Here is a 61,143-nt window from a genome sequence, read left to right on the forward strand (position 1 = left end):
AATCAAACCTCAGGAGTGACATACATTCATCCAACAGCAATGTGAAAGACTGACAGCATGACAAGACAAAATTGTGATAAAAATCAAGGTTATCACATAGAATTGATGTGATAGACTTTTCCTACACACAAAGACACAACAGTTATACAAATATCCCTGTTGTAATGCATTGCTTAACAGTGAATATGAAGTTGTTTTCTTTGCTGTATGTGAGGTCTCATCTGTAAGTCGCTTTGGATAAAAACGTCTGCTAAATGACTAAATGTATGTAAATGTAAATGTAAATGTAGGTATATATACAGTGCATATTTACTGTTATTTTGACAGAACCAACAATATTTGTATTTGATATTTGGTAGAAATATTGTTTGTAGTTCACAGAAGAAAACATTTTTAAATAAAATGATAATTTTACCTAAACACCTACCTATAAATATTACATTTTAAAGTCAGAACTTTTTTTATGGCTATTTGTACATAGGCCTATACTAAACAAATCCTGATCTAACTTTAAAAAGTATGTTGTTGGTGTAATCTAATTCATTTACATACTTTGACATGACAAAACATTATTTAGACTGTATGATTGTCTTGTCTTTAATAAGTATATTTCCACCTAACGTTTTCTAACTGTTCGATTCCTAAAGGAAGCTTCTGTAAAGATAGTTAAGAGATAAAAGTAAAACGCTTACCACTGAAAATTGCCCCCATGTGAATCTATGAGGATCACTGTCACCTGGACGTGGCCATCTAAGAGTGGTAACCTCCCTTAGCATTAGGCTGCTAAGGATGCCAAAGGCTAAAGAAAAGAGTGTGCAGTATGACATCTTACAAATCTTTTACTGAAGTCCACGCACATCACAGGGTTTTTATACTTCCGGACACAGCATCTTAATATCTTAACACAAACAGCAGCCACCTTTATTCATTCACTAATGACCTTCTTTAGTGTTTCATAGCAACAGTAGGACACATTCATCTGAAAGAGAATTCAAAGTGCTTACCAATGATGCCTTTTCAGTTTCCTGGTCCATGAAAATATTCTGAACTTGATGCTCGTTACAAATAATTGTGAATTGAAAATTGTATCCTCTAGTGGTTGTTCTTTGGTGTCCAGCTTCATAAAATGTTTGAAGTTTTAAATAGAAATACAAATGATTAATTAAATGTCGTAAAAGGACAACCTAAAATGTAAAATACTCAGAATGTTTTATGTTTATTAATTTGTTAATGTTCCAAAGGGATGATTTCTAATAATTCTGAGCTATTCTACATATGACTACAGTCTATAATGTGCATTCACGTGCCAAACTAAATCTAGGACTTACTTCAAATGAGCTGAAAAGCATTCCATTCCACAATAGTTTAAAATCAATCCATTGTGAAGGGTACTAAGACCACAATTACCTCTCAGATATTCAGGGTGGCGTTAATGGTATGACGAGTATGGTATATCATTTGTTTCTTGAAATATGTATGACACATGAGCTTAATAAGACATTGACATCTCATCAATGGTCTGGTATTTGATTCCATCTGGGAATGTTTTAATTGCTGTCCTTGTCATGCATGACATCCGATGAGTGAGCAGTGGTATATATTATATTTAATTAGAAACAAATGAATGGTCATCACATTTGTAGAATAGAAGTCCAAACGGGGGCGGCATGCACCCATTTCTTTAAGGGTGGCAGTGTGCACAGCACACAGAAACATGTCCTGTAGGAATCAAAACATCACACATGTCATTGCGAGAATTTAAATGACAACACATTTGATTGATGAATCTTCCATCCAGTAAGAAATATGTACATTTTAAAGTTTAAGGTATCAGTCTGGTGTATTTTTTGAAAAAATATCCTGTATATAACTTGGTGCTATAGTAGTAAAAGTACTAACAAATAACTAACAAAACAAATAAAAATAAAGCACAGAAGTAAAAGCAAATAAAAATGAAGCAAAGTGGTAACCCTTTGTTAAACTGCTATTATAGATTATTTATAGATGATAAATTCCTTTTATTATGAAAAATATATACAGTATAATGCAATAAATTACATAATATAATAATTATTGCATTATATATGAAAAGTGGCTATCCTTTATGCATTATTCTATATATTTTATATATTATTTTAACTAATATATTACTCTTAAGTATTTCGAAATCTATATTAAATTATTTAATATATTTATAGTTAATTTAATGTAGAGGAAAATATATTTTCTTTAAGAGTATTGTCAGGCTTTGCACCCTGAAATTCAAGTGTTGATACTGTAACATAAAAGTTACTCACTTTAAACGATGCAATGCCAACTAGTGGTGTGCACAGACCTCTGCAGGGGACGATGACCAAAAAAGGGCACTTAAAAATAAGTAGGCTACTATTACTGCAATGTATACATGAACAAGTGTATTTTTACAATGTCAAAAACGGATGCACTAATGATTTATTAAATATAAAATCAAACCAAAATAGGGGGATAAAAATACAACATAATTGAATACTAAATAATTTAACATAAATATTGTCACTACTATTTTACTGAACGAAACCGTAAGAATCAAGAGGGTTATCATGTTGAATTTGTGTAAAATTGTATTCATATTTTTTGGCTGTATTATATAGATAGAGGTGCTATCTGTGATAAAATTAAATATAGATATATAATGCATTAAATGGTAGTGAATTGTCTTGGACGTTTAACTTGGATGCATTTCCCAAGACATGCAACTTAAACTATTTTCCTCTAGAATTAATTTGCCAACTTGCTAATACAAAGACATCCTGAAAATGTTTTAGAATCCTGACCAAAACACAATAGATAATGTACTGGGTTTTAATGGAAACTATACTGGTGTTTACTGGTACAGTATGTAATGTATTCTATTGGTGGGGTGTTATCTGGCAGATAAATCATATTGGAATAATACCCAAAACTCATTAGAAAAAAGCTCATGGTGGGACATTCCATTTTGTTGAACTTTTAACTTGTGTTGTCCCTTCAATGTTTTACAGAAATTGTGTTACAAATAATATGTTAAATACCGTAAACTGTGTGTGACGTCTTGTACACACTTTTTGATAGTTGTAAGCTTCTTTCTGGGAAGGTAACTACATATCAAACCCACCAGGGGGCAGCATTAAAACATGAGAGATGAACACACAACTGTCTCATTCCAGAGAGCTCTCACTTTTAAAAAAAATATTTTCTTAAAACGTTAACTGTAGTTTTTTAAGGCTATCTCTGGTATTTCCACCTCTTAATGACATGTTTAAAAATGGAGAAAAACTGTGATTGACTTTACATTTTCATCAGGGGTGTCTTATCTAAAATTCTGTGATTTTTATTAAATAATATAAATAACCAACCCATACCTATCTATCCCATTGTATTGTTTCAGTCTCCATTCTTTCAGCTTCTGATTAAAGACATGAAAACATTCAGACAGGGGTTGTAGACCTTACTCTGTAGTTATCCAATCAGATGCTGAGGTCCGCTTGTTTCCACCAATCAGCGGAAAAAGCCCTAGTAAGGGGTCAGGAAGCTTTAAAAAGTCCCCTTTATGACAAAGAATACATCCCACACATTTTGTTTTAGCCTCCTAGTATTTATGTACATGATATACGTGATTGCTTTATCTGCCAATTGCATCTGTTGCTTATATTTAGACCTCAGCAATCATAGAGAAGTACAATGGACACTAGGAAGGTAAAAATAGAAATTATGAAATTTAAGAGGGAGAGAGAGAGAGTATGGGAAATAGCTAAGAAGAGGTGGAGTAGAAGCACATAGAGAGACTCACACAGGGTCTTGAACTTTGATCTGTTGTCGCAGATTCCTAAGACGTGGTTGACGATGACGGGGTCAAAACCGGGCATGATGGTCACTCTGAAAATTTTCAGTTAGAGTGGGAGGGGTGAGTCACCTTTAACCTCTCTTCGAAAATGACCTGTGACCCCTACACTTAGCCTAAGGGGAACAGCTCAAGGAACGCCCACTGTTAAAACCGGACCTCCGTTAAATCTTGTCAGCATTTCCTCCGGTCTCTCTTAGCTCTTCAATCACATTAAAGTCACTACGAGCTGCTATTTAATGATATTATCAAAGTAAAAGACACAGAAAATAAACTCTGACAGACCTGAAATCGACACAAATTCTCCATATAGATTCTCCAATGCTGGTCCAGAAGAACTCACTGTTTGGAACTAATACAGCCAATAGAACATTTATAACCTTATCAAAGTGTTATTTTAAAATATGATATCGGGGGTGCCTCTGGACCAGTTGTAACCTTTTCCTAAGAGGTCTATATCAGTACTTAATCTTGATGCATTCAACTTCTATAATATATTAAAATTCAATAATATTATTTACGCACAAACAGGCCATTGTGTTTGCAAGTTCTTGCAGGGCTGCATACCTAAATGTCATGAAAATATAATATTTCTTTATGGTTGTGCCAACAAATACAGAAGAATTTGGAACAAAAATATAAAAAACTATATGAAAGATCCTCTTTCTTATCTCAGCAACACACAAACTTGTTCCCCTCCTGAATGCTAAGCCCTCACTGTTATTGTTTCATTTAATTTCTGACAGCCGGATTTTCCATCATCATCTCTGTATGCACACCGTACACCGACACACACAGACATCCACAGGTTACAGTACCAAAGATGACCTCTAACTCAAATCCTGTGGATCCCTGTTGAGGAATGTGTTTGCTTGGGCTGTGCAGTCAACTGACTAAGGCATTTTCCCTCTGTGTGTAGTGATAACATCAAGGTGTTGAAAGGCACAATTTCGACTGTTGACACCTGCCAAATGCTTCAGTGGAAACTGTTCTGCTGCTGTGTTGAAGTTGATTGGGATTGATTGAAGACAAGGAACCAATTAAAAACACAACCGGGAAAAAAACTCTAATGCTGATTGGCATTTCATAGCAGCTCAAACAAAATACTCGCTTGATTTTAATTATGTGGATGCATTGAATATTTCAAGCAACACCTAAAACAGCCAGAACAAATAGATAAGAGAGGTGAAATTTAAGGTTGGGTAAATCTAGTGCATAGCTGTGTTTACACTGGGAGATTTAAAAGTTCATGCTTAGAACAGTGCTATGAACGTTTAACTAAAGACACTAAAGATGATGGCATTTTAGTCTGGCAATTTCTTTCTTATCACACCTTGAGCAGAGTTTAGATGTAGATCTCTTTAAAATTACATAGGACCACCGAAGGCCCAATTATCACCTTTTATTGAAAGGATTTAGTTTAAAGCATATAGAATAATCACCTTTTGTGTATGTCACTGGGTTTTGCAAATATCCAGTTAATAAAAAGTATGAAAAAGTGCTTGTCAGCTTGGACAACACGGTATGCAATCATAAAATAAGTTTTTTGCATTTCCTGAAAAACAGCGAATTTGGAAAAGGAGGTTTCAGAAGGACAGTGACGATATATGTTATATTTCTCCTGAAGAATCTCAGATGTGCCTCATTACTTATTGAGAAGATATCAACAATGTCTCAAACTGTGCTCAGATTAACTTCAAAGATTTTTCCAGGCTACCGTATTTCCTTCTCATACTCTTACTGTATTTGAACAACAGTCTCGGTTATGTCTCTCCGTCTCTTTTTAAATTTTTTGCACTCTTCCTCAACAAATGCAAACAGACAGAAATACAAAACAAAGGCACATATACATACAGCACAATTGCCCCGTGCAAGCAGTTCACATAATAACACGCTAGGGAGTGTGAAGTCGCGTGTGTGTGAACAAAATAAGTGAGAGACAGACAGAGAGAGTGAGAGTACGGGAGGGATTTAGTGGCTGACAGGTATGACTGATGATATGTTGGGTCTACAGGCTGAAACAGTAGACGGTATCAAGGAAACTCGAGATTAAACCAGTTTGAATACACACTTACACACACACATTTTCTATTTACCGCCTTTGACCGCTTCACTTTAATGTTGACTGTATCTCATAACAAATCTGACACGCCAGACACCAAAGATTTACTCGCAAGCACTCTATAGCAGCTGTAGCAGGGAGCGTTCATTAAAGTGCCATTTCTTTCCCTACATGCCTCACAAGCACACACATTCAATTTTCCCAGCAGACTCGTTACAATTCTCAGCCATTCTACTAATTGGTCATTTTCAACACTGATGTCATTTTGCAGAGAATGAGGTCGCAATGATTGGTCTCTGAGAGAGGGCAAGAGAGACGGAGAAAGAGAGAGAGGAAGACAGACAAAATGAGACAGAGATAGGAGAGGGAGTTGTTCATGTAATTCTGGGTTATCTTGTTCCGTTTTTCAGTTTATACTTTTCTCCGGGTTAGTAAATAGTCTGATTTTGAGATTGTGCATGCATGTTTTTTCAACCTGTAACATTATATGTTTGTAACATTCATATCAAACCACTTACTTACTTAACTAACTAACTTTTATTCTTTACATTGTGCAAATATTGTTGTTTTTCGTGTTACAAATTGCCTGCGATGTTCCTCACTTGTAGGTAAATTTTAATCTGAAGCATCTGTTGGCATATTTAAATTGTCGATACTTTGATTCTTCTTTGGTTAAAGGGTTCATCAAAGAATGACCTCCAGTCATTTTAAACCCGTTTGAATTCTGCAAAACACAAAAGAAGATATTTTGAAGAATGTCGGTAACCAAAAACCAATGGTCCCCATTGACTTCTATTGTATGTATAAAAAACCAATGCTAGTCAATGGGAACCAACGGTTTTCTTTTTCCAACATTCTTCAAAATATCTTCTTTTGTGTTCTGCAGAAGAAAGAGAATCAATAAAGGAATTTCGAGAGGGTGAGTAAATGATGACAGAATTTTCATTTTGGGGTGAGCTATCACTTTTAAAGAGATATTAAGAAATGACACAGTTTTTGTTATTTTCTCTTTGGCTTTCTTTATGACAAATAGTGCAACGGGTGCATTTTCTCTGAAGTTCTTATTTCCTGAATGTCTGTGGTTGGTCTTGAGGGCACACACAGAGACGCACATACACATTATCTCATCGTGCCCGCGTCTTTCTCGTCCTCTCTCTGTTCTCTTTCTCTCTCTTGCCCGTGATGAAAGACAGACTGACACCTTTTCCTGCTTTCAACAAATCTACTGTTTAAGCTGTCAGCTATGGAAACACACACATTGCTAACACATACACACACTAGATAAAAAAAGTTTTTATTCTGGTTTTAGTATTTGTATTTATTTTAAGTGTTGTTTACACTTTTATCCCTTAACATTAACCACCACAATTAGTTCAATTCACAACGACATGCAATGAAAATTTACAAAAACTTTTTAGCTTCTCCTTTGTTTTAAGTTTTTGGTGTGCTCCTGATAAAAGTGTGTGTCTCATAGTCGTGTATAGAATATCTTTGATCTGGCACTTTTCTGATTGTTACATTCATTTATCATCTGTTTCCTCGTTTTTCCTTGTCTTATTTTGGCTTCACAGGCATTGTGGGCAGTCATTTACAAAGGTGGAGACTTCTGGGAAAACACAGACAAACCACAACAAGCTATCGTTATTTCTCAATGTCACTCTTACAATGACAGTGTGTGTGCGAAGGTGGTCGGGAGTGGTTGTGTTTTTGTGCCTGCGTACCACAGGGAACTTGCTGTCAGAATCCCCAAACCCCACAGTCTCATTTTAACTAAGACCAGCTGACACGTACAAGCTTAAGTGTGACTTCTCATTTCCTGTCCTGCTTTGAACGCATGTGTATGTATTGCGAATGAAAACGGCAGCTTGAGCTCTTAAACATGGCAGCTAACGGCAGGAGGGTTACGAGCTAAATCGTTTGTTACTAATTGAGTCCACCAACGAAACGCACACAAACCTCTCTACACAAAATGAAACCTTCACCTGGGAACAATCAAACCCAAGCGGAGGGGGTTTACTACCTAATGGCTTCCAGACTCACAGTGTATATGAGGAATAATTGAAACGGCCACATTCCGTCAGGCACTTCTTTGGCAGCCGCTCTAAAGGACCCCAGTTGCCATATAGCCCCCTTTGCCAATAAAAACCTCCAAACGGTCTGAACAAATCCTTCCTTTTCATTTCAAAAGAAAGAAATTACAAGTCAAATGACATGATGCAAAACTAAAGAGGACGAGATATGAAAGAGCGCAGTGAGTGATGTCATGGCTCATTTTGTCTTCGCTGGAGCCCCGAAGCCACGGTTTGATCTTCATCATCTCCATTCATTTTTTATTTCCATATTGATGACAAAACCGCTTAGTGTGAAATTGAAGTGCGAGAACGTACGATCGGCGCACAAATGTTCACCCTCGAATCACGCTTGTCTGGGTGTCCGTACCTGCACGGATGACAGAGAATGTTGGATGGAGATTGCGTGAGCCAGCGGGGAGCCTTCTGGGTAATTTCAACATTCTACAACTCTAAAATGGTCTGTCAGAAAATGAAAGGAGGGGTGGTTTGGAGAAAGTTATAAGAATGAGAGTTTGGCTTCTTTTCAACAGTTTACATTGGGGGCATATAAAATAAAAAGGATTTCATATAGCTTGTATTATTTGAGATTTGAAATGTTATGAATACTTCTCTTGCCACTCTTTATTTTGTATTACAGAGAGACTCTTGACTCTTCAATGACGAGTGAAAGGAATCAGCCTGATGGAGTATTTAGTAAGACATGGATGCTGTCAATCAATATATATGAATTAGAGGGATTCACAGCCTGAGATGAGCACTATGCGTGTTTTTTTTTATATTTCCCCTGCCAAATAAATTAGGCTCCTGAAATGGGAGAAATGAAGCTTGGCATTTGCCGTCATGGTAACCGGGGTCTACAGTTGTTGCCGGGGTAATGTGTTGTGCTGCACCAGATGGATGATGTTGATAAATGCAGAGGATTGGGAATGGCAGAAGCATGGGAAATTTCGGAATCAAAGAGATTCACGCTTTCTCAAGACCTCCGGAGGAAGACTGCCAATGTGTGTTTTTGTGTGTTTTCGCTAACAGACATTCTGTGTAAATCTAGGTTTCATCGCTTAACCCTGTAATGTTCCAACTGAATGTATTGATGGTGGATGGTTGAAGTCGATCAATATCAGGGTTTCAAACGTTGTTTCTTCTGTATGTTTATGTGTGTACGCGATTATTTACGAGCTCTGTAAGTGTTGCCCAGCCCACGTAGTTTAGGCTTGATCAGATAATTTCTGTGTGTTCCTGTGCTTGATTTGGGATGTATTGTGTGTGTGTGTGTGTGTGTGTGTGTGTGTGTGTGTGTTGCCCTCTCTGATTGCTGTTTGTTTTATTTGCTTTGCTCCTTTAATCAGCGCAGAGGCCCATGCACCCAACGGAAGGAAACCCCATCAGACAAGCCCAGTCTGCCGAGAAATAACAAAGCCACTCAAGTGAATCTGTGGCTGTGCATGCGAGTTATGAGAACATCATATTTTACTCTGTTAACGCATGTTACAGCTTGCATTTAACGCTATCATAACCTGTTAAGTGAAATTAAACTATTAGCTAAGTCAAATAATAGTTAGGAGGAAAAATACTTAAACATCACAATCAATTTTCCTAAACAGCATTGATATTAAAAAGAGTTCAAATTGAGACAAATTGTTTCCAACACTTAGATAAGAGAAAAAGCTCAATATACCCTGTAAATATTAAAGTTAGTTTCCACTATAGCTAAACCTGTAAAAGTCCTTGATCAAAAAACCTTATGAGAGAGCTTTTTATACTGATAGAACAGGTAACTACAGGATGAGAGAGATAGGACCAGGAACCAGTATTCAAACTCTGGTTGCCCAAAAAACTAAACGTTGGCACACAGTTCACTGGAACTCCAGCGTAGTTTCAACCTATTGCGAGTCAAATATAAACCTTTTTCTAGGTTAATTTAACTCTGTTGGGTTCGTCCCTTTTTGACCCAATGCTTGGTTGAAAAGAAAAACATTCTATCCATATGTTTTTGTTTAACGGGGACTAAAAGTTCAATTGTCTTGCAGATAAGTGTGCGCACCCAGTTTTTAATCATGCATAATTGTTTCCACCTGCGAGATCAAGATAGTCTGAGGGCACAAAAGGTGAGTGAGCAAAATCACTCTTGTCACATCAAATGAATTTGCTCATGACTCCCACTTTCTCAAGCTGCGCAGTGAGGATCAGGAAGAATTTCTGTGCGGCTTAATATGGCCAGAGCTTCAGTGAGTGCATCGGGAGGTCAGATCATCAGTCAACTCACTATAGCTGCTCTGTGCTTCATGTACAGTGAATATCTGTTTTTGATAGTGTAGCTGTCCGTGTTTCAGTGCACTGGTGTATCTTTTAACCTTTGAACTGCCTTATCAAACTCTGCAGCATCTCACATCTCATGAGTGTTTGTGGGGTGGCAAAAACTGACATAGTATTGAATGTAAAATTATTTTGAATATTGAATAGTTCATCTATATTTTCTATGTAATTTTAATTAAAAAACGAATGTATTTGTTCTTGTTGAGTGTTCTCTGTGCCAAGGACAGGATGTGGGACTATTTTGCCACAAGAGTTCTGTGGTTTCTTATCAGTTGTTTTGAAGATTATCACACAAACACAGATTTACCATAATTAAACCAATTAACCTGATTTAAAGTCCATTAGTGCAGTTACATGTGTAGAAGATAGAAAGTCATTACACTGCCACTCAAAGATAATTTCGTTTGATGTTTGACACATCTTTCTTTTTTCCAAAATGTATTGGATGTATATACGGCCGAGGTCATTCTAAATTTATTTAATCAGCATTTTGTGGCCATTCCAGTCTGTTGAACTTTAACACAATCAGACCTCAGGATTGACATACAGTCATCCAACAGCGATGTGGAAAACTGACAGAATGACAAGACACATAAAACTTTGATACAAATCTAGGTTATCACATAAAATTATATTTTTTTATTAAGCTTTTCCTTAATACGTGTATAAATATGACTGGTGTATTGCTTAATAGGGAATATGAACTTGTTTTCTTTGCTAAATTTGATTTTAAAATACAGTCGCGTAAAAAGGTTTGTATGTACAACACTAGGTGCTGCAAAAGGTTTTTCATAGCGTTGCCTTAGAAGAATAATTTTTGGTTTCCCAAAAAACCTTTTCATATTCTTAATTTTGTGCACTACAATGGCTCTTTGGATGTTTAAGGTTCTTTAAGGTAACCAACATCCAAAAATAGTTTGTCTACTGCATTGTGTACCGCCATATAAATGTTGTCTACATCTTCAAAAAAAATCCTAAAATGTACATTATTCAGTCACAGTCATCTTTGGAGACACTATAGAAGTTTGTATGTTAAATGATGATGAAGAAGAAATATTTCTGCCATATACACACATGCAGAAATACAGTACATGTACTCACATGCCATTATACATCTCTAAGCTATTCAAATGTGACCAGGCGTTCTGTTCTACATGGTATGTGAGTTTTGGACTGACTGATGTTATTCTAAAAACCACAGAGCTGTCCATCAAGCTCTCCCCCGGGCAGGCGGTCAACCATCTCGCCATAATCTTTCACTGTTGCTCTGATATTTTCATCAAAGTGACTATTATATTTTCTTGCATATCTCTTTCATCAGCCGTTATTAACTGTTTTTGCTTGAGTAATGAGCAATTAGGTCTTATTTGAATCTTTTATGTGAGTGTTATCACAGCGCGAGTCGTATTTATGTTTCCAGGCGTATTTCTGCCAAAGTAAAGACAGTAGTAAGGCTTTTCTTTTGATTTTTATTATTGCATTTCTGCAAGAAAGCCAGAAATAAAACGGCGCAATGATCCAGATGTGTAGCTTTCCCTAAAAACAAGACATACCATCATAAACGCCCAAATTTATTTGTATTTTCTCGGACGAATGCAGGACTTTGATGTTAATCAACGTTTTTGAGGTTTTGCTTCTGTTCTGAATCAACAATGGTACGAGAGTATAAACCATACAAATAGTCACGCAAGTTCTCAAGTGCCTTGTTTTTTTTTAAATACGAATAAAGTAAATAAAAGAGGATCCAGTCACTGATGAATGGTTTAGATTACATTTTGATTGTTTTTGCTGGTACATAGAAATTTTAACTTATTCTTAGTTTTAACTTCTAGACATCAATTGCATATATTTTAGAATAGATGGTGGTCCTGAGAAGAAGAGCGCTGTGTCTTAATTTTGTCTTCCATATGTCTTAGTCTGCAATTAAAATATAGACATTTCAGTAAATCGAGATTTTGGTATTTGGATCTATTTAAAAATCCTCCAACTTAAGCTATCTATGTTAATTTTATATCTTTGCTTTTATGGTATTTGTGTTTTATTCCTCTAGGGAACATCAGAAATGTTAGTGAAGTAATTATTTTTTCTTTCTTTTACTATTGTTTTTCTTGTTTACTTATCTCTCAAGTGGTCATTTGAAGCTGTCAGTTGTCAGTCACCATGGTAGATACTCATGTTCAAAATAGCCTCTGTTTTCATAGCAAGGTAAGGAACGAAAAGAGAGAGATGAGTAGTGTCAGGTGACTGGAGTGGTGAATAAATGTGAGCACCCAAACCTTTTAGCACCAGAAACTCTAAACCACTCACATCATCCACACACAACACAGCACTCAGACACATTACCACTGCATGTTTTATTTCATTTGTATTAACAAAAGCAGATTTGTGTCTTTGAGTATATTTGTATGAAAGTTTTAATCAACAAAACAGACATTTATTTTCTGATTGTACCATAATTGCTACTTCAATTTATTCAAATCATGCATTCTAAAAAATACCTAAAATCCAATAAAATTGCTTAAAGTGCTTTGCACTCTAATATTTCAAGCTCATCTCATTAGTAAATAGGAGTTTGTGCAATGTTAAATCATGTAAACACATCGTTGCTGTTTTTCTAAAACCTTGCAACTCCAAATATTCCAGGAAATGGAGAAAACACTGCACATTTTAAATGATTAAATACAGTGTTGTCAAATGTTTATACTTTTTATTGGATATTTGCAAAACCCAATGACAAACGACGCTTTTCTAATAATGATGATGACAAAAAGTAAAAATAAAAAAATATGGAGATGCAAGGTTTCAGAAGGACAGCAGAGATATGACTATTAGAAAAAAGCATGAAGATCCACACCTAACCATTACTGGGCAGAAAGATAATCGTACAAAAATGTTCAAATTAGATCACACAGTCATCGACCTCATGAAATAGTTACTTGATAGTTTTACATTTTATTTTAATAACAATGTGCCCTTATTGCAGCTATTTTAATCATTCTGAAATAAAATGTAAAAATCACAACACAATTTTTTACATTTTCATCTTGTGGCTGGTTAATGCACAGACAAAAACCTGCAAAATGGACAGAAAGCAGTTCACTCTGGAAAGATTTGAATCATCAAGTAAGGGCGGGTGAAGCATCAAGAGGTTTAGGGACAGCAAGATTAAACTATGTGATGAGAGGTTAGTCTCTCGGTCACTCAGCAAAGCTCAAACAGGAGAGGGATGGTGAACCCCCATTGGTGTCACTCAGTCGTCAATCTAAGTGGCAGGCAAACCACAGGGGCCCGTGTCGCCGGGCGGAACTTGTCTTTCAAGCACTCAGCAGCTGCTTGGATATCACGACCAGACCTGGAACACAGCCCAGCTGCCTCGACCCTTTCTTTCCCTTGGCTTTCACACACACATCCACCCCAACAATCAAACACAATCGAAAAATAAACACGCTCATACACAGACACACCCAGAATCTTTCGTAAGAACAGATTTGCAGAACGATTTGTGAGCTTTCTTCGTTTTCACACACAGACGCGACTGGGGCGCGTTAAACAAATATTTCCATTAAATTCTACTTTACAAGATCTACTTTTGTCTATTTCGTACCCCATTAAACACGTTTTACTTTAGTGTTTCAAATATAGTGCATATTACACTGTTAATGTCTTTCATACTCCATTGTGCCCACACACATACTGAACACACCATTTCAAAAGAAAAATGCAAACTTGTGGTTGTGAAAAATGGGATCCACTGAGCATATTACAATGCCAACAGAGGCATGACACATGGGTGTATCGTCTAAAAACAAAACCAACCCTTTTTTATAAACTGGGAGTTTTTTTGCGTAGCTTCTAGAATAATCAAATTGTATTGTTTGTAAAAATAACCAAATAGCGACCCAAATCGAAATGAAGCTAGAATGAAGCCATATGGGTCTTTTATAGATTCGTTTTGGAGTCCGGGTGTCTGGTCTGTGTGTGTGGGAACCAGAGGGCCCCTTTCCAGCTGTTGTCCTCACTTCTCTTTTCTTCCTTTATTTGCATCTCTTTTGTGGTTCTTGCTTTTCTTTTTTATCCTTCTCATGGGTTCTGAATCAGACCGCTAGACTTTGAAAGGCTGCTCTCAATGAACCTCATAGTGAGAAGGAGGCTGTGAGGATTGAGATGTCAATTCAGCGAGTGTGTGTGTGTGAGCACGTTCATACTGACCACACTGACCATACAGTCCATTAAATCCAATATATATATATATTTGACCGATTAACATTAACATAGACTCTTTTGTTTAAAGCAAGAATGTGCACCTTAATGATGAGTTCCAGAATGATGGTGCATCTGGTTATTTCACAGGATCTGGTTATTCTCATTTGTGGACAGGACTCTTGACACCTTATGATGACTTAAGTGCATACTTTCCATGAACTAGGTAAAAAAAGTAATTTTATTCAAATTAAGGAAGTGTGAGGTTGTCAACAGGGTGCATATGTGTAGCCTCCAAGGATCAACATGGCAGTCATTCGAGCTGAGCCAAAGACACACATTTGCTTGTCAGGGCATTTAAAAAATAACAGAATTGACACGATTGGTGCAGGTCTGGCTGACATTTGAGACTGCTTGGATCCTGCATGTCTGACAGAGCTGGTCTATGTTTCACTGTTTTAAGGAAAAACATTAACACATCACAAATCCCACCCCCACCCATAAAACATCTGTCATTCATTACTGCCCCATCCCCCAACCTCTGGGCAAGGGCTCGAGGAACAACTTTTGACCTCTGACCCACAGCATAGTGCTCCACTTAATGGTGTCCCCTTATTTCCACACTGCCGCTTTGTCTCCTTGTTGAATGCTGAATTTCCTATTCAGTTTAGTAAAAAAATGATATGTTTAAAAAAACTCATTGAGTTATAATTGAGTTTCTTTTGTAAATGTTTTTTTCTTTAATCCTCTTCCATTACATGCTGTGTAGTTTTTTTTATCTCACTCCTCTTTTCTTAAACCCTCCACCCTTCCACTTTGTCGGCGAGTAGTGTATATAAAGTGTGTATATAAATACTATGTATCCACTGGTTGTATTGGTACAGTAAATCTACTTTTTGCTGGAGAAATTATAGTTAGTATGTCACGCGGCACAAACATGCATAACGGAGGCCGCCATTATTGTTTGGGGAATACACGCGCATGCCTACAGACTGAACGTGTAATACGCATGAATATGACGTCTTAGTTTTCGGAAATAATCCTCACAAACAAACAGACATATTTTCGGCGATGATACGGTGTACTTTAAAGACTGATCTAACCCCCTGACCATTTTCAAAGTCATGTTTATGATATAGTTTTTGAAACCCTAAAGAGGGATGACCAAATTAAGAAAACTATTAAAAGTTCTCAGTAAAGACAACGTTCTTTCTTTTTCCCAGTCCCTTCCACTAAATTAAATAATTTCCACTAAAAAGCCAGCCCGGCTAGCATCTTTAACTCACCGAAACCCCACAAACCTGAAGCAACAGCATCTTCTTTACTGGTTGATAGCGACACCTTGTGGCAATTAAAATGCATATTACATTCAGGTAGTTGACAAATAAGTGTGTCCTATGGAGGGACAGCGAACATTTAGGTGGAAAAAACAATGAAGATAAATCTCTCTTATGCTCATTTATATTATAAATAGAAATACTAATAATATTTTTATTTTTATGTTTTCGCTGTCACACCATACACATGTGCGGTGTGTTTGTCAATACCCATTTTAGCAGGGGCTTTTGAAAAAATAAAACTAATCAAAAACATATTAATAATGTATGTGAATGTTTGACATATTCGGCAAAGACAACCCTTTTTCTATAAAATTAAATACTACTCATTACAAGGGACGTCAGGAAATTGTTAATATATGACCACAGCGCGGCGCTGAAGAGTTGGCCATGGTCTAAATGTTCTTTATATCCGAATAGTTTTAAGGTTTTTGCCATTGGCTCTCTTTAGTGACTACGTAGCCAACAACAGACAAATTAAATTCCAGTCCTTAACAGCGCAGCTGTGATTGGGTCTGGTTGAAGTGTCAATCAAGGTGCGCACTGGGCAAAGAAACATTTGTAGGTCAGTTGAGCATGAGCAACCTTACAGAAAACAACTCCGCGCTCCCTCAGACTGAGGCGATTCTACATTTGCGGGCACATTAGAAAAATATTACAAAGTCATTCACAACAGTAAAAGCAATTGTTATCATTATAGCACTTATAATAACAACAACAACAACATAATAAGATGTTTTTGTTGTTTATTATGTGTTATTGTTGTTTATATTATTAGCATCATATAAAACACAACCTTAAAGAAAACAACTCCGCGCTCCCTTATTTGTTTACACTCCATAAATCAATTGTGTTACATATTATGTTTATCAGTATTAATGCTGTTGCTATTTTGTCAATATTATTGCAACGATTGATCGTTTGAAAAATTACATCAAATAATAATTATAGCCTATATATATATATATATATATATATATATATATATATATATATATATTATATAATGTAAATTATAAGTAATAATACAATATATTATATATATGTTGAATAACTAATTCTAAATAACCACAAATTCTAACTTTCCAAATAAAATTATTTGCCCCAAAAGCTCCTTTATTTTATATTCGTAAATATCTTTGTTCTTTGATATTGATTTCATCTTTAAATGTAATAGGCTATATAAATATAAATATATATATTTATATATAAAATCTTTAAACATTTTATTCTACATAACCTGTTTACAAATAAAGGCTTACATTATTTTTAATATTAAATGATTATTCGATTATTTTTAAATGTCACTTATTCACATAAGTGAATTGAATGCATGGTGGTGTAGTTTTTGCAGTATTGCAAATAAAATGTTTATTACACTGTTAATACTATATTATTGTGCTTTTTTCGAGCACATTGTATCCAGTGGATGTTCTTATTCTCACAGACGGAAGCCCAGTGAAAACTACTTCCTTTTGGCTTTTCGATTCTTTCGGTATCCCATACATCCTTGCGGGAGCAATATATGCTCGTGCGCATGTCCATTTCACTCTCTCTCTCTCTCTCTCTCTCTCTCTCTCTCTCTCTCTCTCTCTCTCTCTCTCTGACACCAACGCAAAAGCTATTGCAGTATATAATTTTTGTCGGCCTTTTAAATGCAGGATAACCCACCTTTCTGCTCCATTATTGATATCATAAAATCATTTACAATCGAATACCTCGAGTAATTATCATTAATCCAGCAGATTTACAAATAAGCATTCCCAAGCACAGACAAATGCTTGCGGTTGCGTTTCTGAACACTTTGTGTAATTCCTTTTGTAAACAGCAGATGGCAGATAGGGACAAAATAATTACAGTAAAGACTGACTTGACGTTCATTATTGCCCAGTGTATTGAGTTTGCACTGTCTAGTTGAGGAATAAGAGAATTACATTTATAGAGCAGACAGCCAGACCGACATACATACATACAAATAGAAAGACAGACAGTGAGATATCTATCTATCTATCTATCTATCTATCTATCTATCTATCTATCTATCTATCTATCTATCTATCTATCTATCTATCTATCTATCTATCTATCTATCTATCTATCTATCTATCTATCTATCTATCTATCTATCTATCTATCTATCTATCTATCTATCTATCTATCTATCTATCTATCTATATATATATATATATATATAGATAGATATATAGATATATATATATAGATAGATAGATAGATAGATAGATAGATAGATAGATAGATAGATAGATAGATAGATAGATAGAAAGAATGAAAGAAAGAAAGAAAGAAAGAAAGAAAGAAAGAAAGAAAGAAAGAAAGAAAGACGAATAATCATGCCTTTTCATATCGTGTCTGCTGTCGTACATAACGTTCAGTTTTCAGTTGACATAATCCACCGTTGAGGTTAGTAGGTCAAACACTAGAGGGTGTAACAGGATGTTTCGTCAAAATGACATTTTTATCATTCGACCAAAAGCGGAAACGATATACGAATCGAGGATTCCATGCCTTTTGTGATTGGCTCTTAAAATGAAAGACAGCATCAACGGACCAATCAGGGCTTGTTGCGGAGGTAATTCCGTCGCATGTGGGACTTTATGAATTATGCAAATTTGAGCAGTTGTTCCTCTCTGTGGATGAGAGGCTCGATTCAGGATTATGTTTTAATAAGACAAAAGTTTGATTTCGTGGCGTGGATATGGTGTAGGATGAGAGTCATCGTTGTTTTGTGAGCTTCTATTATGGCATTGTATCTGTTAGTCGTTACTGCCCAGGAAGTTATGAAAAGCCGGTAGTGTATTAGTTTCGCCGGTCGAGGCTGCGCTCTTTGTTTGACAAAACGCGTGCGCTTTTGTTTGGGATTTTGTCTTTGATTAACTGCGAACGGACGATCTTTGTCCTCATCTAGGCCTCTCGGGGTTTAAATACTTTGCGTGAAACATGCATCACATGAAGAAATATTTCACCGAGGGACTCATTCAGTTTACCATTCTGCTGAGTTTGATAGGAGTTCGCGTGGATGTCGACAGCTATCTGAACGGGTACTTCTCGCCGCTGATAGAGGCGGACGGAGGGCCGAGCTCTGCTTTTATACAGACACCGTTTCACCACTACCGGGACACGGCAGCGGGACATCAAGTGCATCCTAAATGTCCCGAGCTGGACTATTTTTTCACCAGCCGCAGGCTGCTGGACGAAGTGCGTGCGCTCGGGTCCCCGGCCCGCTTCCCCACGCGTGTCAGCGCATGGCTGGTGCACCTGGTGCCTGATGATGACTCGGATGTCGGTGAGCATAACGATTTGTCCGTGGACTCTGGTAACGACCAGATAAATGCGGAAAATCTCCGGGAAGAAGTGGAAAATGATCACAGGACTGGGCTTTCAGTATATCAGGATCATACTACACCAAGGCCTTGTTGTGCAACTGAGGAACTTTCCAATGAGGTAACAATACAGTTCACATGGCTTACTTATTTTACAGCTTTACGTTGTTTTCTTTTGCATTCTTGAACATACAAATTAATTTTGAGATAGCAGTCTAGTTTCTTAGCCATTAGTATTTTGCTGCAGTTAGCCACTAAAATAGAAACCAATAACGAATTCACCAATTGTTTGCACAGATAGCTGATATCAGCAATGGCTATTTTCAAACTGTAGGGCTAGAATGGGTAATGTGATGTTTATTTTCGTGGCAGATGTGACTTGGACACCTGTTTGTTTGACGTCACACTGGCTACCAGACTTCTAGTTGTTGGTCAAGTTTGTCAGCAAACTTTGACAACATTAGGCCCATAGTGCCAAAACAATTTGGGAACACACGTTATACAAACATAAAGGGAACTTTTGCCAGTTTACAATGTAAGGGGAAATTTTCTTATGTCTGAGAGAGGTGTGGTAAACTTGGATCCATCCCAAACCCACTCTCTTTCACCTGAATGTCTGTAGCTTATTCATCTCCTTACAGAGCTCAAATTAGATTCTGACATCCATTAGTTCATGTCTTATGTCTGGAGCCTAGGACACATAGGCTCATAGGTGCACAGGTGCACATAGCATTTATACAATATTTTCAAACTTGTACATAATCCCCAATGTATTTCAGAGTTAGAAATAAACACGATAGGAAACAAGAGTACAGTAGTTTTAGCTTTGTCCTTATTTTAATGGACTTTTCAAAGCACTACTCAAAGAATAAATTGAGAAATAAAATGTGTACGTACAGATCGATGCCTGTAGAAAACCTTTATAAAATCTTTTTGACATCTAACTTTCTCACCAGGAAACTTTAAAGAACCAAGAAGATGAGGAGGTTGATGTGAAAGACGAAGAAGGGCAAGAGGAAAACAGCCCTGCTTTGCTGAACCCGCTGACTCAGAGCTCAGCGTTAGAGCCAGAGGTAAACAAACAATATCTTCACTACCAGTAAAACAAGAAATCAGCGAGAGAGTAATTCAATGCATAACGTTAATTTGATTAATGATTTTAATGAACCACCCGAGTAGGAGTTACATATTTGGTCTTGAAAAAATAAAAATGAGCTGACTAAATGTAACTCCACATGAGTTGTTGGTATTAAGTCATGTTATTTTATTGTCAGGATCTGCTGGGTACCAGTACTCTGCCTCCACCTCTTTCTGGCGTGGTGGGACTTCCGCAGTGGCAAGACTTCCTCTCTGAATTTGATGTAAGTAAGCTCTGTGAGGAGAAAGAGGTTTCATCTTCCATTCAGGATAACGGCCTGTTCACAGTACACACCAAGAACAGTAACTATAACTATACATTTTGTGAATGACTATATTAGTGTGCGCACCTGTGTAAGGTTTAGGTTGTTCCGAGCATCCACTGCAGTTGTGTTTAGTTAAAGGGATACTCCACCCAAAATTCAAAATTCTCATGAATTACTCACCTTCTAGTTGTTCCAAACATGTATAGGTTTCTTTGTTCGGTTGAACACAAAGAGAGGTATTTTGGAATAATGTTAGCAACCAACAGTTCTGAAGCACCATTTACTGCCATAGTAGGAAAACAATTTTAGTAATGTTTTGTTTTGTTTTTCTGTTGAACACAAAAGAAGATAGTTTGAGGAATGTAGGAAAACAAACAGTTCTGGAGCAGCTTTGACCACCGTTCAAATTTTTCCCGTTATGGTAGTCAATGGTGCTTCAAAACTGTTGGTTGCTAACATTATTCCCTCTTTCGTTCTCTCTTTGTTCAACCGAACAAAGAAATGTATACATGTTTGGAAAAACTAGAGGGTGAGAAATTCATGACAGAATTTAAATTTTTTGGGTAGAGTATCCCTTTTAAGAAACTGAAGTAGACCTGCTACTGTTTAAAGAAACTAACAAAACATATGAATATGGATACTTTGTATCATCTCTGAGAGTCAACTCAACTGATTTTTAGACATCCTCATTTTTTAAATAATTTTAAATGGGTCTTTTCTTGACTTGGACCATTAGATTCTCTTCAGTCCACTCCGTTACATAATATGGTGGGTTTAATTTGACTCTGGATGTAGGTATCATTCATTAGCTGGAAAAAATAGCTCTGACAGCATTCCCAACTCCCCAAGTATTGTTCCGCTGCGGCATTATGGTTGTAATTGTGGCATGGACCCTGCTATTCACTTACAATTTGGACAGGACTTTGTTTGTAATTGTAGTTTTGATGTGAACAGATTTAAGTAATTTAGAATATAGGAATGATCTGGCTTAAAAGCCAGTTACAACAGCATCATGTTGGTTATAAATGGCATAATGTCAGTTTAAATAAATTCCTTCCACAGACATTTTTTTACACTGTGGCATTGTAGGATACAAATGTTCGTTACCCATACATTTATGGATTTACAGAAGTAATCTCACTTCATAGACTGATTTAGGACGATTTTGTTCTCAAATAATAAACTTCTTGTGCACACATTAGTTCTTTTTGTGCTCTTTGATGTATCACAGACTCATAAATGTTTTTTTCCCTTCTCATCCACAGAATTTTGACTCTATGGTCCCCCAACCCATACCCGATTTAGAAGACCTTCCTAATCCTATCAGCTATGATGCAAGTCTTCAAGATGCCATGGTAGCAAGGAGAGATATCTGCAGAGCACCTCTCTTCCGTCTGGAATCTACTAATTCTTCCCACTCTGACCAACCTCAAAGTTCATTAGGCGCACTTCCTTCTTCACTCTTTCCTTTGTCAGGGAACAGCTCTCGTAATGAAACCACCCAGTCACGGATGGGAGGTTATCTAGATGAGGCTGTTTTTGAGCATATAAATATGTTAGATCTTGGGAATCTTGGTACAGTTGACCCTCAGATGCTGTTGGAAGATTCAGACTCTGGTCTTTCTTTAGAGAGCGGCTCGAGGAGCACTGCTTCCTCGTCAACGTCATCTGATTCACTTTGCGAGGAAGAGGGCGGAGCCACCGGCTACAGCAGCGAGGTTGAGTCCTTCTCTTCCAAAGGTGGAGCCTGTGCTGCTGCTTATCGTGATTGGTCACCAGTGGACATTAATGAGCATATCTGGCATGACCACACCTATTCACTCCCAGAGGCTCAAAATTCCACATCTTCTTGCTGGGTCCCACCTCTCAAAAACATCAAGCAAGAACTAATGAGTGAAGATGAGGCTGAACCAGAAGAGATGAGCCGCGATGAGCGCCGCTTGCAAGCCCTGGAACTTCCGTTTTCAGCTTTTCAGATCGTCAACATGCCTGTAGAGGACTTCCTGGAGCTGCTGGACCGGCAGGATCTGTCAGAATCACAAGTTAGTTTCTTGCGGGATGTGCGCAGGAGAGGCAAAAACAAGCTTGCGGCTCAGAACTGCCGCAAGAGGAAACTGGACGCGATCGTGAGCCTGCAGGGTGAGGTCGAGGGCCTCCTGGTGCAGCGAGATGCTGTCTTGCGCCAAAGAGCCCACACAGCAAAAGCGCTCTCTGCTGCGGCAGAACGCTTCGAAACGCTCTCGCGGACTGTGCTGAGCCGCCTTCAGGATGAATGTGGACAGCCTCTGAGACCTGAAAACTACACACTACACTGCAGTGCTAATGGACGGGTGGTGGTTCAGCCTCGCACTAGCACAACATCAAGGACAACTGTTACAGGTGGCAAGACGGCAAAGAGAAAGAAGGACAAGAAACCTTAAGAGACATTGTTGAGTGTGTGGGAATGTGTGTGTTTACATACAAAGATTTTTTGTTTGCTGAGGCTCAGTTTTTATCTTGAGATATGTTTTGGGACTCTTTGTTCTTACAAGCCATTTGTAAGTCATGTGGTGGGCAGAAAGACTTTAATAATACTACACTTACAGCAGGGGAGTAGACATTTTTACTTGCAGCAGGAAAGGTAATGAAAACACTGGACTTTGTGTATTATAAGAATGTATAAAGTATTCCTAATGAAGACATTTGATGAAAAAGAGGATATTTCTTTTTTAACTTAAAGGAAATGGCAATTTACTAAGTAAAGTATGTTTGCAGGTGGTCACTGGATGATCATGCTAAAAGTCTCATTTGTATTGCTGTCTTGCTTGGAGGCCAACTGGCTCAGCACTAACCTTTTTTTAAACAACTTTACCCATTTAAAACCACATCAAACATGCCGCCTCCTTTTCTACCTGTTAAAGTGATGGTTCAACCATCTCCAAAGCCTGTATGTTTGTTAGTAGTCAAAATGTTAGTGACTGGCAGGCTGGCAGCCTTAGTTTCTGTGCACTTACATCCTTTAAAGTTTCTCTTTTAGGGTGAGTAAATGATGACAGAATTATTGTTTTGGGCGAACTAACCCATTAAAGTATAATGCCGTTTTCAGTTCTTTTTGATTTTCTGGAATTGTGACCCACTATTATTTTTAAATTAATATCTGTACTGTCACTTGGATGACAAGAACTATAATATTATGTTTGGATTGCCTTATTTGCTTTTTAGTCAATGAAATTACAAAATGTGCATAAAGAAGTGCATTTGTATTACTTTGGTAAGTTTTGGTCTACCTCATGGCACAGGAATACAATGCTTAAAGGCAAATACTATATTGTCAGCTTAATGACTATTTAGTTTGCAGTTTATAAAAAGTAATACTGAACATATTTGAATATCTTGTTGGCAGAATGGAATGATTTGTTTGTGTGAGCTGCTGCTCTTATTTCTTTTCCGTCAGGTTTTTTTAAATGTGTGTGCTTTTGTAAAAAAAAATGTGTTTATGGGGTTGAAATACCTACTGATTTTAAACAGTGATGTTCACAATTTATTTTATATCTTTTAATACAAATAAAGGATGAACATTCGGTTAATCCATTGTTTAATTTTATGTTCCTTTATTATACATTCATAATCATCTTTTTTTACAAAATGTATTTCCAAAAAGGTATGGATGTCAAATTATTTTGATAGGGCCATGTTGTTTTATGACAGAAACCCCTGCTTAAAAAAACAATAGAAACCACTTAGAAACCATTACAGAAATTGTAATGGCTTACATTAAAATACCATTATGACCATTAGCTTTTTCTATTTAAACCCAAATTCCTTATTGTAGTGTGTTTTGGGCATTACTCCAATAGGATTTAACATCTTATCAACAGAATCCATCACATATCATGCAGTGGACACTATTAAAGTATAGTTTCCATTAGAACCATTAGATTTTATAGGCCTATTGTGTTTATGGCATGTTTCTATTGTTGTTTTCAGCAGGGACGCCATGATGGTATAAACAACACTTCCCAAAGTTTGATAAATATGTCCCAATAATTGTCAATGCCATTAATTCTCGGCAGTTCTCAAATTATGGGATTTTAGAGAGTAGCTAGAATAAACACACATTTTCCTAGAAGGCATGTGATAAAGTAATCACTTTGGCAGAAAATGTTGTGGTTTGGGTATAAAGTCAAGGTTTTTCTGAGAGCAAAAGTACACTTTTTGGCAGTTGCATCATCACACAACCAAACATTACATGCCATCAATAAGTAGCATGTGGATGTCGGGAGTTTAACGCTGGTCCCAGCACCACAGACGAACACCTCTAAATATATATAAATGTATATATATATATATATTAACATTAAGCTTTATAACGCGGTTTTGTAGTTGTGTTGGACATACATGGTTTATGGTTGGACCTCATGCGGCTGCGCAAGCCGTTCGGAGTGTGACATCTGAGTACCGCGAGAGCGATTGAAAAGCATACAGACCCATCTAGTCTCGCGGTATTTGAATATCATATACCGATAGCTCTGCGCAACGTCAAGCGTGTCGGTCGCCATTTCACAGGAGTATACGTATTTCCGATACTCAGCCTTGGAATTGCCGTTATTAGTAGGCTATAGTTAGCAAAGAAAAACACGTGGCAAGTGTTGCAAACTTATGAATTCTAAAAGGTTTGTATATCTCCCACGAGGAGATATAAAGTCGCATTAAAATAGCCGTGTCACGTTGTGCAGTGCATCTTCAGTATAACTCAATTTTAAGTTTTCATTCTTTCTCTACGGATCAAGAAACTCGCAAAAGGTGGATCGTAAAGATTCGACGAGGAAATACGACGCGTATGTAACGTTACCCACAAGCGTTAAATTGGGGCGTATTCCGATCACAGCCGAATAAATGACCGTGTAATTTATTGAGGCATTATCAAATAAAGTAAAGTCGTCAGATTCCTCAAATGATGAATACTTTGACATTAATAATAAAAAGTATCGTGTTTCTGTTTGTAATTAATCTTTATAGATTACATATAGCCTACTCTGCTACGATAAATCAACACAGAAATATTATTTTCTGATACATTTGTAGGCCTACTTTTAAAATATACAAACATACTTATCTGCTGAACTTTGCGTCATAATTTACCACGTGAACTACACGCCCTCCTTGAGAAAATAGGCTTGTTTGAGATGAGCAAAATCTGCGCAGAACCGATCACCGGTGATCACCGCGAGCTGCGTATGGGATGAATTCCGACTCAAAATGATTAACAAATGCCGCACAGTCATCCGAACGTGATACACGTTTCATTTGTATTTTACGATTCACAAACAAATGCCTTATGATTTGATTCTGTGACATTTAGATTTGAATAAACACGAAGCGATATGTACAAATAGAGGCAGATTTGTGATTGCAATGTTTTATTTTGTGTTCATGTATATTGATTTTGCGCATACCAATGAGAAGTTGTGAATTTGTGTTTCCGGCAACGCGCGTCCATTTATCCTGTTCGGTTCATTTGGATTTTGAGACTTTCTTTACGCGGTTTTGCATTGGACAATCCACACACTGCAACTGCAGTTCTGTAGTGCAAATGATGCAGTGTTTGTATGTATATCTTGCCTGAATCAGAATTTAATCGCATATCATTTACTTTTTCTGTGCTGTGATGCTGACGGAAACCAGACTGATAATTGTCCAGATTGCCATTTGAGTTTAGGAATTTGCACAGCTGATTGAAGACAACCTTTTCAATGATCTTGCCTATGAAGGAAGATTTGTTGGTCTGTAGTTAGACAGCAAGTTTTTGTCTAGATTGCTCTTATTTAAGTAAAGGCTTGATAAATGCAGTTTTTAGGTAGCCTACTCTGTGAAAGTTCCTGAGAGAAATAACGTATTTACTATTTTTAAAAGATCTGCTTCTAAACAGTTAAACACTTTTTTGAAAAAGGATGTGGGGAGTGTGTCCAGGTTTGTGAATCGTAAAATACAAATGAAACGTGTATCACGTTCACGGATGACTGTGCGTGCATTTGATAATCATTTTGAGTCGGAATTCATCGCTGCATGCCGGTTAGAAAAGTGTCCGAATTACGTCCGCCTTGCTCTGATGTCATGCTGACGTGTGCCAAAAAACTCTCGCGACGGCGAGGCGGCTGTGTCGGATTGAGCAGTCGAGCGCAGTTGCTCTCCGCCGACTGCGCTATTCAAAAGCATGATGGGAAACGACTGACTGACGACTCAGCTTCAAGCTCATTGGCTGAGAATGTCAACTGATACATTTTCTCTTCATTCTAAGAATTAGATTACGCATCTATTTATTTATATTTACATGCAAACTAAACAAAAACAAAGCACGCCTAGTGAAGTTAAGAATTAGTACATGCGTAAATTTTTATATTTCTCTTCATTAGAATTCTTCCTTGTTGTAATTTTCTCTTCATTCTATTGAATATTTGTGTGAATTAATAAAGCAATCCATTAAAAATATACATGCACACATAGGCCTACATATCTAAATGGACTGTTTCGTCATTATGCCTTATCTTTGTGTGGTTTCATCTGAGAAGTGTCTGGGTCTTAAAACAAGGGAAGAAATTCTGAAGAATGTTTGCTACAATACAGCTTTGACTTGCATGGTATTGAAAAATACTATGGACGTGAAATGGTGGCAGAAACCTGCTTGTTATAAAATATGATAAACATTTGTTATGACCTCTGTCTCTCAAAAGCAACTTGCTTTTTACTTCATTTACCATTTGTTTATACAATCCTTGAAAGTGTCTTACATGTTTTTGTGTAAGCTGTTTATTTGGACATTATTTGACAGTACATTCTGTGATTATTGTAACCATCTTCATGTAAAAATGTTATTTCGATTACATCCACTTCGTCTACGATAAAAAAAAACGTGAACGCGATCTCCTCCACTGTTCACGTTTGCAAGCGACAAAACAGCGAGATTCACGAAGTATCCGACTTCAAAGATCTTTTTTGACTCCTCCCCTTACTGCAGCCGCCTACTCTCGCCTACATTTCAGGCGAGGCAAGGCGCATCTCTATACAAGCCTAATTTCATTGGACTCACGTGACAGGCAGAGGCGTGGCATAACGTGCCCACGCTACATTCGGCTTGGCCTTCGTCGAACCACGGTCGTCTTCTGTTACGTTGATTTAAAGAGTTCGAGGGAGAGACAAAAGTTTACAAGTTTGAACCCTGTTTAAGTGAGTTATACTTTCATTGTAATCATTCGCGGCGAGCGAGAAGAGTTATAAGCCGTATTTTGTTCATTGTCCATTGTGGGGTGAGTTTTGGCGCGCTCGAATCTCGTGCTGCAACACTATTGTAGTTTGACGGTACGATGCTGCAACCTCATTTGTTGCATTGTGCACGTTCTCAATTTGCTTTTCAGGTATTTGTTTATATTATTCCGACGGATGTGGTGTGTTACGATGTTGTAGAAATTCTAAATACTTTGTGGAGGCGTGTGCATTTGTATGCAACGTTAACGTTAACGTTAGTTGGCAAGCTAAGTATCCGAAGCATTTGTGTGCGTATGTCCTCAACAACAAAGGCTAACAAAGATTGGTTAACGGTTTTGCAAATACGGGAAAGTACGTTTATAGAGCAATATTTTAAAAAAACATGCTAAAAATTGAGGCCTGGGCCTTTTCATGCTTGCTTACGTAGTTAGCATGTTATCGCTCGAACAAACATAGCGTGCTCTGGTCTAGACTCGCATTCACTGTACGTTACAGGAACTACTAGAACGTTAATAAATGGGCTTACCAGCTAGTTTCCCGATTTAATGCAAAAATGATCCATGATTAACGTTCTATCTAGATAAGTGGGACTCGTCGTAACGTTGCATATGAAATAACTAACCCATTACTTGATTCTAAATTTAATGGACGTATTCTCAAAGCATTATCCTTTGGCAAGTTACCATCCATGATCTTGGTTGATTTATCTTTTGTTTATAGCTCGACATGGGTAAAAAACAGACAGGCAAAACCAAGAAGGATGTTCCAGAGCCCGAAGAGTTTGTGGTAGAGAGAGTGATAGACCAGAGGCTGGTCAATGGGAAAGTTGAGTTTTTCCTTAAATGGAAAGGCTTTACAGAGTAAGTATGGTTACGATAATGTTATGTATTTGTTTTTTCAACTTTGATTTCCCTCAGCTACAATGACTATTGCATGACATTTAGGATTTGTTGTAATGTTTTTGTTCAGGTGCAAGCAATAAGTATAACAAGATCTACATTGTTTTCTTAAGGGCTGATAACACCTGGGAGCCTGAAGAGAATTTAGACTGCCCCGAACTGATTTCTGCCTTTCTGGAATCTCAGAAAGGTGTAGTTGAGAAACCAGACGCCAATAAAAGAAAAGCCTCCACTGGCTCTGATACGGAAACAGAAGAGAGTAAGGCCAAGAAAAAGAAGGACGTGGTATGATTTTGTTTGTTTAACAATTGATTAGCTCTTGATATAAGATGACTTACTTTTACCTGCTTTGTGGGATTCCTCTCTGAAAACGTCTTTATATTTCCAGCCTGAAAAGCCAAGAGGGTTTGCAAGAAACTTAGAGCCAGAGAGGATCATAGGAGCAACTGACAGCAGTGGGGAGCTCATGTTCCTCATGAAGTGGTGAGAATTTTTTGGAAGATCTCACTTCACATCATTTATAGACACTGTAGGGGGCAGTATGTGATTTAAAGAAACTGCTCCACGTGTAGAACCTTTCTCCTCTTGTGCGCACTAGAATATAATCCCTATGAGTAAGGGTTGGTTACAAGAGTGCATACAATCAGATGTTTTGTTTCACAGGAAGGACTCTGACGAAGCAGACCTGGTGCCTGCACGAGAGGCCAACACTCGTTGCCCACAAATAGTAATCGCCTTCTATGAGGAGAGACTGACTTGGCATTCATGTCCAGAGGACGAGCAGCAATAACATCTCCATTTTTTTGCTGAATATTGTTGTGGTCTCTTCCTCCTGTACAGTGTGTTATCTTTTGCTAGCTGATGTGTCTGTAACTGACAGTGGAGGATTCTTTTAAGTATTGTTTGGCCTGTAAACTATGTGCATGACTGAATTGACCCTGTGAAAGGATGTAGAAGGGTGGAAGATGAATGTGTTTTAATAGGATGCTTAGACTCTTCATTTGGACTGTCACCAGTGCTGTTCATCATAAAGCATTGACCTGTGTTTTTCTTCACCACGATTGTAATCCTCTTAGAAAGACAAGAAACATTTATTTTAACTACTGTTTCATTAGTTTGCAGTTTTTTATTAGTTCTCTTCCATTTTGATTACATTACTGTAAATGTTTGTGTAAATATTTTTAGTTCAATAAAGGTTTATATGCCTGCTTTTAATCTGCTTCAATGTGTAGTGTATGATCTAAGGCCACCACTACTTTGGTTACAAAGCCATGGCTGGTTGTTTTCGAACATCCTTTAATATTTAATATGAAAATTTGTTTGTTTGCATGATTTTTGTATCGTTTTCATTGCTACTTTTTGACTGAAACAAAACTGTCTATGTGTTGAATGGAAGAGCAGCATTTAATTTGTGAAGTCTTGGGAAATGGTTAGGGAAAACTAACATCTATGTATAGAATGGGTTTGTAGCAATTTCTGAAAATTGCTCAAAGATGCAATGATCTGAAACAAAAAATGTTTTGGATAGTTTTGCTCAATAAGAGAGGTTTGACTAGATTGTGATTGAAAGAGGACACTTTTGCTTTTGTTGAGTCAAACTTAAACTACTCGCACAACAACAATGTGACCTATTATGTCACGTTACAGTGCTGGCGATCATAAGGTTTTCTTTCAGGGTCAGAGTTTATGTACTGTACACTTATCAGATGTGGACAGTAGTGTCTTATTTCATGAAATAGAAGTGCTATATGGGAATAAAATAGATAAGAGTTGGCTACACATTGTCACTGTTCTTCCAAAACACAGGTTGTCCAAATGCACTGTTTTTCATTAGATTTTTGCAAAACCATGTGGCAGACAAGGGTGACTAACATGGGCGTAGCTTCAGCACCCCTAAAAAGAAGCTCAGCACCCCTAAAACTCGGAGTAAGAAAGTCTTTTACAAGAATCTGGATTTTGGAGTTAGTTGAATCAATGTTGAAATGATTAAGTTATTTTTCAATAGACACATTTTTTGTGTGAAAAGAGGGTGGGTGGTGGCAGTGGGGCACATTGGGTGCTCAGCACCCCTAAAGCTCTGACCCTATAAAAAAATCGTTTTAATGTTCTCTGTTGGCTTAACAGCTGTTATGATGTGACAAGAACTTGAACAATTTTAAGCTTTGATTCCCAAAGAGTCAAAAGAACTTGATTCCCAAAGAGCGGGCAGCGAGTGTAGGTGTGTATCCGGCCTTTTTTGTTCAGGATTTTGCCGCATCCACTCACAATTCTTTCACAATTAATTGCAAATCAGACAAATTAGATGCACAAACCTCCCACACACATTACTTGCTTATGTTATGTACTGTATCTGTTATGTACTTTGTTCTTGGTTCAATATAAAGATTCATTGATTACATTTTGAAACAACAAAAGAATTTAAACGAATTGGAGGTTTTTGACATCAACAATCCCCCTATTCACAACAGATTATGATAACAAAAGACATTTATTACTATTTGCTTAGCTGGTTATAGGTTTCATGACAAAGATTGGCAGTGTTGCGATGGACTTTGTTTCATTTTATGTTAGTTTGTTTTTGTGCTCTATATGACTTTTTCTGGAATATCATTCTGAAATAAGCAAATCCTCTGGGTGACAATATATAACTGTGAACATAATGTTTACAGTCGTAATAAACGCTGATGTATACGTGTTTATACAGTATGTATGGCTGCTCACACACTAACATAAAAGGATAAACACTGTTATATAACAAGTCAGACTCGTTCCATATAAACAGTCTTTAACTGCTTACTTACTCTGTGTACAAGCCATATCTGTACCTACTTATGGTCACATTGATGTCTGGATTAGGTAATCCTTTTTGGGACACATGGTATGCTATTGATAAATTAAAGTCCACCTCCCCACCACTGGTGTAAATTATCAATAAAACAATATTTTAGAGGTCTGAAGATCAAAGAATGACACATGACTCCTAAAACCAACTCTTAAAATGCCCCATCAAATATAAATTGTGTAAGTAAATGTTGAAGTGACTACACTTTTTCAGCGAAATCCAACCTATCTGCTTAGTCTTAAAAACTCCCAATCCAATTTTCATAACTATTTTATGTAAATCTTGACTCACACACTCCTGACGGGCTGGTCAACTATCCCTTTCTTTATCGGTATATGTTGATGCAAATTCGTTTTCTCCCATCTTGCTAGGATTTCCAAGAAAAACTGTAAGAAAAATAAATTGGCACAAAAAAATTACCCAAAAAACAAATAGAAAGTTTAAGTGCCTTTTGAGTAAAATACTGCAACAACTATTTAAAAAGTAGGTTTTTGTACATAGACACAAACAAGCTTAAACGGCTGAAAAGTACCTTTCAAAGCCATCCAACTAACAAAGCACATCGACATAAAGAGGACCAAGTGAATGATCTACACAACAGAAGGTAAGAGTTAGATATAACCTGTATGTATGTAGTCCTGCAGCAAGAACAGTAAAATGTTGCAAAGTGGAAATTGACCTCCTCAAAAAAGCATGGGTAATTCTTTAGATTTTTATATAATCTGGAAGCCGAATAAATAAGCTAACTATTGATATATTTGTTAGGAAAGGACAATATGAGATCCATTTAAAGCTCTTGAATCTGAGGGTGCAAAAAAACGAAATATTGAGAAAATCGCCTTTGAAGTTGTTAGTGGCACTGTAGCAGGCCATCCACTCACAATAATAAAGTTTTTATAAGGGTAGAAAATTTACAAAATATCTTAATGGAACACGATAATATCCTAATGATTTTTGGCATAAAAGAAAATAGATAATTTTGACCCATACAATGTGTTTTTGGCTTTTAATAAAAATGTTCCTGTGCTACTTAAGACTGGTTTTGCTATCCAGGCTTACATATACTGTATATTAGTATACCTAAACACTGTAAATCTATCTACAATATACAGAGTGATAAATCCCATGTCTTTTTGGAAGATGAAATGTACTTGTATTAAAGTTCCCAAGGTTCTTCGTATATAGTGCATGTTTTGGTTGATGTTGCATTTTGTGTATAGGGATCACCTTCATACAAAAGGTAATTTTTGCATGTTTAAAAACAAACACCTGTGTTCATAATGTATATAATTGTAAATCTTAATCTCAGTTCAAAATGCTTTGGTTTATTTCTGTATTAATGCTTAAGTTGATTTGCATTTAATAGCGAGTTTCCGAAAATAGCAAATGCTGTTTTTGAAAATCTTAATGTTCATTGGCACATCTGAACTTTGCAGAACATGAGGGAGTTAAAATGACTGATACTATTAAGACAGCTGTTGAATGCCTTTCTTGCCACACCCTTGTGATAGCCTTCATGCCACATCATGAGAAATTAAAACTCTGCCAGGAAGTTAAACCTGTTACCTTTAAATGGAGTAAACAGCGAACAACAAACAGGCCCTATGATTTCAGATCACTGGCAATATTGCCAACACATGTAGTTTGCAGTATTGGTCTTTAATACGAAAAAGTAGCTATACTTTATGCCCAATTATGTATATAGGAGAAATCATTTGTTGAAAATGATTAAGTCCTCAGCTTTTAGAGGAATACACATGTGATGTATAAATATATTAGCCTATCCATAGAGGAGCAAGTGTGTTGGCTATAATTTGGTCAATCCTGAAGATAATGATGTATATTTATTTTTAAAAATAAACATGTATCTCTATCGCCAAAAAAAATATTGCATCATAATTGTGCTGGTAGGACAGGGCTGCAGACTTAGAAAAAATAACTATAATTGTATTATGGTAAAATGTCTATATAACAATGTTAGTTTGACAGATCGATTAGGCTACTATTTGTAAATCCATAAAAATAACAGGTATATGTATTCATAACACGTACGAAATAAACATAAAGGTATGAAAACCATATTTAAACTAATCACTGTAGTTAAATCATTTATTTGAGTTCATTGACTGAGTTACAGTTTGGATGATACACGAAAATCGTTGCGAATTAAAATCAGGTTTACAATTAAGTTTAAAATATATATGCATAAATACTAGGGCAATGAAGCCTTTCCTATAAGTATAATGTCAGGAAACGCACCATGCAGGTAAGGAATGTTCAGGTTTAAGAGCCGCGCATGCGCAGAGCTTTCTTTCGGCGAAAAGAAAAAAATCCCATTTCCCTTCTGACACGTGAACTTCAGATAGGCTATTCATGACAGTGCAAACTTTTCAATCACAGGCTCAGAGTTGTACAGGGGTGCAGTTATACATTACACCAAGACAAAACGAAAAGGTGAGAAGAGTAAATTAACGTATAGGGTGAATGAGCTAAAATGACGTTATAACAAAACGTATGTGTTGTTAATATGAATGCAATTCAGCTGTGTCAACGGCGGTCGCACCTGTTTCGCGTAACATTTCATCGTTACCAGAAAAGCGCGTAACATTTTGTTTGTAACATTGATTGCAGATAAAGATTTTGTGATTATTTATTGTATATTTGTGGGTAGTCTATGTGTCGATTTTTTTGAGTAACGTGAGAGTTGAAATGCAACAAAATTCGGATGGCAGCCTTCAAGCAATAAATCACGGAGGTCCAGTTCATTGTGTATAGGGTCACTTAAATGTTTCTGCTCGTCAATAGCTTTGCATTCTTAGTCAGAGTAATTAGGTTGTTTTCCAAGTGGATTAATTGAGTATCAATGAAGTCATTGAGGATGTTGCTTGAATGGACTAAAGACAATGATTCTTATTCTTTATGGATGACTTTTTTTAGATGGAGAAATATTCCTCTCTGATATGTCTTCTTGAATGTGGCGATTTTCTTTTGATTTGACAATTAAATAAAGCATTAGTATGTCCATAAGTGATTGAACGGGCTGTTAAGCATTGGAAATAAATAGTTTCAATGTCTTTGAGCTCTTTCATTATCTTTGAGTTGTCATAATCTTTTGTTATTTGCTTGTAGTTTTTGCACTGTTAACCGTTGTTGTTTTTAGAGTTTCTTATTAGAAATCCTACAATCCTTCCTTTTAACTCCTTTAACCCGCTTAGCTTAACTAATATGATCCGACATTGACAAATGGTCTCTCTTTTCCAGTCAAGTCTCTCACATGGACAGCTCAAGCTTTGTGAAGGTCAGTGTGATATCCATTTCAGTTGTGTGACTTTACCTTTATAACAATAAACTGATTTCACAAAGGAAGCCGTGACTTCCAAATGTATGCCAAATGGAAGAGCTGCTAAAAAATATGTTTTTGTTTCTCTTGTGTCCAAATCTGTTTTATTGACTGACATCCCAAGGAAAACGAGAAGAATAATATACCGATTGTTTTAAACAACATAATGTGTGAAAATGAAAATTCACGATATCTTTAATTTTGCTTTGTATTCATTGCTTGAGGACTTTTGACTGGAGTTTCTAAAGAGGAAACTAGTAGATTTTTCTGTTGGAATGTTTTTTTGTCATATCTGAATGCTGCAATACAGAAATTCCCCATGAGCTCACTGTCATCTGTGTTACTTTATATACTAGAAACATTACAGCAAACTTTAGCTTGCATTAAAAAAACTCTTGTTTGCCCCAATAATCAGATAAAGTAAAATGATATACTTTTTATTTTAAAGGAAATCATTTCCTTGACATAACACATAATAATCCACCGAGTCACTCGCAGTTAAATGTACTTCACTGATCATTAACATGGCAACTGACATAATTGTTGCAGGAGTTTATAAGCCTTTGGGTGCGTGATCCTCAGGCCCACAAGGAGGACTTTTGGCACACGTACATCGACTATGAGATCTGTCTTCATGTGAGTGCAAACCCAACATGTTTACAAGCACCTCTGTTAGTAAAGAATTTTAATGATCAGATAAGATCGTTTTTTGGTAATGGATATGTGTGGCTACCTGCATGTATATATTTTTCCCTTCATCACATGTTAATCAATTGTCTGTGTGCAATGTTTTCATTTATATACCGGTTTCATTTATATACCAATTTCTGCAGTTTGCATTGAATCATGTATGCAACAATGGCTTTAATAGCACATTGATGAAAGTGTGATTGTTCATTACATATTTCTTGTATGTAGACGAATAGCATGTGTTTCCAGAAGAAGACATCTTGTGTAAGGAGGAGATACAGTGAATTTGTGTGGCTGCGTCAGAGACTGCAGGATAATGCTCTGCTCATGTAAGTATATTCTGAAATATCACATTCTGGGCCAACATGGTATTTGCTTTTTTTGCTATCAATTTCTTTGCATTATTGTCATTTTGATCCCTTTTAAATTTGGGTTTGTAGAGAGTTGCCTAAACTTCCTCCCGGGAACCCATTCTTCAATTTCACTAGTGAGTTCCAGGTCAATCAACGGATGCTGGGGCTTCAGGAGTTTCTCCAGAAGTGAGTTACTTCAGTCGGACCGTCACACTTGATCTATTTCTGATTATCACAATTAAAAATAGAATTTTTTTTAATCACACATTTGACATCTCCATGTTTTTCAGCGGTTTAATATAAAAGATGATGAATCATTTAATAATAGATTAGTTCATTTGGGAGTTCATTCTGGCTGTCCTGCTGATCTCAGACTTGACATGAGGGAAATGCAGTAGTTTTGCCATCTAGTGGCTGTTTTGAGACATGCCCTGCAAACCATTAGGGATAGTGAAATTTACAATACAATAAAAGTTGCTTGAGCATTGGCTAAAATACACTAACAATGAACAATTATACTTCTACAGCATTTATTCTTCTTCATTCATCATAGTTTTTAAAGTCAAATGTTGTAGCTGTTAACATGAGTTATACACCATGAAGAATTGGATTATCAAGAATATGTTGCAAAACTATATTCCTCATTACTTCCTCAAATACATCTTATTGTGAAGTGTTACCAAAGTTACAGCTCAAAAGCAGTTTCTTTTTCACTTAGATAGTTGACATTTTTCTTTGTTGAACTATAGCTATAGGAAATTAATATTGACAACTGAGAGTCACAGTCATCTTAAAATTGTCTTTTAAAAAGCCTTAATTCTAGTTTATTGTGTTTATAGAGTTCTAGAGACAGCATTACTGTTATCAGACAGTCGGCTGCACCTGTTTTTGCAGTCACAGCTGAGCATTGCAAAAATGGATGCATGCTCACAGGGGCAGACGCATTACACAGTCGCGCAGGCCATACACCGATGTCCCTGCGACGTACGTTTTCCCATAGAGGAGCAGGGTCATGAAGAAGACTGCAAAACGTTCTGGGACTCTGACTGTGATAGGTGTGTGTGTTACTTTAAAAGTATTATAGTATTTATATACAAACATAATAAAAGATGTATTTCATTGTTTTATTTTGAACAAATCATGTTGCTGTAGATTACATTCAATACTTGCGCACCTAAATATGGTAAACTATTACTGGCCTCTTATGGTTTTATGTATCTTTACAGTACAACATCGTCAGGTTTGGGCAATAGTGTAGGACCTTCCACACCCGTTGAAGAAGACTCCGCCCATGAATTTCAAACTATAATCTCTGAGGCAGAACTCTTTAGCAGCCTGTCTACATCACCCAGAAACCAGCAGCATGTTCACTCTTGACATGCACCCAGTTAAAAACTGTGTACACTCTGACAAAGAGCCCCAAATGCTGCTGACAGCTTCCAAAGTTGTATTTGGATGCATGCTCATGTAAGACTCTTGGTTTTGCTACTGTTTTATATTATGTTAGTCAGCTTAGTATTTTTTCAGTGCCTTTTTTACATTTCTGTGGTCGTCACATTAAGTATTCATAGATGACTAAAGAAATTACTTAACCAATGGTTCAGGTGTGAAATGGGATGGTTTACAGCATCATTATTAATCTGTGTTTCTTCACTGATACTGTAATATAGATAAGGTTTTATACATGCCTGATAAAGAAGCATTTTTAACACAGTGTCAGCATTTTTCTGTTGGGATATGCTTTAGTTTAATAAGTTTTAGAAGACTATTAGTAAGATGGCAATGCATTAGTACTTTAAATGTTTCTTAAAATCATGTTGTGTATTTTTTTTATTAGTAATGCAAAAACGTTTGAAGTCTGTAAATGTGTGAGGATAAGAATGTGTTTTTAAAAAGGAATATTTTATTGTATATGTATTAATAAATGCTTTATTTCTTGAAACCTTTGGCTGTTTAGGAGTAGGTAATGGAAATTATCTTTGTGGATTCAAAAGCATTCTACACATCCTAAAACACAAGATTAAAGGGATAGTTCACCTAAAATTGAAAATATGTGTAATAATTTACTCTCCCTCACATTGTTACAAACCTGTATGAATTTGTTTGTTCTGCTAAACGAAGATATTTGGAAGAATTTCAGCAACCAAACAGATCTCATCCCACATTTACTTCCATAGTAGGGAAAATAAATATGGGATTCAATGTGGATGAGATCTGTTTGGTAACTAACATTCTTCACAATATCTCCCTTTGTTTACCAGAAAAAAATTAATGTATACAGGTTTGGAACAATCTAAGGGTGAGTAATTCACTAAATTTGTCTTTTTGGTTGATCTGTCCCTTTAAATAAACATTTATTGCACTTAGGACTAAAAACAATGGACACAAGGTAAATGTAAAAATAATTGATGACTGTCACAAAATAATATGTAACAGTACATATTGATCACAAATAATACAAACTATGAAATAATTTAATATTTGATCATATATACACTATAAAGTCATCCAATTTAGGATTTCATTTCAAAAGTTCTAAAAAAAATTACTCTATATTCTGTCATTTTTTTAACCATGCACATGTCCCAATATGGAGGGAAAATGTGACCTTTTGGGAAATAAACCCTCCTAGAAACCATGTTCAAATTTCTGCCCCATTCAGAGGTCAAGTATTTAGATGTTGTACTTGACCACATGCCACAAGTCTCGCTCCTGCTCTTTGTCTACGCGCAACAGCATTTTTTCAGTATCTAATCGTTGCTTAACAGAGAGATTAAGTTCTCGATGAATGAGGGGTGAAGTTTGTGACAGAAATGTTTCGCTGAAGCCGGTGGTCTGATTGGGGTTACGTTCGATCCGTGTAGGTGCAGATTCATCAGCGTCTAGAAGCGACCGATAAACACTTTCAGTATTGTCATTCACATCACCCGACTCAAAAAAACTCACTAATCTCTGCCACTACCAATCACCATCACTGTGTTGAGCATTAAACCCACAAGCCATCATGCTAAAATGTATCATACTAGACATTTAAAAATATATAACCTTCCATATCCTGGAAAAACGATTATGTACAGTATATATAAATGTACATATAAAATATTGATAAATAAAATATTGATGTATAAAATCACCAAACACGCCCTCACGGGCAGGGCTGAAAGGGGCATTAAGGAATAAAACAAAAAGCCACCTCTACCTTTAAGTCATGGGTCACTAATCAGAAACACTTAGGCAGAGCAGAGGTTGCTGTGGTGATGGTGGAGGGGGAGAGATGGTCATTTATCACTGGCTGTTTCATAGTGAGGCTGAAAGGAAAAGACAGCACAGAGTCTGCAGACAAACGACCAACAATAAAGAGAATTAATCAGCACTGATTACCTGACTCCCAACAGCCGATAATGGAGGCTTGGAGAAACAAAGAGAGAGAGAGAGAGAGAGAGAGAGAGAGAGAGCCACAGAGAGAGAGCAAGAATGGGTCGCAACAGAATTGCCAAGACATCTGTTCACTCTAAATGGACTCTCTCTTCAAACATGACATGTCATCTTTTCTATAGCGCTGTGTTGTGTTTCATAAACACTTAAATAAATGCAACATCCCCGAGGCCACAGAACATTCCTTCGAGTTCTTGGCTGACATTGCCCTGGAGTCCGTCAATACAGTGATCAGAACTCAGCACGGGCTGATGGATTAAACAACTGAACGAATTGGATTCTTCTTGCTCTGCAACGCCAGCTAATCATTCCCCACACACAGCAATAAAATGCACCTCCAGCACGGTCATATGCTCATATTCTTCGTTTGGCTCACCGATCACTGCCATGTGTGATTTTGATATCTGAGATGACAAGGGGTGGCCATTTATTCTAGCTGTCGCAAAAGCTAACAATCAAAGCGACAGAGAGAGTGCCCTTTTATAACCGATATCAGAAACTACATGAGGTCTATTTGCAGACTAACACATTCGATTTATAAGAAATTAGTTTTTTCGCTAAGACTTCAATATGAAAGGACAGCAATCTAAAAGCATTTTAGAACTGTCATATTTTAAGGTTGTATGAAAATCCATAAAACTGACTGCTCATAACCTGTCATGTTAATCATTATCTGAGATGCTTCAAACACAGCACACGCAGGTCATTCCATTGCCAAGGGTATTGTCTCGAACATCCCATAAAGACTTCCCTGCGCTCATTGGTTGAACTGCCAAAACCGGTCCAAATGAACATCCCTTAATGGACCCTGATGGGTGTACCTAATCCAAACCCAGTTGCCACTGATCAACTGGAGAGAAGGAACAGATGGATTACTTTGTGTGTGTGTGTGTGTGTGCGTGCGCATGTGTGTTATATTGTGCAGTAATTGCTATGTTTCTCTGGTTTATTGGCTCTTAACCTTGGGCTGACAGCTACTGAGTAGGTGGGGTTACAGTTGCTATGGAAACCGTGCTGCATTAAAGAGTGTGCCGGCATGTAGGACATATCCCACTGCAGCTTGGACCAAATCACCTATAAAATAAAAAGAGACAGAAAGAGAGTTAGCTTTGCTTTTAGGCCTTGGATATGGCCGGTGTGCCCCAAGGCCAGTTGCTTAAATTCACAAGCCAGGATAACATTTTAAGGATGGGACTCAATCCCACCAGCCTATTTTGTAGACTGTATTAGTAAACATCTTGTTTGCTTTGTCAAGAAGTAACTTTGACTTAAGGGCTCATTAAAGAGGATACGCATAGTATAAAAGCCCCGTTTTGGCATGAATAATCCCTCCAGACTACATAACGCAGTACTCAATAAATGCAAACGCATTTAGATCAGCTTTCATTGTGACATGGCTAGTTAATGATGTAACAAAGTGACTCGTAATGGATGTTAGTCATGCACAGAATCGTATTAATAAACTGGAGCATGGTGCAGCTGCGAGGCAGCCTAAATAATCACATTTCCTATTTGATAATGAAAGACGGAAGGAGGGAGAGGGATACAAACAGATATGAAGACAGAAGAAGAGCAAATGTGCATTACTGGCTGAATGACTAATGGGGAGAGAGACCACAGAAGCGAAGGCGAGGGAGACCATCTGTTCGGCCCTCTCCTTGTGTTACCCCCTCTACCTCCTAATACCCTCTTCTCACTTCAGATTCATGAGAACAAACTGAAACAGAACTAGATTATATTAAAATAAACTTCTAACTAAACCAAGCATGCACTGCTGTCTTATTTGGGAAGGAAGTGCATTGTTTATATGTGGGCTGCACAGATGTAACAGACGTCATTCAAAGTGTGTAGAGAAGAGAGAGAAAAATTAGGTAAACAGAAAAATGAGAAAGGAAGGGATGGGCGATGTGTTACTGAAAAGCTGAAATTGAGACTGACTCGCAGAGACCTTATTAAATTCTCCAATTAGTGTGCAAGACATAAATAACTGCTTCCAATTTCAGTGTGTCACTCAAGGGCAGGATCCAGCTCCAGGGAAACAAAACAATTTAAATTACGTTCCTCTCGCTTTGTGTCCGGTCTCTCTTTTAAAGCCATAATTACACTGCCATTCTTTCGCTCGTCCTCGCGACGATACATCACCTCCTGCGACCCCGATGATAAACGCCCCTCTCACGACAAACGTGCGCAAAAAACAGTCCACTGTCCACTTTGTGCGAGAACTCTCTCTCTCTCTCTCCCTCCCTCCCTCCCTCTGTGTGTGTCTCTCTCTCTCCCTCTCTCTCTCTAGTACTTTCTCACCTTCTCCGTGACAGTATTTCACCGCGAGCTGCTAAGCCTCCATCTATTATTAACGCGTCCCTCGACTCGGTTGCTGTCGGTAAAAATAGGAAATCCATCACCGAGACAAATGGCCGTTAAATGAAGCCCAGCGCAGCAGATAGGCAAAGCGGCAGATGAGTTTTAATTGTCTCTGTGTGCTCGTGTGAAATCAGTTCGTGACCGCCGCGATATGACCGCGGCCTTTAGAGGTTGTGGGGTATATTTTTTGGGGCTACACAGTGTCAGCCAATAATTAAAAAGCTTTTAATATCACGGCATATGAAATGACAGCAGCCCGTGGTTATGATAGAGTTCCTTTGTAGCCCAGCAACGATTTCCAGTCAAATGTGATATAAAGAAGCATTAATAACTAAACTTGAGCCGTAAAATTTCAGTTTTATACTACAAACAGGCTAGATGTCATCAATAAACGTATTAGAGGCAACATTCTTTTGTTTAAAAGCTTCCATTAAAAAAGAAAAAATAGACAGTTTCAGCAACAACAACAACGTAAACGTCGTGTGGCCCAAACCTAATTTCCGGTAGACCTCCGAAAAGAATCAATACCTGTTGAGTAGTTTTAATATAATTAATATACAATAGTAATATAAATATAATATTTATATTATATTTTATATTATATTATATTAATTTATATTTATAATAAATATAAAATAAATTGTCAAACAAAGCCAAACACAGATCAGAAGCTAATAACAGGGCAGGCGTGTGCGCCAGATGAAACCATCTAGAGAAAAGATCATCAAGTGAGCCAATTCAGCCGAAATGTGAATAGCAAGTTGAGACATATTTATTTAAAAGTTTATAAAAGCAAATGAGTTCTTCAGACATCACATGTATAAATGTGCAATTCTCACATCAAAATATGGGACTTGCCATTGACACAATTATTTGTATACGGTACAAACCATATTTTCCCTACCCTAAACCTTATCCTTTCTGTATTTTTAGATTTTCAAATAATTTAGTTTCATTTATAAGCTGTTTATTGTATGGGGACCCACAAGGTAGGCCACCAGAAAGGTATTACTATTTTTTTAGGGACATTTGATCCCCACACTGTAGGGTTTACCAGGGCGACAAACACGCATTAAAACTGAAAGTGCAAGAAATGTTGTAGTGCAGCACTCAATCATGCAGTGGGGGCTGAACCACTCTGGTCAGAGTCAGACCTACCCCGGAGCAGAGATGAAACATCATCCAGCGTTTGTTTGCCGCGTTTTGTAGCCCCACTAACCAAATAAACAAAACATGATTCAGGGGTCGGCAAGACTCGTATATTAAACAGTGATATTACATTTCTGGATTTTTTTGTAAAATAAGAAGTTTTTTTGTAAAGTAAGAATTTGCATGTCTACATTTACATAGTGTTTTGCAATTGTGCAAATCATGCAATAATTGTTGTATCATTGACACATTGATTAACTGTGTTTCTTAATTGGGACGAGGGCTTTGATGTGCTGATTCTCTGTGTGTGCGAGTGCACATGAATGCATAATTCATGGGTCAGTTTAAATAGGAATTTTAGGCTGTACAGCAGCCTTTTAAATCTCCCATCAGTCTGTCATCCTCTGATTCACGATTGCACTTCATCAGGAAAAGGAGAGAGAAGAAAAGAACAAGAGAGAGAGAGAGAGAGAGAGAGAGAGAGAGAGAGAGAGAGAGTGATCTTTTGGTCTGTCAAGATGACAGGCTGCAGATTCTGCTGCAACTCAGTAACATCTTTCTCTGCCAGTCAGGAGGAAATGAGCTGCCATGTAGCCTGTCGACCATCTATCACGTATACACTTAAATGTGTGCGTGCATACACACACCCAAACACATGGTGTTGCGAGCTGTCTGTGTTTTTTCCTAACAATGTGTTTGTATTTTGTTGTTGTTGAATAAACCTTTTGGGTTTTAAGATGTTTAAGTGTTCAGAGAGTGACAGAGAGATGAAGGGGATTGATACAAAGGGGGCGATATTTCTTTCCTATAAAGATTATAGGGATGTTAAATTCTCCACACACATACAATTATTTTTGTACTGAAAGCGCTGAAACTCACAAACCCACTTACAAACAAAATAATACAAAATACAAATGCAAGCAATAATGCATATTTGGGCCATGGGGAAAACTAAATTGAATTGATTTTATCTATTAAATTAAGTAAATTAAAATGTTATCAGGCCCTGAACAGAATGCATAATCTGGCAGAATATCTCTGGGCCATTAGAAAAACAAAGCAGAGACAGATCCGTAATATGGCTCAGCGATCATAGTCACAAAAAGGCAGACACAGACAAACATGCCTTTTAAAGGAAGATTAAGCCTGTGGCGAAGTTTAGACATACTTTCTCCTGTACTGTAAATTGAAAGCAGTAAAGATAAATACTAACCTTCTATCATTAAGGTCTTACCGAATTATTTTACTGTGTATTACATGGCTTTGCATTGTATTTGTAAATGCGTATTTGTAAATGCATTTGCAATACTGTATTATATTATCTTTATATATTTATTATAACAATAATGCAAATAAAGTACTTAAAAATTAAATTGAGAGAGTGGGAGAGAGCGAGAGAGAGAAAGAGGGGGGAAGTGAGGTAACAGTATGAACTTATTACTTGCTTCCCCCTGCTGTTGTAGAAACAATTACAATGTGCTCGTCTGTAGCTCATTATCTTAATACATTTACAATGAGTGTGCAATGTCATTCAGAGGGCAACTTCTGATACATAGAGGGAGTCTGTAGGCACAAAACCGCCCCGTCAGCATCTGGAAAACTCCGCCAATAGATGGCAGAGCTGTAATGGTGCAGCATTAACTTATTCCATGCTGACGATGCTCTCTCTTTCAGCCACATAAAGCACAGTAGAGGAAAAGAGAGAGGAGACAATAAAAGCTAAAAGAGTGACACAGAGAAAGAGAAAATGAGTGATGAGTGATGGAGAAGACAGAACATAACACAGGAAAGAGGCCCCTGACCAAAAGGGCTCCGGGAAGTCTGATGCTACAAAGCCGTCGGTCTTAGAAACACATGTTTGTTTTTCTATCATCATCGGGACTTTCCAATTACGTTTGTAGTTTTAACACTAAGCTCATGATACTTCCCATCATCTATCAACATTTCCCTTACTACATATAATTGGGTTTTTCATGCTTATTAAAGAGAATTATGTCATCCTTTATTCACTATCATTTTGTTTAAAACGTGACTTCTTTGGCACACAAAGGAAGATATTTTGAGGATAGTCTCAGTAGTCTTAGTGGAGTCCCAGTATAGTGCTGTGTTGGATGCTCAACATTCCTGAATTTCTCACGTATTAAAAATAAATAAACGTTTTCTACATCATAATTAAATGGATGTTTTGTCATGTTATAACTTCTAGGAACAAATACGTAAACCCACACATTGTTCCTTTAGGCTGTATGTAACATCCACATCATATATCCACAACAAGCATGCACGTGTGTGTATAGGTTTATGAGGGTGTGCCGAATAGAAGGCGATAAAGCGACAGCTTTCAGAATGATGGAGTGTCTGTCAGGTAGAATGTGAGCAGCGAATGAGTTCAGTCCTGCTGTCTGCATCATTGACCTACATCCTCCAAGTCATTCAGAGGCAAGTGCAGTCAAACTGAGATCCCCACAACAGTCAAAAACATGCCAGATGTCATGTTTTAGTTTTTCCTGTATTTAGCATTAAATTATTTACAAAGACAAAACACCCACAAAGCTTAAATTTCACGATTCCTTAAAGTGTAGGCCTACTTGCAAGTAAATTAGATCATCTGTAACGTTTATTCTGTTAAATAGTATTTGTGATTACATTCAACTGACGGTAATTTAATTACTGTTTTGTTGTTCACCTGATCCCTGAAATGTTTGTAATAAATAAGACCCAAATTGGTAGAAGCGTGCACCCCGTCTAAATGCTGGACGATCTTTGATTGTAGAAAGCGTCCAAGAAAAGATCTCTAGTGCCATCTAACGGACAATTGAGTAAGGAGGATGCATATGAAAATGCAACATCCGCTGTGATTTGTGCATGCAGACATGAGCTTATCGTTGTGTTCGTTTTGTTATACTGTTTCTCTATGCATTTGAATATCAATACAATCCATAATTCTGAAAGAGTACCAGGATCATTAATAACAATTTAAAGACTTATTTGAGATTAAAGCCAGGCAACACACCACGATGAAATAAAACCTTTAATGCAGCAGGATGCAATTTCAATGCAAATGGTTTGTTTAAAAAAATAAATTATAATATAAATATTGTGTAGGCCTATGTAGTGATATTTGTATATATGTTTTAAATTTTTTTGCATTAGGTCTGTTATTACACGACGCTTTTATATTTATATTTCCAAAATAATTTCTATCGAGAATCTGTGAAAAAATCTAACAAATACATTAGGCTACTACTATTTCAATTGCTTCTTTATCAAGATTGACTTTTCTTTCTCTCAACCACTAGATGTCACACTTCAACATTTAAAGAATGTTGTCAACAAAGCCGTGGAGGGAAACAGAAAGGCTGAGGGCGCGCGTTTCGCGCTGTCAGGTGAAGAGTTCATTGCGCGTCTGTGAGTGTGATGATGTGCGACCTCACATCAAACTATAATTCAATTTGCCAAGGTAGTAAATGCATCGCGACCAACATGGTGTATTGCAAGCGTCTAAACAAGGCTCTTAAACTGAGGCATGGCCATAATCAAATGCTCCGAACGCCGAGCTATTTGTAACCATTACAAACACTTAACCTTATGGACGAAGTAAGTCTGCCTCCATTAATTTTAGTATTTTGCTGTGCGGCAAAACATTACCCCTACGAAAAATCTAATGAGAATTTGCCATTTTTCTCATGTTTTTCAATTTAAGATAATGGGGAGTATAATATTTTTTGCAGACTGTCTTTATTCCAGCAACCCCTCTGCAATGAAGTGAAAATGTAATGGCTGTTTAAAACGAGCATGTTATTTTAAAAACGCCTATGCGATGTTTCTGGTCATCTATTTGGAAATATCATCCCCGATAAATGTGTGAAAGAACTGTAAAACTAATTTCCTCCTGTCAAAATACTTTATATGAGGATATATTTTGAACATATTATTTGCCCGACAGTATTTTTTCACAATATCGAAAGAACTGAGCAGAATAACGGGGTATCGATAAATGACGTCACTCAAGGTCAAAGTTCTACTTCCCCAAGCGGCTGTGGAGATCATAAGCGGGAAGATTTGTTTGAAAGTTGAGGTTAGTTTTAGTTTTCGCGTTTAAGAATACACATACACATTCTATATGGTGGGAATTGCCAATCTGCACATATAATTAGCCATATTTCCTGTTAATTGCTGTAATTACGAAGTGAAGACAGTCTGATGAAATTGCTGCAGCACCAGCTGCTCTGAAGCAGTGTGCGAGGTTATGGCCATATATCTCTGGTGGGTTTGTGTGTGTGCACAATGTATTGAAACTTGCCTTCTTGGCCTAACATCATGAAGTGCTTGCTGTTATTTATCTAATATGTAATTTGTTTTGTCCAAAATAAATAAACAAGATAAACAATAATACAAATAGTAGTAGCTAGTAGCAGTAATGATGATATTTATTATAAATATAAATGCATACACTTGGACACACACATGCTAAACCAGTCATTTTCGGCAAGTCAGACGCTTCCTCTCATGCACATGTCCAGATATTGATATGAGAATAACATACGTGGGTTGTGTCAGACTTACAAGAAAGGTCTTGCGCTTTTGCCCCGGAAGAGATTTTCATACACTGAGAAAATTTTACAGATGCACATAGTCACATACATACACAAAGGAAAACGTGGGTGGACTGATAAAGCAGTGATACGGTCAGAATGCAGACAGCGTCTTCCTTTGAAAGCACAGACTTCCTGTCCTACTCACCTCCTCCCTCTGCTGTTTTCATTTCGGACGCTTTCACACTCTAATTGAGCATATGGAGTAAACTAATCGGGAGAATGAACCACGTTCACTTGAGTTTACTCGTAACCTTTATCCGTCTTGCTGAAATGACGTCTGGGCAAAATGTCATTTAGAATCTCTCCATTTTGTTTCTAAGCATATGGCTTTCAAATTTACATACGGAAAATGGATTGATTATAGGGTTAAAAGTCAGATTAAAAGGGAAAGTAAAATCGCAAAGGCATAGTTCACCCAAAGATTAAACTTCTGTCTTTATTTACTCACCCTCAGATTTTTCCAAACCTGTATACATTTATTTGTTCTGCTGGACACAAAGGAAGATATTTGGTACAATGACAGTTACCAAACAGATCTCATCCCCAATGTCTTTTTTGGTTACTGGCGTTCTTCTAAATATCTTCCTTCGTGTTCAGCAGGACAAAGGGTGAGTAAATGATGACAGAATTACTATCCACACATTACTTTCTTAGCTGATACACAGAAGCAGTGGTTGTACAAAATTATCATTTACCTTGATTGTATGGATAAATATGTAATGCAAGAGATTAGTGTGTGAGGAAATCTCTATCAGCCTTTACAGAAGAGAGAAATATACGAGTTAGAAATTTCAGTTCCAACTTCACATTTTAGTAATATTATTATTGCTGTTATTTTATTATACCCCCGTTTCTCCCCTTATTTCTTTCCATTAAGAGTGACTCTTATTCACTGTTGACTAGTTTCTTAATGGTATGCATCGTGAAGATGTTTGAGCTAGGCCAACATTTGTGCTGTGTTTCTGAGGATCGATGAATGGTCTTAAGTTTATCTGATTTTCCACTGGCCGGACGGGGGACAGGTCGATGGGATGCTGCCTGTGTCAAGTTGACCTTTTCAGGACATTGGCGGCCGGCCGTCCCCTGGGCTCCCCACCCGTTCCTGTGTCACATGCTGAGTGACACCGGTCTGTTGCTCTCAAACACAAAGTCCGGCTGGACGTCTATATTGCGCTGTCGTGACGGTGACAGAGATTGGCTGCAGTATTTGTGAGCTGTCCTTTGCCTCTGACACTTTCCCGATGAATGCGGGCTAATTTATGCGGCCAAATCTCCTCTGTGCAAAAATGAAAGCTAATTGAGTCATTATCCGCTAATTCAAGCCAGGATTGCTTGTGTAAATTGGCTTACTTTGTAAAGCCATCTCCTAACAATCTCTCTCTCTCTTTCTTTCTCTCTCCCTCTCTTTTGTACCTTAACCTTAAAATACCCTTTTATTATGTTCTCCAGTATGAAGCTTATTCTTATCTTGTATTACATTTTTTAAACAATATTATGAATTGCATTGTCTGACTTGAAAAGTACATTTTATTTATCAGGTGGACATGTTGCAATGCATTTCTGTTCATATTTGAGATAGATAGTTATTAAGAACATTATGATCATATTTCGCAGTCTAACAAGGTAATTAATGAATTAAATATTCCCAGTTTAATGCCTGAGCCACTGCATCATTCATTATGTAGCTCAATGATTTGTTTATGAATCGATATGGACTTTTCCGGATGGACTGTCACACTGTCATCATCGTGATTAATTAAGATGTTTCCTGCATGGCTAATGCATCCATAGCCGTTGGCATGACAACTGTTGAGCACCTCAAACTCTACGCCAGTGCGTAAATAGTGAAGGTGGCAATAAACAACTCTCACTGCGTTTTTCATTTGGTTGTGGTTTGTAGTGGGACCGAACTTAATGATCTTCCCACTGTCAGTCTCGCCGAAATAAAACCTCCCATTTACTTTCCTCTGTGGTTTTTAATGGGAATAAACGCAGTAATTTGTCTTTCTTTTGTGGTTTTAGTGGATTACATGTGATACTAACATCTGACACCTACTCTGACCCCACAACTGCAATAGGCACTAAACTGCTTTCACTAGGAGCCATTAATCAGTGATTGGATCCTCTTGAAACTCTTTGGAATACTTGATTCTTTTTTTCTGTATAATGAGCGCAACTTTTTCAATGATAAAAATAACCATGCATTATTCAAATGTGCAAGTTTATAAGATATTTGAATCTGGTTTTAAATAAGTTTGTTTGTTTACATTGATACCAAATAGGCTGGCAGAAAACAGTATATATTATTTAAATAAAATAAGAAATATAAAGCGATTAGTTCTAGTCCTTGATTCTGATTGGTCAATAGCTATACTTTAATTACAATAAAACACAGCTATGACCACTTCACCTAATGATTCTGTGTATCACCGAAGATAATATGCGCCACTTCCATTGCAATGAATAGGGAGTAATGCAACGCTCATTATTGCCGCTATAGCAAAAAAGTCCCGTCTTCTAATAAAAATACCCGGTCGTTAATCGATAAAAACTGACGATTTCTTTGTGGCATGGCTCTTGTGAGGCACTTGCCAGCCTATTTGCATGCACGGTAGCTGAAGTGACTTCAAAAAATGTTATTTATATATTTTTTGCGCAACGTAAGTGTAGCAAACCAAAGTTATGGTACGGTCCATATCAGGTTTAATTATTTTTCGGACATGTGCTATTTAATTGTGATTTTTGCCAGCGAGTTTAGAAATATCTCCCTTCCACCATTCAAGGAAATAGGACTGTTGACTTGCTACGACATATATAGCTGCCCAGAGGCGTTGCAAACATGGCCTCCAGGAAGCATTACTTCTGTTTACAGACTTTGGTATCCATACTTACCCTTAACAACCAGTCATAGCAAAGTAAACGACACATTCTGTTGTTGATCAGGAATACTTTGGCTGTGTATGAAATCGCCCTGTATTCCTTCATTCACTATTCCCTACATCAGATCACTAATTTAGTCCACTTTAAGGATAGGGTGAAAACGAATGAGTGAATTCGCACACTCAGTGCACAGGAAGCACTGCAGGTGACATCTTCTGCCCAGAAACGGGAATTCATTCAGCCTCACGAATCACGATAGATGGCTAGCCGTGAGTGTAAATCGGTTGTACACTCGTTATTATGAATGCACTCAATAATGTACAATATGAATTAGGACGCCACTAAAAATGGATATCACCTCAAATAATGCACTATATCAGGGTATAGGGGCTATTTCGGATAAAGCCTTAACGTTATTTTGCTTCATGAAAGTGATACATTTACCCATTATTCACAGGTACTTGACGCTAGTGCTTAACTGTTTTGCGTTGTGCCCAACAATGCCCTACATCTGTTATTTCTTCAGAATAAAGCACAGCCTCTCAAACCTTATTGGTTATAGAATATAGGATATGTTGAAACGATGCACTGGAAAAATTGTAAGGCCTTAAATGAAATTAAAGTCGGAAATCCCTTGTGGCAATAGACTTTTTCTTACACTTTCAAAACTTTACTTGAGCCATTTGACATACAGAGTCAGTTTAGAGAAAAAAACATTTCAAGCACTTGTTACCTGCAAGCGACTTTTTTCTAATCTAACTAAAGCCACTGAGTCCTGTTTGAACCCTAGCTGCTCCTGCTGGTGATAAATGGGTGTGGCTATGACCTTAGCCACAATGGTTTGCCTAATGATCTCCAAATGGCTCATTTTAAGACTTCCCTTTAAATCAATTATGCCAATGAAATATTAGGTCATGTTTTTGGATGTGAGAGACGGAAATAAACAGGTTCTCTTAATTTAATTTTAAAATGTGTGTTCACACATCTGGCCTTGCAAGCTTAACATATGGTTAATACTTGTAGTGATAAAAGCTATAAAATGTAAAGGTTATATCATTCCTGTTTACATTAAAAGACAGAGGCAGCTGAGGTAGAAGTAGCGGTTTATAAATATAGCTATACTAATGCAGTACTGGGAGGAACTATCTAAGCTTAGCAGAATAATCTTTCATATTGTGTTGAATAGTTTAACATTTACATAGTGATGGATTAACAGAATCATACAACCATAGAGTGAATGTTATGACTGTTGTGACATTAGTCATAATGGCCATTTAATTATTGTAATGTGGAATGCCCTTTTGGCCTCCGTACCATTTTATGTCAAATAAATCCATGGTTAAGTAGTTCAACTGTCTTGTCCGAGATTAATGGCTTTATTGGACTTGGATTGTATGAAATATGAGAGACCACATCGGTACAGTGGGAGATTGATAGCGGTCTACTAGCCTGAATAAAAATGATACAGAAATCGCTTTGTACTACTCAAAATGTCTTTTTGGCATAATTTTGTTACTTTTTCTCTTTGATTTAAAGATGAGCGAAAGATGAACATTGAGATTTAGAATCACTTCAGCCGCACATTACAGAGACGTTTCTGCATGTTCCACATTGTGTTGTGGGAAGCAGTGAAACTGTTAAATTAACTTGGCGTGTGATTCCATCTCTGGCTGTGACAGATCTGTCAGAGATTAAACGCAGTCTCGCTAATAGTTTTCCTACATTCCTGATCATATCTGCTCATACTCACTAATTCAACTTCGTAGGAAGGGGAACAAAGGAAACAGAGATATGTTCTCTGCAACATCAAAGACTGATAAAATGTGGTAATAAAATTAGTGTCTCATTTTTATATATAGTATAATGTAGAAAAGACAAATATTCAATCACATTTGATAACATAAAAATAACAGGGGTATAATTTGGCTAAACCAATGACAATATTAGTTTGTAATTGCATCTCCAGAATCGATATCGACTGTGCAGTCTTAAAAACAGATGAAATGCATTGTTACTAAATAAACATAGAACTGTTTAATTGGAAAACACCTTATTCAAATATTGATCAAATGCTCCAATTAGCATGCTTCTTCAAATTGAACAAAATAAGATTTTCACTAAAGAGACCATTTTAATTTTGTTGATATAGCAAAATAAACTTTGGGAATCAAAATCTCTATAATTGTCATACTAACAAGCTGTTATCCTACTTTATTACACGGCTCGTTGGAATACTTGATTTTGATTGTCCTATCGCAACATTTGCAGGTTCGATATTCCCAGATAACAACCTCTCAAAACTAATAACACACGGTAACCTGAATGCAGCAAATCATTTTGACCGTTTTTTTACAAATTAAATATAAATGTATCTTTAAACAACATACCGTATATGACATTATGTTTGTAAATGATTAAATCAAATTGCCTGTTCGTGACATCTGAATGTCGTTTCTTACCTTAAAACGGAAAGTAAACGTCTTTTCCTTGCAGAAGGTCTGCATTCGGTAAAAATAAGCTAATAAAATATTTCAAATTCACATTTCATGTCCAGTTTTGTTCTCATGTGGCAAGTAGCCATGTAATAAGCCGGATAATGCACAAGCAGCCGGCAGTTATGGCGAAATAAGACCCTTCAGGGTGATGAAAGACCCTCTTATTATCGGGTCCTGATAATACCGTCGTGACTTATTTCTGCAATAACAACCGGCTGCCTGTAGATTAGAATAATTAAAATATGACCTTTTGTGATATTTACTTTAAATTAATGGAAACTTGCTCATTTTAAGCCTCATTCTTCATCCCCAGCAATTACATTGTTAAATGCTTGGTTTCTTACATTAAGATCTCAGGTGTCACCTTATTTTGTGCGTCGAGTTAACCTGTAAGTGATTAAAGCATCTGGGAAATGATGGAACTGCTGGGGTTCCAGGATACAAGGGCCTCGGTCTTTGAAGTGTTTAGTCATGACAACAATAAGACATTAACATTGTGTGTGTGTTTTCTCTGCGTAATGCTTCCTGTTGAACACGATGGCTGTTAGTTAATCAGCTAATTAGAACCCCTGGGTTTAATTAGGGCAATAGAACACACACGCGCGCTAATACACACTCGTTCACTCACTAAAACACACTCGCTCACACCAGCATCTACACCTCGCTGCTCTGTTAGACTGCTCATTAATTACTTCACTGTTCATTAGTGACAGAGCCCCAGGCCTTAATTAGAGAACTGGATACACAACACATAAACAAGAAGTATGGCCGTGATTGCACACATACTTCAACCACAGTCTCGGTCTTAGCTATTCCTTTGTGTGAAAACAGTGGAAAGTTTTGTCCTTACATGCGTTACATTTTTTCCTGTGCTTTGGCTTCTTAGGTTTTCTAGTTCTGATTCGACAGATGGATCCATTGATTTGCTTAAGACGTGTCCTTAAATGATGATGCCAGTTTTGATTTTTTTGCACAGTTGCATTGTAAGATACTTTAAAAATGTAAAACTAAAAATGTTATGGTCATTATATTAGGCAAATACCAAACTGAAACAACGAAATAGTCTTAATTCACACATATTAACCAAGAACTTCATATTTTGTGTGGTCTCCATTGGAATTGAATTGGTAAATGTACTTTTCCAGAATCTCTGTTGTTAGTGACTTTCTATTTAGAGTACATCTAAATAGAAAATAATAGTATGTTACCTATTTTTTCTGCCTTCTGGTAAACTATAAATTCATGGATCACAACAGTAATTGTATTTACCATGACAGGAACATAAAGAACACAGAATAACCAATACTGTTAGTTATGGTCCAAATGCATTTGTTGAACACTGTAGATGGTTAATAATGGTCTTCAGTGTCCTTTCTTTTATAAATCCTTTCCTTCTGTCACGTCACCTTATTTTCACCTTATTACAGATTACTTTATCCAGAGCTGAATGTGTGTGAGTCAGTGTCCTCCAACGGCCACGTATGCTTGTATCTGTACTCATACGGTATGTGGCCTTTATATGAAGGATGGTCGACAGAAGAGCCAGGCAGGTGTGTTCTGCATGTGGGAGGTTGGCTAAGTTGGGGTTTGGAGTACAGGTTGGAGTGTGTGCGTGTGTCTGGAGCATAGATCTCTAAGCCTGGCGATAAATCATGCAGAACCTCCCTCTGTAATCACACACACTCAGAGTTGTGATGTATGAGCCGTGTCAGAATCAGTGGCCCCATGACACACACACTTCACACAGAAACACGGTCAAGCACACACACATGGCGTTGAACAGGGGAGAGGGGATTAGCTGTGTGTGAGTCTCCACAGGTTACTAGCTGACTCTCTCGTCCACTTACCTTTTATTTTTCCTTCTCTTGGAAAATGTTAATGCTTAAAATTTGACATACTTTCTGTAAGTGAAATATTATGGTTCAGGTGAATGCATCCTTTTATGCTGTTCAAGATGTGATGATATACATTCATGATGCAACGTCGCATATTCATGCATAAATGCGTCAGCCTCTGCCAAAGTTATTTCTAGATTTTTGTTGACATACATTTTTAACAAACTACACCTTAACCACATATCCTCTGTTTGTACCTGCAACTTGTTTGGGCACAGAACTGAAGATAAACATAAAATAATTATAATTAGTTGAATAATGAAATGATGATAGCAACGTGCGTACACTCTCAAAAAGTATTTGGTTTTTTTATGTGTTACAGAATTTTAACACATGCACCATTTTGTGTTGATTCTGCGTTAAATAAAAAAGGACAACACAAGGTTGAGTTAAAAGTAACAAATATCCTTAACTAGACGCAGAAGTTATTTATAGACTGGTTTGTTTTTAACATAATTTTATACTATATACTATACATTGCTAAAATTACCTGTACGTTGTATATACTATTATTTACTTTTGTTCCTTGCGATCTGTGAAAACTAAGTAAACCTATACTTTATAGACTAGCATTAGTAATTATTTGTTCAGATCAAGAGCATTTTATGTTCAAACACAGTGAAAACAATTTAAAAATATGGTAAAATTAATAGAGGTTAGTGTGTCATAAGAGTTTAAGGTAAGACGTGTTGAGTCATCAGAGTAAGAGAGAGGGTATCCATAAGAATGGATGATAGTTCTTGGTCAGCAGTTCCCATAGAGACGCCTGGGAGAGCCTGACATGATGAATAATTAAAAATTCATGCTGAGTGTTGGACATCAATACGCACACACACTTGTGAAGACAAGAGAGTATTTTTGCTGACAACCAGAAGAGCTGTGCACTCAAAACTGGCTACCTTATGTTTACTGTGTTGACATCTGTTATGAACAACCCCTACAGCCTGTCAAAATTGCAGACACAATCTGGAATCTTCCTGGTAATAGAAGTTTAATCCATTTATTCAAAACATATTCTTCAGATCATGCTTATCATGTAATTACAACCTGTACCTTTAGGGGTCAGCACCAGCAACACATATGTTACTCTAAAAATGTCATTTTGTGGTGTTATGACCTGACTTCAATTTAGTCATAAATGGGGAAGAGGTGTTGTGAAGTAAAAGGTCTAGAACAGTTAAAATAGTTCATTTGTTGTCAAGGTTACATGCGATCTGCTGAATAGGTTGAGGTAGGTTGTTTTACACAATGCCAAAGACAGGACATTTTACTTTATATTTATAGAACAAATTACAATATTGTGATTCGGTAACTGTTTGTAATTTAAAGCCAATCTAATTTTAATCTTGCGTACCTATAGAGTAAAACTGCATACTTCGTATCTTCATAGAGTTTTTAGTTTGATCACATTTATAAAAGACAGATGCAGCTGTATGATTATTTCAGAAAACAGGCAAGCCCTGAACACATGCAGGGGGGTGCGGGAGTACAGCACATGCACACAAAACATCATTGCATTATTCCTAATTTTTGATTCACTTTAAGTTTGTGTAGGGTACCTTATGCCCAAACGCACCGATTGCCAACTAAACACAGACATATGACTCAGTTTTACTTACTGTGTGCAGTTCATGACCGGCATCTTTTAGCGCTGGGACCGATCTATCAGTTCCAAACGATCTGCAAATCTAACGTTATATCCACCGTTTATATAACATTCATCACTGAAATGCAGTGAACAAACAAACACTGCTGAACTTCATGGACACAGATATGTCTCTCTCTCTTGCTCCAGCTTGTTGACATGTGCGCATGCTAATTTTCCCACTCTCCCTGGTTGCCGCGTTGCCATGCTCTTTCATCTCGCTCTCGCTGGTTGATGTGTGGGTGTGCTTTTCCGAAAGGATTGTCCAATAAGAGACTAAGAAAAGTTGTTATGTAAGGAAATTTAATGTTAGAAAAAAACTTTAGAAACCTATATGAACACCAGGGGAGTGTATCGAGCACAGAAAGACTACTCATACATCAAACACATGAAAAGCCAGCATGTTACCTCAGAATGCATGAAACACTGTGGCACCCCTTTAAAAATGGGGATAATGTTGCAAAGACACTAAAAATTTTAGACACTAAAATGTTGCAAATTTGCACTACACTAAGATCCATTTGAATTTTCGTTTTAATATAACAAACATATATATATGTTCCCTTTTTTGTTCTTGTGCAGAAGTGGATGCAGTGCTCTGCGGCAGTTCTGTCACAGCAGGAAGAACTATTTGGGTGAGGCCTGACCTCTATCTGAACCTGGTATGATGCCTTTAAAACACAGGCTGCTCACTTCACAGTTTGAGTTAACATATGTGTTCCATGGACCAGCCATGTGGGGGAGAACAGAAATAGAAACCTCACACTAATATTTTACTTCCTTTAGACATATATTTTACGCATACCTTAATATGTTGCCCTGAAGCATCCTATAACAGATAAAAGTAGCCTTAAAAATATTTGATAATGATGAGTGCATGAATAGAATATGTCATGTTATTTGGCTACCAGTTTAACCAATAATTTCTATTAGATTTTTCTCTACTTATTCTATTTATTTTTAAGTCAAGGTAGATATTTTACATTATGATGTCTTTGGACTCTTGTGTCTATTCTTTACACACACACACACCTTGAACTCTCTTCTTTCCACCCACCTGCATAAAGATACACGCACACACAACTCTTCTCTGACATCAAGGTGTCTACCTCTATGAAGCCAATATCAATATTGCTTTCAGAAATAAAAATATTGTGGGTGACAGGATGTGTTTGTGGACATGTAGACATATCTGACTTGTACGTCCATTGTCACTAACAGCACTTGACCTGTTCACTGTGCATCAAGCTAAGGTATACTGATGTCTCATTCATTTACAAAGCACACATGCACAATGATTATGATTTACTGTCAACCCAAGGGGCAGTAGTGCACAGTTGTTACAATTGTAATGTTGGATCATACTGGATGCTCTGATTGTATACTGTTTATAGTATAAATATTACATATATATATATATATATATATATATATATATATATATATATATATATATATATATATATATATATATAATGTTTTGATAATTTATATAAAATATATGATTATGCCATATTTTAAAATATTTTATTTTTAAGTTACGTACACAAATAGCAAATGACTGAAGCCTCTGCAACTGTAAATAAATGCATTTTAAATAAATATTTTTTTTAACTTTTATTCTGAATTTTTTTTATTATTTTTTGTATTCTCAAATCAAGACCTTTTCAGAGTATAAATTCATATTTAAAAGTGTATCCAATCAAAATTGAATCCCCTGCATGCATAAATACTTTTTTGGAGAAAATAGAGCATGAAAACTGGCTAATTAAAAAAATTATTCACAACATCATAGCCATGTTTTTATGTTGCAACTGTGTTTTGCGTTTATTTAATAGTATGAACAAATCTAAGTAGGAGCCTTCTGCCTCTGCAACATAATTTTCTGCACCTGAAAGAATAAAAACATAGACTTGCTGATTTAATTTAGCAGGAAAGGATTTTCTGGACTTGTTGATTTCCACTTTAACTAGTGATCGGTAAGTGTATATAAGTTTTTCAATCAATTACAGTTGCTATCTTGAGCTTTTATTGTCGTGTCTTGTTTATCTATTAAATTTCATGTCTGTAAATTTGTAAGAGATTTTAAATATATCTCTGATAATCTGTTGACTGTTACATAATGAATACAGGTTATCGGATTTCCTATTTTTTATACTTAAAATCATAGGTCATCACTGCACAGTAAAGTACGGTCATTATTTATCTCATGCAAGCTTAGAATTTATATTTTGTGTAATTGTTTTGTAACCACATATAATAATGTGAAAATAATTTGTAATACATACATTTAATAGTGATAATTTACACAGCTCTATCTACTGGTGAAGTCAATGGAAACAGAAAACATGAAGGCAGCAAGGAAAATATTATTATACCCTACACCTTAACCAAAGAAATATTTGTTCAGGTCGTGACCCCACTGAAGGGATGACCTCTTGTGGTTCACAGGGAAGACTGGAGGTCACACACAATCCCAAAACAGCTGGCAAGGTAAAACTAAACATTTGCATATACAACAGAAGAAACATGAAATAGCAACAAAAGAAATAGGAGGACAAGTGTGGCTTGGAAATAGTTGGCAATCTTGACTGATTTGATGTAGTTTCTGCATCCCAAATAACTGTAGCGTAAAAACAAAACAAAAAAGATCATTAACCAAACAGACCCCATTGACTCCTGGTATTTGTTTTTCCTACTATGGAAGTAAATGGGATTGAGACCTTTTTGGTTACTGACATTCTTCCAAATATCTTCCTTTCTGTTCATCAAAACAAATACATTTCTGCAGGTTTGGAACAACCCGAGGGTGAGTAAATGATGAAAGAATTTTAAATTCTTTGTGTAAACTATCCCTTTAACACTCACAAATAAATAAACCACAAAAGAACAAGATCACAAATGTAATTGTTGACATACTATTAAACCTTTTTTGAGACCTTTTATTAGCTGAAGCAAGCAGAAATGTAAGTAAAATGTTAGAACTTTAAGAGAATTAAACTACACTAAGACGTGGCTGCACAATGGAATCCACAGTAATGAGTTCAAAGGACAATGTGGCATTGAAGCAGTGAGACAAGCCCCTACGGCATTAGACATTACAGCTGCACAAGTTGTTGGGTTACCAAAATGTATGAAAAATATTAGCTCCATCAGCATTCCATGTGGCTAAAGGGTTTTTGTGAAGAAATTTCCTTTTAATTGAGGATTAATATGGCTCTTAATCCTAACCTGAGGATGACAAAAATATTCTATCCTAAGGGGAGCTGGGCCATCTCGGTTAGCCTCCCGAGAGTTCGGGAATAGATTAAACCACTGTTTACGTGGCTAAGCTAACAAGCTAACACCATGCTAATCCTGCTAAGCGGCTGTTTATGTAAACGCTCGAGTCAAGGAATCCCTGATGAGGGTTGTATTGACCTAAGGCTCAGACATGTGCATGCACACCTCCACGCATTTAGATCACTTCACAGACCCGTGGACGTGTCAATGGAGGGATGGACAGATGGTCCCAAAGGAATGGAAATGGACACACACACTTTGTCCGTTTCTTCAACCTTTCTTGGTATAAAAACAGAGAAGAGCGAACTAAGCAGACAAGAAAGGCACAGGGTTAGACTTAGAAACACATGTTTATACAAAAAAGAAAAACATAATGTGGTCAGTAGTTTACAAATCTTCACAGGCGCACATTTTCTGTCTCAGCATGACCTGCCTTTATTATTCCATGAATTAGTAGACTAACTTAAAGGATAACTTTTTTAATTGACTTTATAAGTTTATGTTTTTTTCTTTCGTTGACCTCCTTCACATAATTTGACTGTGAGCAGCCTGCTGCCATTTCACTATTGGCGATTGTGTCTTCAGCCTCTAGCTGTCCTGTCTAAGTATTGCCGTGACTGCGTTAAGTTCCTGTCAAGATATTGGCTGACAGAATGTTTAGCATGCACGCTGGGGTCTGGTGTCTGAGCGACCAAATGCCAGTCTATAGATCATGAAGCGACTAAAGATCACATCAGGGGCCACACGGACACACAGGTGATATGTCACGTTCGGATGGAATGATCCCTGCCAGCGTCTGGCAGTGATGGTCAGGGTGAAGACAACTCCACCATTAAATGATCGCATGGATATCCTTTTGCCTCTTTTGCACAAAGTGTTGTGCGTGCAGGTGTGAGCCGAAAAACTTGAGAATCTGCAAACATACCAACAGGCTGTCTATGCAAATGTTTGGAAAACCGGGGGCCCTTTTTGTTTAACTCTAAACAAAACAGCAATTTTACAAAAACAACTAAACTCTGTTTCACCTCTTTGTCATTTTGACATGTTTTCATGTGATTCAAATTTCATGGAGCTCAGTTCATGGTTTTGCTAATTAGTATATATACAGTACATATTTTTCCCAAGTGTGCAAAGTAAGCTATATTCATTTCTTGTTCAGAACAAATTAAAAAATATATTCTTCAAGCCTTCTGCAGATATTTATTCGCACCTGGTAAAAACATTTAACTTAGTAGCTATTTTGTCATACCCAAGCCATCCTATATACATCTTTTGCCTTTTGGAAGATGTAGTTTGCATTTCATTCTCTTGCGCAGGTGTACATCAGGTGTGTCAAGCTTTGCCCACAGGGGACGGCCAATAATTGCCTTTGAATTGCTTCACTGTAGTTGTCTGACAGGTTGTCTCTATTTCCTTTTCTTTTTTTTTGTAAATGACATTTAGTGCGAGA

General features: G+C 37.0%; 3 protein-coding genes across 5 annotated transcripts in view; 2 read left to right on the forward strand and 1 right to left on the reverse strand.

Moving 5' to 3' along the window:
• Nucleotides 1-827, reverse strand: part of npvf (neuropeptide VF precursor) — a gene marked incomplete at both ends in the record, with an annotated part of 1,732 nt that extends 905 nt beyond the window's left edge. The window contains one exon of the mRNA XM_079485057.1: nucleotides 693-827. Coding sequence (XP_079341183.1) covers nucleotides 693-827 — 135 coding nt within the window. The remainder of the gene's footprint in view (nucleotides 1-692) is intronic.
• Nucleotides 828-18,514: 17,687 nt separating this feature from the next.
• On the forward strand, nucleotides 18,515-29,948 carry nfe2l3 (nfe2 like bZIP transcription factor 3). Its single transcript, XM_079485058.1, has 10 exons — nucleotides 18,515-19,305; nucleotides 20,141-20,257; nucleotides 20,459-20,545; nucleotides 21,853-23,004; nucleotides 26,286-26,349; nucleotides 27,746-27,870; nucleotides 28,550-28,689; nucleotides 28,842-29,013; nucleotides 29,117-29,211; nucleotides 29,392-29,948. Exons 1-10 carry the CDS (start codon nucleotides 18,802-18,804, stop codon nucleotides 29,516-29,518), a joined length of 2,583 nt encoding a protein of 860 aa, XP_079341184.1. The 5' UTR covers nucleotides 18,515-18,801; the 3' UTR covers nucleotides 29,519-29,948.
• Nucleotides 29,949-33,834: 3,886 nt separating this feature from the next.
• snx10a (sorting nexin 10a) lies at nucleotides 33,835-38,066 on the forward strand. 3 transcript variants are annotated; one of them, XM_079484014.1, is made up of 7 exons: nucleotides 33,835-34,024; nucleotides 34,832-34,868; nucleotides 35,460-35,546; nucleotides 35,829-35,929; nucleotides 36,041-36,139; nucleotides 36,793-37,008; nucleotides 37,180-38,066. In XM_079484014.1, exons 2-7 carry the CDS (start codon nucleotides 34,845-34,847, stop codon nucleotides 37,328-37,330), a joined length of 678 nt encoding a protein of 225 aa, XP_079340140.1. In that variant the 5' UTR covers nucleotides 33,835-34,024; nucleotides 34,832-34,844; the 3' UTR covers nucleotides 37,331-38,066. The 3 variants fall into 3 exon arrangements, with proteins under 3 accessions (XP_079340140.1, XP_079340141.1, XP_079340142.1); XM_079484015.1 differs by lacking the exon at nucleotides 33,835-34,024 and adding an exon at nucleotides 34,106-34,171 and having other exon boundaries at nucleotides 37,180-37,992; XM_079484016.1 differs by lacking the exon at nucleotides 33,835-34,024 and adding an exon at nucleotides 34,215-34,339 and having other exon boundaries at nucleotides 37,180-37,992.
• Nucleotides 38,067-61,143: the final 23,077 nt, after the last annotated feature.

This window comes from Barbatula barbatula (genome assembly GCF_947034865.1).
Source record: "Barbatula barbatula genome assembly, chromosome: 21".
Taxonomy (NCBI): Eukaryota; Metazoa; Chordata; class Actinopteri; order Cypriniformes; family Nemacheilidae; genus Barbatula; species Barbatula barbatula.

Coding starts and splice junctions, on each gene's coding strand:
- nfe2l3 (XM_079485058.1), top strand. CDS start 18,802: ATGCATCACATGAAGAAATATTTCACCGAGGGACTCATTCAGTTTACC. Junction 19,306..20,140: donor CTGAGGAACTTTCCAATGAG/GTAACAATACAG, acceptor CTTTCTCACCAG/GAAACTTTAAAGAACCAAGA. Junction 29,014..29,116: donor CCAAGAAAAAGAAGGACGTG/GTATGATTTTGT, acceptor TTATATTTCCAG/CCTGAAAAGCCAAGAGGGTT.
- snx10a (XM_079484014.1), top strand. CDS start 34,845: ATGGACAGCTCAAGCTTTGTGAAG. Junction 34,869..35,459: donor ACAGCTCAAGCTTTGTGAAG/GTCAGTGTGATA, acceptor TAATTGTTGCAG/GAGTTTATAAGCCTTTGGGT. Junction 36,140..36,792: donor CTTCAGGAGTTTCTCCAGAA/GTGAGTTACTTC, acceptor TTGTGTTTATAG/AGTTCTAGAGACAGCATTAC.